We start from the raw sequence: 70,886 nt of genomic DNA, 5'->3' as shown, positions 1-70,886 counted from the left end.
TGGCTGTGCTCTGAAGTCCTCGGGTCTTTTGTGGAAGTGCGGTGTAAAATCCCCTCAGCGACTCGCATTTATGGCCCCGGGCGATGAATCTGCCCGTCATCGGGGCCCCTTTGGGAAGGGGCGAGGGGAACAACCAAAGCGCCCCGTCAGCTGGGTGAGGGCGCGGCGTCCCATCAGGCACTGCTGAGCTCAGGCGAAACGGGCAGGCTCGGGCGTAGGGTGATTAAATCCCTCCATTGTCCTCCGCTCTCAGCCTGACCCCTGCATTGTCCCTAATAATAAGAGAGCATACAGTGCTGTATTTCACCTGCATCCACTGCTATAAGTACTGTATTTTTAATGACTAAAAATATGGCCTGAAATGTAAGAGCCTTGTGTAACCTTGTGTATATGTGAGCGTGTAGGCTAGGTCCCACCATAAAAACCAGTAATTGACTGTACAGTAAATGACTGGCCAGATGTGGAGGCTACTGTACTAGGCTTCACTGTATAAAATTAAGATATGGCACTATTCATATTTTACTTTAAAATAAGTTGCAGAATACTGTCCCTGTCCCTAAAGCTGTATTTTATGAATCAAAGTTTATCTTTTTTTCAGGAAAGTTGCCATTGAAAAAATTGACTGAATGGATAAGACAACATGATTATTTCTTGTGACAGAAATTAAACAGAACTTAATTTAAATTAATTTAAATTAAGCGAGGTGAAGCCTGCTCTTCACGGCCCCCAAGTGGCTGGGTAAGGAAGGTCACTCTTGGGCAGTGTGGACCGAAGCCGTTCAAGACTAAAAAACAAACTGTAGCAGGATTACTGAGTTAGCTGGATAACTGCTGGAGTCAAACCTGAAACGGCTCTTTTTACTTCTGTCCAATTCCAGATTATGGAGGATTCTGGGTTTACTCAATGCAGTTATCCAGCTAAATCTGTAATCCAGAGTGCATGGGTGGAGCGGTTGGGTGGAACAAAAAATAGATGTGAGTAAAGATAATAAATGAGCTGTCCACCTTGGGAGAACTGTGAGATGTGGTAATGAAGTCGAGGAGCCAGTGTCTCTGCCAACAGGGGAAGATCAAACTGAAGAGAGGTCAATGTGCAGTCAATGTGCTCATTACTGTATGTTAGCCAATCCATGTGCATGACACATCAGTACTTGTGGGCGGCATGTAAGATGCGGCTGTATGCAGCAGCACCAAAGAGCGCAGCAAGACTCCCAGCCGCGCTGTCAAGGCGCAGCGGCGCTGTCACATGACCTATCGGCTGACGGAAGGCGGCGGCTTGTGGTGGTACTGGTTTGGGAGAGGTTGCGGAAGGTAAGAAGGTTGAACCCCGTCATTTAACATGCACGTGATGGCGAATGTTCAGTGCAGAGCAAAGGAGAGTAAACAAGAAGATGGTAAGGGAAGGGCGCTGTGGAGAGACAATCTTGCGCTTTCTGAATTTAAGAGTCTTTCATTTCCTTTGCTGCTGGTGAATGCGCTAGCCGGCTAGCGTTAACGTATCTAGGTAACGCTAGCTGTATGCAGTGTAGGGGTCTTGAAGGGTGACATTAGCATAGCCAGTCTATTGACAGCTTTGCCACTGACGCATCTCTTTAGCTAAAAATTGTGTTTGTTCAATGGTGCTGAAGTTATACACTCGCAGTTAACATCTTAACTATCGTGGTGAACAAATGCAGTCGGTTCCGGTTATTGTGGTCGGCTAAACTAACGTTAGCCGTTTAGCTACATCGTTTGTTTGGTCGGCGACGTTAGTTAGAAAATTGAGTGAAAATTCTGGCGAATGATTCTTGTACACATTAGCCTGAAATTCGTGTTGACACCCGTCCAGATAGGCGCTGTCGGATAAATAACATCGCAAGGGTTGTGCCTGATGCATAGTAGGCTACTTATTAAAACGCCTCATCTGCGCTGCAGTACTGTTTGTGGTTTGTGTTTCTCTGACGAAAAAAAACATCTGCCCGACTGCATACAGTCGACTTTTCATTGCAGTGCAGACGATATGACAGTCTAACGAGCGTTCATAATTCATCAAGACGCTGTGAGCACAGCTATGGTTTAGCGAGCTGGCTGCTGCTCAACAGGAAGCGACGCAACAGTGACCACAACGCAAAATTTGTAGGTCAGTTAGAAAATCAATGGACTTTTCTAACAGATCTTTTGAAAAGTTGTACAGTATTTGGCATAATGTGAGTAACATTACGTGCAGTCAGAATTACATAAACCCTGTTTTGGCTACTTTATTGTATAGGCCTCAGGGTAGTTGGTTGCCTAAGTGGCAGTGCAAAGGACAATATTGCTATTGTACAAATTTATGAATGATGACTGTGCATTCCATTTTGGGGGAAAATAAATAGTGAGTAAAAACGTATAAATGTTTTTTTAATGAAGTGGACAGAAATTAATATTTGTTCCTCAGTGATTGATTAACCATGCTCTTACCCCCACATTCACACAGTGAGCGTTTCAGTTTATGGGTTGCTCAGGTGTACCAGGCTGAGGCAGGGGGAAGAGCTTCCCGTTGTGTCCTCTCACCTCCATTTCACACAGCGAGCAAATTGGTTAACCAGTTGCCGGAAGTTCATTCATTCTCTATGAAGCTGAGTGACGGCAAGGAACCAAACAACCAACCAAGCAACAAAAGTTACCTAAAAAAAAAACGTCCACGGTTTATCTTTTCACGGGCATCGTCCGTCAACAGCGAATAAGAGTATCAGGCTTCCTATTTCTCCAACCTTTATGATACCATTTTGTGAATAATCATTGCAAAGGAGAAGCAGCTAAAAACTTAAAAGGATAGGCAACAGACTGTAAAGCAAATATGTGGCTTGTTCTACCAAAATCAGGCGCATTCACACCAAGTGTGAATGGGACTGAGTGTTATTTGCACTGCCTGGAGAACAAATTAGCCTCAGTAAGCCATAATGTCCGCCATATTGTATTTCTGCAATTTTGCATTATTTCAAGAACTCTTAATATGCTTCTTATCCTGCAGACATTGACTCATTTTCAGGAAACGTGGTGTATAGCCTCTGTAGACCAAGCTCCATGAAAATTCTATACAGAATTTAAATATATTAAAATATGGATGAATAAGGAGCCTATAAATATCAATATGGGTGTGGCTTATTGCCAAAATGCTGTTAACTCTCAAACGATTCAACAGAAATTGATTAAATTTGGTGGCTATGTTGGCACTCACATCGAGGCAAACTCTAAACTATTGGCCCAATTGGATCACATGATGGTGCTATAGAGCACAATAGTTTTTTTAAAAATCATAAATTTATAAGTCACTGTTGGCTTTCAGAGATGTAAAACTGGCTGTAGTGATTCATTTCCTCATCCGGAACATCTGTACCTTTTTTTGTTGCTGACCTCTTTGATTTGCAGGCATTTGCAAAATGTTAAATTTCCATTTTCCATTGTCCCCGGTTTTGGCCTAACTGTGTTGGTGAGACCTGTGAAACTTGCCAGTGGTACCTCCCTAAGCCCACTGAGTTATTTCTGCACTGATATGCCATGTGGCGTAATATTACACAAGTGGCGTAGTATTGGCTGTGTGTGCTTGAGCCCCGTATATTGCTGTTTGAAGCTACATTTCATTTATTTATTGTAATTAAAAAAACTATAACTGTAAAAAAATATGATTTTTATTGCACAAGGTCTTCAAACTTGAGCTCCTGAATATTTAGGGTCTTAATGTTGGATGCTTAATTCGAGCTCTGCCTGACAGACTTGTTACCTCTCCTGTAGTCATCAGGCATCGGCCCCGCCCTCTCCTGCTGTCATCTGACATTGGCTCTACCCTCTCCTCCAGTCACCCGACAGTAGTCCCGCCCACCTCCCCCCTCAGTGTGTGGGGAATGGCTGCAGTGTGGCAGCAGGTATTGGCAGTGGACGCAAGGTAAGCCCCATACTCTCTTAACGGGCTCCCCCATCTGCAGAATGGCTAAATCAAGCATCGGAAATGGGGGGGGGGGGTATGGCCCATAGAGTAGCCGACCGTAAAACCCATGTGCCAGCATGTGGCCAAGGGTTCAGTCCCCCACCACATTGCTCTTTGTGCTGTGATTCCATCTCTACCTCTAACCCTCTCAGCTTTCCCCCTGAAGAAATAGAAATGTACCTAAGCAGGGTCTGCTCTCCTTTAAAAAAGAGGGCAAGATAGCAGGCTTTACAATTTCACAGATGTATAATATAGCCTACATTTAACACCCTTATTCTTCTTGCTGTTAATTCTGATTTGAGCAGCTCAGTTTCATTTGTGCTGTCTGGTTGCCGTAGAGATTGCAGTGCTTTGGCAGAGCCCCAGACAGTGATGGGCGATCCGTGTTTCTGTGCTCCCTCCCCGCAGGTACAACGCTTACCGCACGCCCACCTTCCCCCAGTTCCGAACGCAGTACATCCGCCGACGCAGCCAGCTGCTCAGAGAGAATGCCAAGTGTGGCTTCGAGCCGGGTCTGCGCAGACAGTACCTGAGGCTGCGCAGCCAGCTGCTGGCCCTGCGCTACGGGCCGCTGTCGGAGCAGAGCAGCTTCCGGGCCAGCAGCGTGCGCAGCTCCCGCACCACGCTGGACCGCATGGAGGTCAGAGAGAGAGACGCCGAGAGCGCTCGCCCTCCTACCGCACACCCACACACGCTCCGCTCTCCTACCGCACACCCACACTCGCTCCGCCCTCCTACCGCACACCCACATTCGCACCGCCCTCCTACCGCACACCCACACTCGCACCGCCCTCCTACCGCACACCCACACTCGCTCCGCCCTCCTTCTGCCACACTCGCTCCGCCCACCTACCGCACACCCACACTCGCTCTGCCCTCCTCGCACACGCTTACCGCCCCCATCCTTCCCTCCTTTGCCACACTCGCTCCACCCACCTACCGCACACCCACACGCTCGTCCCTCCCCCACACTCGCTCCGCCCCCTACCGCACACCCACCTCGCTCCGCTTCCTACCGACACTACCCACACTCGCTCCGCCCTCCTACCGCACACCCACACTCCGCTCTCGCCCTCCTACGCACACCCACACGCACGCCTCCTACCGCACACCCACACTCGCTCCGCCCTCCTTCTGCCACACTCGCTCCACCCACCTACCGCACACCCACATTCGCTCCGCTCTCCTACCACACACCCACACTCGCTCCGCCCTCCTACCGCACACCCGCATTCGCACCGCCCTCCTACCGCACACCCACATTCGCACCGCCCTCCTACCACACCCACACTCGCTCCGCCCTCCTACGCACACCCACATCGCTCCGCCCTCCTACCACACACCCACACTCGCTACGCCCTCCTTCTGCCACACTCGCTCCGCCCACCTACCACACACCCACACTCGCTCCGCCTTCCTACCACACACCCACACTCGCTCCGCCTTCCTACCGCACACCCACACACGCTCCGCTCTCCTACCGCACACCCACACACGCTCCTCCTACCGCCACACACTCTCTGCTCTCCTACCACCACACGATCTGTCCTCTTACCGCCACACACGCTCCGCCCTCCTACCGCCACACGCTCTGTCCTCCTACCGCCACACTCTCTGCTCTCCTACCGCCACACTCTCTGCTCTCCTACCACCACACACGCTCCGCCCTCCTACCTCCACACACTTCCCGCCAGTAGAGATCTCCATCTCCAGGGCTACGGGCCTGTAATCTAATTGTAACAAAGTGAAGAGCTGCTGGACGGCTCATTCTATTAAGGCACCATGCTGTGGTGCATGGATGAAATCACAGCCTCAGATTAAATCCGGGCTCTGGCTAGTAGCTCCATGGGGCAATGTGCAATTGGTGATTGCGTCGCTCAGGAATGGGAGGGATCAGTTGGTCAGGGGTTTTATCGCTTTCTCCAAACCTCCGCTGGTTGATCTGGTGCCCAAAAGCCGCATATGAAAGGTCTTCCTCCGACTCCACTCTGTGTGAGCTTGGCTGTAGTCTGCGGTGTGAAAAGAAGCGACATCACGTGTTTCAGGGGAGAATGGTGGTTGTCTATGTTCGCCCCCGAATCGCCAATGGGGTTCACACACAAATGTGGCTGCGGTTACCGATTGATCATTCCAGAGTAGGGTCGGATTTGGATATTTGCAGGCCCACGTTAGGCGCCAAATTTAAAAAAAAAATAATAATAATAAAAGTAAGAAATTTTAACTTAAAATAAACAAGAATAAGCTCTTAGCTGGAGCTCCTCTAAAACTAAGGGCATGGAGATGTGTGTCCATGCACTTAAGTGATGCGTCCTGGAATAGTGTGTTTGTCTTTCCCCTGGTAGGATTTCGAGGACGACCCCAGGGCTCAGGGTGCGAGAGGTCACCGCCGATCGGTCAGCCGGGGGTCCTACCAGCTGCAGGCCCAGATGAACAGGGCGGTTTATGACGAGAGGTACCCCCACACCCCGCCTGGCTCAAACGCCCCTTCCTCACGTTCTCACTAAAGCTACGCTAAGCTAACTAGCATGTACAGTGCAGTGACACGGCGCTGCTAGTGTGCAGGCCCGTGACTCATGGCATGAGATCCATCACTTTACTAATGCTCTTTGAAAACACAGAATTATATTCCAGCAAGAATAATCAGTGCATTTTATTATGGAGTGGAAGCGCAATAAGACTACTGAGGCAGCAAGGTCAGTTAAAGTCCTGTGAAGAAACACTGGGCTGCCAGCTTGCTACCGATTTTAAACTCTGTTTTGCTTTTACAGTAATGCGCCCATATCCATATCCTGTTGATTATAATCTCTGTGCGTTGCCATAGTCACAAAAGTACAGGCAGGTAATAATGCTGCCTTATGTAAATGCTGCAACTGACAATTGTGTAAACATAACGGATATATATACAGTAGCCTTTTCTGTGCACTTCAGTGAACTTGGTTTTTCTGTTAGAGACTCTGTTTGTTCACCCCTGCAATTGCTTGAGTAAATATGATTCTGCTGAACCGACCTCTGACACAGCTCAGAGACTGAGCTGTCTTTCACATATAGTGGCGGGGGATTGAGTATTTGAGTTTTTTGAGGGATTGAGCTGTGAGTATCTGCAAGGGGAGTAAATATCTGCACGGGGGTGAGTATCTGTAAGGGGGGTTGAGTATCTGTAAGAGGGGTTGAGTATCTGTTAAGGGCTGAGTATCTGTAAGGGGGTGAGTATCTGTAAGGGGGTGAGTATCTGTAAGGGGGTGTGTATCTGTAAGGGGGGTGAGTATCTGTAAGGGGGGGTGAGTATCTGTAAGGGGGGATATCTGTATTGGGGGTGAGTATCTGTAAGGGGGTGAGTATCTGTATTGGGGGGTGAATATCTTTAAGGGGGGTGAGTATCTGTAAGGGGGGGTGAGTATCTGTATGGGGGGTGAGTATCTGTAGGGGGTGAGTATCTGTATTGGGGGGGTGAGTATCTGTAAGGGGGGTGAGTATCTGTATGGGGGGTGAGCATCTGTATTGGGGGGTGAGTATCTGTAAGGGGGGTGAGTATCTGTATGGGGGGTGAGTATCTGTAGGGGGGGGTGAGTATCTGTATTGGGGGGGTGAGTATCTGTAAGGGGGGGTGAGTATCTGTATTGGGGGGTGAGTATCTGTAAGGGGGGGGTGAGTATCTGTAAGGGGGGATGAGTATCTGTATTGGGGGGGTGAGTATCTGTATTTTCTGTGTGCAGGCCCCCCGGCGGTCTGGTGCCTACGTCCGTGGCCGAGGCGAGTCGGGCCATGGCGGGGGACACCACCCTGAGCGAGAACTACGCCTTCGCTGGCATGCACCACATCTTTGATCAGCACGTCGACTCGGCGGGTGAGGGGCGTCGCCACCTGTGCAGTGTGCTGTGCATTTGCACATGTACAGTAAAAAAGGAAACATTTTATATGTTTATGCATTTTATATTTTATATGGGACAATTTAGACAGAACATTAGAATGTGAGTGAGTGTATTCAGTGTGGGAGTGGGTGTGTTCAGGGTGGGACTGGGTGTGTTCAGGGTGGGACTGGGTGTTCGGGGTGGGAGTGAGCATGTTCAGGGTTGGAGAGGGCGTGTTCAGTGGGAGTGGGTGTGTTCAGGGTTGGAGAGGGTGTGTTCAGTGGGAGTGGGCGTGTTCAGGGTGGGAGTGGGCATGTTCAGTGTGGGAGAGGGCGTGTTCAGTGTGGGAGTGGGCGTGTGTTCAGTGGTTCTACACCTTTTTGATTTGCTGACTCTCCTTGCCAGTCCCGCGGCTGCAGTTCGCCAACGATGACAAGAACCTGCTGGCCTGCTGCTCCCTGGACGGCACCCTGTCCATCATGGCCCTGTCCCCGGCCCCGCCCTCCGTGAAGGTCACCCTGCGGGGCCACCTGGGGCCCGTCACCGACTTCGCCTGGTCTCTCAGCAACGACGTCATCGTCTCCACGTCGCTGGACGGCACGCTGCGCATCTGGAACACGGAGGACGGGCGCTGCATCCGGGCGGTGGGCGACCCGGACGCCAGCGAGCTGCTCTGCTGCACCTTTCAGCCCATGAACAACAACCTGACCGTGGTGAGCTGTGGTTCGAGGGGCCCTGGGGGGCCGCACCGCCCCCAGACACTGTGTGCTTCCCACCTGGAATAATAGGGCTAATGGGAGATCATGGTTCCAAGCATAGAGCCGTGGGGGACACCACTTATAAGTTTATATGAGCCAGTCCATTGTCCAGTGCACATGGACTGAGCCTTTATATCAGAGAGAGGACTATTCCTGCCTCAGTCCTGTACCTTTTTAAATGATAAAATTCAGAAAAAAATATGAAATGCAATTTAGAATGTTAAAAAATCTCCAAATAGATTTAGCTGTTTGTTATTGTGTTCTAGTGATCGCCATGGGGGAATGAGTGTTTTCATAATCACATAATGTAATAGTAAAATAAAATTAAAATATGAAAGTGACGAGATATTCATGATGCTGCTTATCAGTAATGCCACCCTCTACATGTTTTTACTGCCTGTAATCCTGAATATAGGAGAGATGAATATGCTTATTAATCTGACGGTGGAGCTCACAAACAGCCCTGTAACCCGTGGTGTCTCCTCAGGTGGGGAGCAGTAAGCACCTCCTGCAGGTAGTGAACATCTCCACTGGGAAGAAGGTGAAGGGGGGGTGCAGCAAGCTGACGGGACGGGTGCTCTCCTTGTCCTTCGACGCGCCGGGCAAGATTCTGTGGGCCGGGGACGACCGCGGGAGCATCTTCTCCTTCCTGTTCGACATGGCCACGGGTAAGTACAGACCGGCCTTGATTGGCTGTAATGATATTTCAGTCAACGATGATGTCACAGTGTTGAAGTACAATTGCAGGAAAACTGCGTTGTGTTTTCCATGTTGCTTTTTTCTAGCCTATAGCTGCTACTAGCTGTGACACAGCATGGGTTTCCTGAAAAATCCCACTATAACCATGGTTTCATTGTATCAATACATAACATAAGTATGCTGTACATTAATGAAATTTAAAATTGGCGGCATGTATATATGTTCACATTTCAAATCATGTACCCCAGTTATGAACAGATGTGTGAATGTTACGTATTCAAGCTCAAGACTTCTCAATACATGTAATGAAACTGGAAAAATGTCATTTTTTTAAACAAGGGAAAACCTTTCTTTATTAATCTTTCTGATCGCTGTGCTTTATGATTTATGCGCTGTGGCTGACGGCTGCCCCTTCCCCCTGCAGGGAAGCTGACCAAGGCCAAGCGGCTGATGGTGAGTGAAGGCAGCTCCGTCTCCGGCATCTCTGCCCGGTCCTGGATCAGCAGAGAGGCCCGGGACCCGTCGCTGCTGGTCAACGCCTGCGTGAACAAGCTGCTGCTCTACAGGTCAGTCTCCCCCCACAGGCCCGCTAAGGCTGAGTGAGCTTTAGCCATACTGGTGGTCGTGTGCGGCGGAGTGTGAGGGTCATATGCAATGGTGTGTGTGGGTCATATGTACTGGTGTGTGAGTGTCATATGCAGTGGTGTGTGTGGGTCATATGTACTGGTGTGTGAGTGTCATATGCCATGGTGTGTGTGGGTCATATGCAGTGGCGTGTGAGGAGTGTGAGTGTCATATGCAGTGGTGTGTGTGGGTCATATGCAGTGGCGTGTGAGGAGTGTGAGTGTCATATGCAGTGGTGTGTGTGGGTCATATGCAGTGGCTTGTGGGTTATACGATGTGTGTGGGCCAAATGCAATGATGTGAGTGGGTAATATGCAGTGGTGTGTGGGTCATTGGCACTGGTTTGTTGGTCATATGTAGGAGTGTGTGGGTCATGTTCATATGCTGTTTGTGGTGTGCATTTGGCAGGGTGGTGGACAATGAGGGCACCCTGCAGCTGAAAAGGAGCTTCCCCATCCAGCACGGCTCCCAGCTCCTGCACAGCATCTTCTGCCCCCTCATGTCCTTCCGCCAGGGGGCCTGTGTGGGTAAGACTGCAGCCACGGCCAATCCACTGCTGTGCATGTACATGTTACCAACTGTTATCATATCAATATTTTTACACATACTGTGCTAATTAACTGAAGGGTATTTACTGAAACAGTTTTTGTTGAACACAAACTGTCATTTTCCCCAACGTGGAATCAAACCCGCAACCTCTGGTAAACTAGCAGGACATTTGCTGTTAGTGCAGTATCGTATTGTGTTCGGGTCACTTTTCACTGGTTCATTCTTGAACGTGCCACGCCTGCACCTCCCAGCCGAGACACGTCTGAGCGGGAAGTGAAGTGGGGAGGGGCTAACGGCAGGCTTGTCCCCGCCCCCTTTGCAGTGACGGGCAGCGAGGACGGCTGCGTGTACTTCTTCGACGTGGAGCGGAACACCAAGGCCATCGTCAACAAGCTGCAGGGCCACGGCGGCCCCGTGCTGGACGTCAGCTTTAACTGCGACGAGAGCCTGCTGGCCTCCTCCGACACCACGGGCATGGTGATCGTCTGGAGGCGGGAGCAGAAGTGACGCGCCCTGCCCGTCTCCCCCCCCCCCTCCCGGCACACTAACGAGGCCCCCCCCCACACCCACACGAGGGCCCCCTGCTCTCCAGCTTAGCCACCTCTCACGTGTTCCAGTAGTACAGCCGCCAACAGGACTGGGGAGGGGGTCTACCCAGAGTCCTTCAGTTCCGCAGACGCTCACAGTCCGGCATGCAACACCCCCCCCCCCTTTAAAAAGAGCTCAAAAAAGAAAAGCCTGAGAAGAGTTCCCCCCGCCCTCTGCTGGTCCTCCCTGGCGCATGCCGGCTGCTGCGTGGAGCACTCCAGCACTCCTCCACCAACCTCCACCCACTAGCCATCCCGCCGCAACGCGGTGCGACCTGGTTTCCAGGGGACGGCCGCTCCCTTCCAGTTCCGTCCCACCATATTACTGTATGTGTATGATGCATATTCTGCATTCATGTGACTGCGTATTTATAGTGCATTATTTGCATCTATGCATTACTGTTTCTCAACTCTTGTCCTGGAGACCCATAGCGTGTACTGTATTTTGTCAAAGCCAAACTCTTGATCAGTTAAGGTTGTTGAAAGAGTTATACCCACCATAATTGTGTGGGTAAACGTATTTTAACACAATGCAGGTTTGGCTTGTTGCCGCTTGCTGTCAGTAGAAGTACACTTAGCGCAGATGATTACAGGTTTCAACACTCTCGGCAAATGGGACCCAGCTGATATGATCCGTCAGTCTGTCACTGAATCAATTAAAAGTGGAGACTCTTTCCATTGGAATTATTTGCCGTGTAGTACATACAGTGCAAATGGCAGCATAAGTTGGTCTGACGGACAGAAATTCCTGGGAAGTGAATGTAGGATGTAGAATGTATCTCTTACGGCATGCATAACTATTTCTTGCATAATGTGGCTTAAAGAGAGTGAACTGTCTTTGATAGACGTAAAAAGTCTAATTAAGAGCAGTTAGCAGCTCATTACAAGGCATAACTTGTTACTATGGTTGGAACAAACACCAGAATACACAGCGAGTCCCCAAGACCAGTGTTGAGAAACGCTGATACATTGCACACACACTCTGGGCAACACCTTGGATTGTGCTGCAGTTGCAAATGCTGTACGAATTACTGATAACTGCATTATGCAGATTTTAAAAACACATTCTTGGTGGTATGTAAATGTTAGCAAATGTGTTATTAAGTGAGAGTCCAGGGTGGCCAGATTTGACAAAACTCCCCAAAATGGTACAGTTTGCACAGCTGAGAAGGGTGAGTGGTCTGCTGTATGTAATTTGACAGCAGTCCGCACTGCGACTTTGATGGAATTTTCCCAAATCTGGACACACGGGCCGCTTTCTCAAAATAATATTCACTAAAAATCATGTTGGATTAAACTCAGCATGGATTTTTTAAGGACATATAAAGCAGGCATTAATTCCTTTGTTAGGCTTCATAACTACATAACTTCTTGGGCCTTACCTGAAGCTGCACTACCTGAATATGTTGCCATTCCATGGTGTTCTGTGTTTATGTCTGTGGTAGAGTTCAACTTATTTGAAAGATATAACTTATTTTTAAGCTGACCTGCCCTCTGTGAAAAGCAGTGGTCTAGCTTTGTTCACCATGAATAAAAAAACATGCACAGTACACACATACAAGTCTGTCTTCTGTCATTTCTGTCTTTCATACACAAGTGGAAGTGAATGAGTGTCTTTGAAAAAGATGGGCAGTTATGGTGTTGTCAAATGTTAGGATGTTTGTTGTCAGATAGAGTCTGATCTGGATATTAGATTTTTTTTATTTTGCCAAAATCTTTTTGAACAAGTTAATAGAATTGTCACAATACTAAAACAGGAAGGAAAAACACAATTGGTATAGATAAGTTTAAAGCACCTGGATGTGCAGTTATTTGTAGTGCAGAATGAATAACTGGTGTTAGGGCTTGGGGGAGATTTATAGAGGTTTAGCAGGGGGCGTGTCTAGTGGCCTCCCCATCTGATGTGCCGCCCCGTGATTGAAGGTCCGTGGCAAATCGACCTTTAAGGCAGCAAAACGATATGACTGCGTTGGCGGTTACCCCCCCACCCCCCCCCCACCTCCTCCGGTTCACGATCACTCACTCAACACCCCCAACCCCCCCCCCCCAACTGTGTCTGTGAGTTCCTGTATTCCATAAAATGTAAACGTACAAAAATATATTTTGTCCGGGTGCTTCTCTCCCACGCTGGTGCTGGGTGGGAGTGGGGGGGTGTTGTGGTGTTGCCGTGTTGCCGTGGCGATACGCCGGCGCTGTTCCGTGACCCCAGGCCAGCGCGACGAGAGCAGCCCTGACGCCGCCGTCACATCAGCAGACTGATGAGGCGGGAGCGTGACATTCGCTAGCTGGACCCGAGGCCCACTGAATGTCAGAGGGACTGACCCCGCCCCCCCCCCCGCACCCCCCCCGGCTGTCGTTTGACTCCATGCGTTTATTCTGGGACGCCTCCGGGAGCGTGAGGGGGAATTCCGGAGCCCGTGACCCTGCTGCAGATGCAGTGTGAGTGTAGGGCAATGCAATCCTTGTGTTATCTGACTTTCCAAGCCATTTACCCAGCACCATGATTCCGTTAAGGGAACCACTCTGTTACCAATTCTGCACATCTGAAGGGTAAACACTCTGGGCACACACACATGCACACACATGTGTGCACACACACACACACACACACATGCACACGTGTTTGGTATGGCAGTTGTTTCTGACATTGGTAGGAAGCTTATCAGATGAGATTTCCTGAGCCATTTCAAAGGCAAATATAAAGAGAAACACAGCCCAGTTCTTTAATGAGGGCTTTCTCAGAAAATACATTGTGTTATTCTCATTGATGTGAACTTTCTCCTGTTTTACATACATGGCTTTAGTTATTCCAAGAAGGTCCTTGGTTCGAATCCTGGCCGGGGCCTCTCTGCGTGGGGTTTGCATGTTCTCCCCGTGTCCGTGTGAGTTTTCTCCGGGTACTCTGGTTCCCTCCCACGGTCCAAAGACATGCAGGTAAGCTAACTGGAGACTCTAAATCGCCCATAGGTGTGAGCGTGTGAGTGAATGGTGTGTGTGCCCTGCGATGGACTGGCGACCTGTCCAGGGTGTATTCCGGCCTCTTGCCCAGTGCATGCTGGGATAGGCTCCAGCACTCCCGCAACCCAGACCAGGATAAGCAGGATAAGTAATGGATGAATGGGTGGATGCTAACCAATGGAAATATTTCCATCACTTATTTTATTCTGTAATTAAGCTTTTAGTTCCATGCAAGTAGTGCTGCAGATACCTGCAAATTTAATTTTCTGGTTGCAGTCCAGCAGCCTGCAGTGTGCCTGCAGTGCTGGTCCAGGATTGCTTTTGAGTTCCACATCCTGGCTGTTCTCAACATAAGCGGATCCTATGGCTTATCTTCCACAAGATGGCGCTGTTTTCTTAATAATGGTTCAGTCTGTCATTTTCAGACTGTGCTTTAAAATCCACCACTTCTTTGCAACAGTGTCTACTGTTCTCAGTTCACATCTACTCATTTCCCCAGATTTGTGGGGAGTTGGATAAAACTTTTTCAGTTTTACTTCCTGTACTCACGTCACCTGACATCTCCATGTATCTGAATGATCTTCATCCTTCTGGAGGGGAAGAAGAAACATGTCCTTAAGAGTGAAGCCTTGAAGGCTTGACAGCACAGATACTGGATCTCCTCCTACGTGCATCTCCTGATTCAGACATTTGCATGATTGTGAGACACGCGGGTTTCCATGGTGATGGGCGATGCTGTGTAATTACCTAAAGTGTGGGATGCCAATAGTGGTGTTAAAGTTTTTTTTTTAAGCCGTGGGAAAGGGGAGCACGTCAACACTTCCTAAAAAAAAAAAAGCTGTTATCTAGTGTTCATTACAGTGGAGTCTGAAGGAAATAATGAAAACACACTGCTCTGTCAGTAAGCCTGGACATGTTCATTGAAATATCATTCATTATATCACGCATGGCTTTACTTGGATTACTAGGCATCCGCCTGAGATTCCTCTGCCATCTTGCCTTGTTTGTACTTCTGTGTGTACTAGACTTCCCCCTGCATGACTTTAAAGTGAAAAAACCACGTTCAATATGCAGTGATGACATTTCTGTTGTATCACCCCCACTAGCCAGTTATCCCTGTGTTCAAAGATTCTTTTAACCACGTGAGTTCAAGACATAATCATTTCTTTCCAAGTCAAAAAAGTGTACATTGATGTTGTTCAGATGTTTTTAGTTCATATTACTGAAATTCTGATAGACTGAAGTTACCGAGGAGATGTTCTTTAAAGAAAGCTTCCCTTTTAGCGTATGTCCTGTAGAAATACCTCAGCAGGCAGTTAAACAGTTAAAGCTGCAAACGTGTCACCTGTCGCTCATTTGAACTGCTGGGCCCTCAACATGTACTTATGACATCATCAACCGTCCTGAGAAATTCCCTCTGACACACTCCTGTGGCCTTTGCCTTTAGTTCACTTCAGCGCAAACGCAAATATAAACCTGACATCCACACAGTCAAGTGAATCAAAAGTAGACTTTTATTGTCAAGTGGGGGAAAAACCACTTCAAATATACAGTACAGAAAAAAGACCCCAATCTTTATTCAACCACCCCCACCCAAACCACATTCCAGGTTCCTCTTCTTTTTCAGATTAAACTATTCGACTCGTTCTTTTTTTAGAGCCACAAATTGGACACTATGAAACTCGTTATTCCATTTTTCAGCACAACCTTCAGTTGTCTGGTTGAATGAGCTGAAACAGACATAGACACTTTAAGAACAAAACAGATGAGAAATTTGTTGCAAAGGAAACTGAATAAGCTCCAATTGCTAATGTATGAGATTTGTTAAAAAAAGGACAGAATTCAAGGACTATAGAATGTAAATAGTTCTGATACTGTCGTGGTATCTGGTGAATGATTGGGTTTCTCTCTGAATGTCAGCTGATGTGATAGAACCCAAAGTGTAAATGCTGTCTGCCACCTGCAAAATGAACCTGCAGCTACATGCTGGTAGTGTTCACTGTGTCAGATCAGCAAAGTCTGCCACTGAAACAGACTAAAACAAAAAATAAAATGAAAAATTGAGAAATGAGCGCTCAAAAGAGTGACAATTTTCCATCTCCCAAACTGCCAACCCCCCCCCCCCCCCCCTTCTGTTTCATATTGTTTGTGGCTTGTGGTTTTGCATCGTATTTTCAAATGTCCTTTGGTTTATCCCAAACGTATTTCTCAAGCCAATCAATTGTCTAACACACAAGCCCACGCACACACACCCACACACGTACACACACATTCACATGCGTGGAAAAAAGTATTTATCAGAACCTTTTTTTTTTTCTTCTTTTCTTTTTTTTTTACAGTTTTTGAAATGACTTCATAGTCTGTATAATACACATTAAATGGTATCAGAATCACAGTTAATTTACAAAAGATATTTTGCCTGATTACTTTTTTAAGTTTACAAAAATGTTCAACCAGGCATTTTTTTTTTTTTGTATTAAAAGCACACCCATACCCCTCCTCACCTCCCCCATCCCACCCAATAACAACTCCCCTCCCCCTTTCCAACCTTTCACTTTGGCCCCCCTCCCCAATGGGAAAGAAAAACATAAAAATGTCAACAATTTTTAAAAATCCACCAGATTTTGGGAAATTCCCTCCATTAAATCCACACGGACCTCAGTTCTGTGTTCCTCCTAGTCTCTTCCTCTCCACAGACAGAGCTGCAAGCTCCTGTGTCAACACGTGGAAAATTAATTTTGTCGGTGGATACATTCAGACTTATGGTGGATTCTTCTTTTAACCAACAGCCCAAAACTCAAAAGATTTTAAAAAAAAACATACACTTCTGAGTCATTCATATATTATCCATCCTGTTGAAATCATGTTGCAGGTAACACACAGACATAAGGTACAGTTGGAAAAATGTCAGGAGCTGCTGTGTGTAAATACCATCTCCCCTTTGGCAATATAAGGGCGTAAGGCCACAGCACAGAACTCAACTGGTGTTTTTGTGTTTGTTATTGTTTGCTTTGTTTTTTTTTTGTTTTTTTTTTTTACATAAATGAGCAGAAAAATTAGCAAAGGAGGGAAATCGGACTGTGGAGAATGCCAGACTTCTGCTCCGGAACATTCAACACTGAGCCTAACAATCTTCACACCACGACTTGCAGGTGGGAACCTCTCAGATTGTTCTAACTAACCAGATTGACAGCTCCATTGGTCTGCACAAAGCTGTCTCGTTCAAAGTTCTGTCAGTTGTTGTTTGTGGTGGTAGTGTGGTGAAAATGCATTACTACTGCACCCTGGCAAAGGTACTTAGCCTGAATTGTTTCAGTGGATTGCATATGAAATAATATAAGCTGTGTAAGACAATTGGTAAGTCAAATTTTATTATTTTCTGGCTTGTTATTAATATTCATGAAGGAGTGTAGCTGAAGACAGAAAGTCTCAAAGCGTATTACAGGAGCTGACTATCTGGTTTGCATGTAGAATATCTGTGGTCACAGTTCATTAGTTGGAGTATAATCGAAATGTTACTGCAAAAAACAATTGGTCATCAATCATGTTGTGTGCAAAATACAATGAGGCAAAATCCTGGCTTTTGTCTCCTTTACTTACATTTTACTAATTGATCGTGCTTATTCCTTCCTGGGAATAATATTTTACTCTTTTTTCAACAGTGTTTTAGTGGACAGCTCACTAGACTGCGCTCAGATGGTTTTGAGTTAATATTCAAGTATCGAAATACCTCATTTTAAAATCTTACCTAAGGACACACAGAAACCCTTTACAGACATTATCTCTTCCTTACCTTCAAGAAAGCACCCCCCCACCCCACACCCCTTTGCTCAAATTTAGTCCTTTCTATAAATAAAAAAAACACTTTGCAATTTATTCCAGACTTACAAGTCCCTCTATAAACTGCATATTTTAGTAATCAGTGAGGAAGTATTTCTGCTTTAGATCCAGAGCTGTGTGACCTCCTCATGTTCCAATCTTTAAAGCTTTTGAGCTGCTCCTGTCTTTTGAAGGCATTTTATAAGATTGCAGCTCCACCATCTCTGACTCCTCTCCCCTTCATTCCGTCCCCAACATTGATTATAACGTCAGAAATATCTTTAGCTGGCAAAGGGGGTTTGAACTTTCTCACCTTTTGAGAAGGAATCAATGATGTGAGTTTTTCTCAGTTTTGAATTTTGAGCATCAGTAATATGTGTTAATGTGTTTAGGGGTACAGCCTCAGATCTGCATGTGTTTAGGGGTACAGCCTCAGATCTGTATGTGTTTAGGGGTACAGCCTCAGAGCTGTTTGTGTTTAGGGGTACAGCCTCAGATCTGTATGTGTTTAGGGGTACAGCCTCAGATCTGTTTGTGTTTAGGGGTACAGCCTCAGAGCTGTTTGTGTTTAGGGGTACAGCCTCAGATCTGTATGTGTTCAGGCATACAGCCTCAGATCTGTATGTGTTTAGGGGTACAGCCTCAGATCTGTTTGTGTTTAGGGGTACAGCCTCAGATCTGTATGTGTTTAGGGGTACAGCCTCAGAGCTGTATGTGTTTAGGGGTACAGCCTCAGATCTGTTTGTGATAAGGGGTACAGCCTCAGATCAGTATGTGTTTAGGGGTACAGCCTCAGATCTGTTTGTGTTTAGGGGTACAGCCTCAGATCTGTATGTGTTTAGGGGTACAGCCTCAGAGCTATATGTGTGTAGGGGTACAGCCTCAGAGCTATATGTGTTTAGGGGTACAGCCTCAGATCTGTATGTGTTTAGGGTACAGCCTCAGATCTGTTTGTGTTTAGGGGTACAGTCTCAGAGCTGTATGTGTTTAGGGGTACAGCCTCAGATCTGTATGTGTTTAAGGGTGCAGCCTCAGATCTGTTTGTGTTTAGGGGTACAGCCTCAGAGCTGTATGTGTTTAGGGGTACAGTCTCAGAGCTGTATGTGTTTAGGGGTACAGCCTCAGAGCTGTATGTGTTTAGGGGTACAGCCTCAGATCTGTATGTGTTTAGGGGTACAGCCTCAGATCTGTTTGTGTTTAGGGGTACAGTCTCAGAGCTGTATGTGTTTAGGGGTACAGCCTCAAATCTGTATGTGTTTAGGGGTACAGCCTCAGAGCTGTATGTGTTTAGGGGTACAGTCTCAGAGCTGTACATGTTCAGGGGTACAGTGTCAGGTTGCATTGACTCTACTTTCCTGGCATTAATCAAACACGCTTATCCAGAGTGATTTAGAGTGCAAACACAAGTGCAAATTCAGCCACTTAAAGGTTTACTCTAAACCATTCTTTCCCTAAAACAGAAGGCCTTCTTATTATGATTTCATAAGGGCTTTGGTTTTATTCTGTTTGAGTAATTCAGCATTTTGTTTCGTATTTCCATTCTCTATTTTGGTCCCCGTTTGCTTTCCTTATGATAAATACTTCAAATCAATTCTTTGCCATATAAATATAGGTGAAACATCTGGTTCTCAGACAGAAAATCTTTTAAGGGATTTGGTAGTATTTAAGTTGTACCGCCACCCTAGGCAGGTAATTCCGAAGCAGGTAGCAGTGGTGTGATAACAGCCTTGATGCAGCTGATCTTTTGGGCCTTGGCTGAAAGACAGATCCTCCACATGTGTTTTACTCAGCCAAACTGAACCTAATGAAAGTGAATAAGGGACATTAAATGCAGAGAACTGGATTTTTCTTTCCTTTTACATAGTATGAGTATGTCATCATAACAGCCAATACAGGCTGGCTTCCTTAATTCTGCCCTTCCCATAAACCCTTTCCACTTTGAACGGAATCAAATTCTATAATGCTTCCAACATGGCAATCCCTCAGCCCCTCAATACCCACAGGCCCACCCCCACCCACCTGTTTGCCCCCCCCCCCCAAAAAAAAAGAAAAATAAAAATAAAAAAATGAAAAAAATGTGAACCCACAGCCCTACCTACCTACCTACCTACCTAAGCCCCTCCCCTCCCTGGTCACATGACACGGTAAGGCTCTCTGGGTAGTCGCGGTTTAGTCCTGCAGCGGGTGGGCAGGTGCGTCATCAGCCCCTTCTTCAGGTCCTTGTTGAGGACGAAGCAGATGATGGGGTTGACCCCGGCCTGGGCGAAGCTCATCCACACGGTGGTGGAGAGGTAGCGGTGCGGGATGGTGCAGGCCTTGACGAACACCCGCCAGTAGCAGCCCACGATGTAGGGCGACCAGAGCACCAGGAAGAAGAGCGTGATGACGTAGAACATCCGGCCCAGGCTCTTCTCCGCCCGGAACTCCTCCATCCCCAGCAGCCGCCGGTTCTGGGTGTGCAGGTTCTGCCGGATCCCCAGCAGGGTGGGGGGCATAGGCCCCCGGCCGAAGCCCGCGATCCAGTTGGCCGCCGCCTGGCCCGTGGCGCCGGGCCCGTGGAAGGTCCAGTTCTGGCTGATGGCCGGGACCATCTGCACAGGCTTCATCTTGCGGTGCTTGTACTCGAAGAGCAGCAGCTTCATGTAGACCACGTGGGTGGCCAGGATGAGCACGGCCAGCATCAGCATGAAGCCCAGCGTGTCGTTGGCCTTGAAGTAGCGGTGCTCGAAGATGCACTGGTCCTCCTCCCGGATGAACTTGTAGGTGCCCACGTCAAAGACGGGCGGGAAGGCCATGGCGACGGACAGCGTCCACACCATGCAGACCACGGCCACGCAGGTCCAGAAGGTCATGCGCTTGGAGTAGAAGCGGTGGTGGGCGATGGCCATGTAGCGCGTGACGCTGATGCAGAAGAGCATGAAGGCGGCGTGGAAGCAGAAGAGCACGGCCATGAAGGCCACCACCTTGCAGCTGAGCACGCTGTAGGTCCAGGCCGAGCCGCTGCGGATGGACACCAGGACGAAGGGGAAGCAGACGGCCGAGCGGATGGTGTCGGCCAGGCACAGGTCCAGCAGGAAGTAGTACGGGGCCTTGTGCAGGGCGCGGTCCCGCAGCACCAGCAGGGAGACCAGCAGGTTCCCCGCCAGGCTCACGCAGATGATCAGGCCCAGCAGGACCAGCTTGGCGTAGGTGGGCGCGGCCGAGGACGCCGCCCCGCCCGCCGCCCCGCCCGAGGCCCCGCCCGCCAGCGGGCTGCCGAGGTCGTCGCCCGCGCCGCTCTCACTCCCGTTGGCCATCCCGCGGTCTCCGTAGCGCCGTCCTCCCGCCTCCGAGCCGCCTCTGCCACCTCCCCTTCGCCTCCTCCTCCTCCTCCTCCTCCTCCCGCTGCTCTCTCCTCCGTCCTCGTGGCTGCCTGTCCTCTTCCGCTCACAACGAAGGAGTGCAGGCCCTTCTGCATCGCCCCATGTTCCCCTGATCAACCCCCGCTTTCTCTGAGTCAGGGCCTGCAAACACAAACAGACTCAGGTTACAGGGGCAGACTCCAAACAACACAAGCAGGCCTGGCCCAAGGCTTTGCAAAACCAACCGATGGTACAGAATAATAATTAAACCACTCACATTAATTAGACATATTACCGATCAATTAAGATCCTCATAAAAACACAATTAAGCAGTGGAAAGATGAAATCTGATGGATGAATTTTTGAGTGCAAACAGTCCCCTTGAACAAGTTGACAAATCCTAAATCATGTGAATTTTTAATATGCATGTAATAAATGGCGGAGATGAGTAAAGACAGAGTTACATTTTGCACATTTTATTTGTTCTGTAACGAAACCAATTACATCCAATTAAAAACTTTAATTGGTGGCAATTGACGTAGATTACTGGGGAGGGACAATATAATTGGCTGAGAAGACTCTATCGATCTCTTACTGAATTTCAGGTGAGAAAACTGCCAATGGTAAGCTGGTGTTCCATACTAGCAATGTGTGTTATAATCCTGAACAAGTATAAAGGATGGTTAACTGGTCAACTACAGCTTTAGTCTGGGGTTTCATCTGTGATGCAGGTGCTAGTATAACTGACAGAATTAGAAGACGCAATTATTATAAAATATCTTAAACCTCATTTAGAGAATAACAATCAGCTTTGTACACCAAACAGTCAAGACAGCAGCAGAGCTAGGTCTGACAGAGAAGGCTAAAGAAGATCACCACTTTCATGACTTTAGCCTCCACTGAAGAAGCCAGACAGGGTGGAAAGTTGTATTAAAACGTCTTGGATATGATTACAAGGTTTATCACACTAGCAATTTAATGCTACGGCTTGAGAACTGAACATACTGTGAGTACATAGGTGAACAGGGAAAGAAATGGGAAAGATTCACCCTCTACAGTAGCTTGTTGCACTGCATTAATAGGTGCTGTTAGCAATTAGCATTTCCTACACTTATTTCCTAGCATTTCCTTCCTTATGACACTGCTGTAGTCTCATAGGTACACATGCAGACCATGCTTGTAAACCAGTTGTATAAGCTGTTCAGGTGCACTATTTTCTGAAAGAGGAGTCAGAATCTCAGAGTGCATGTGTGCTCTCTGGATAATAAATCTGAAATCTTGAATACTGAGGTATTATAGGCTCTAGTGAAGAAGATACAGCTCAATGCCAGGGAGCGTATGCTGTTAAAACGCTGTGCTTCAGCTCTGTGGTCTGACCCTGAGAGCACAGTGCACCGAGCTCACCTCATGTCCTGGTGCCACTGACTCCACAGGTGTCCTCATAATAGCTGAACCCCACCTAATTGCTCACAAGCCCAGAGAGTCACAGACCACAGGGTCTGCTGGCTTTTGCTGTGCTTTAGCACTTAATAGATTCACCAAGTCATTGATTTTCTAAAGAGCACATTAACTCAGTTAGCTTTGTCCACCTGGTTTCTTAGGTCTCAACTGCTAGCTACATTTAAGGTGGAAACAAAAACCAGCAGACCCTGCGGCTCTCCAGGACCAGGGCCGGGGACCCGAGCAGCCCCTGTGGCTCTCCAGGACCAGGGCCGGGGACCCGAGCAGCCCCTGTGGCTCTCCAGCACCAGGGCCGGGGACCCCAGCAGACCCTGCGGCTCTCCAGGACCAGGGTCAGAGACCCGAGCAGACCCTACGGCTCTCCAGGGCCAGGGTAGTGAACTCCCTAATATTTCCGGCTCATTCCACCCTCAGAAATGCTCACAACATCCAGAAATGCTCACAACATCACCTCCTCTGAAACAGTGAATGGGAGCGCGCCTCCTCCGAGCGTCAGGTGCTCCACGCTGAGGAGAACCTCCGCTTTTGCCTCCCTTCTCCCTGTAAAACCCATCAGCTGTTTTCTCCACACGCTGCAGAGCTGGATCATGCCAGCTCCCATCACACTAATTACTGTGCCTGTTGCTAAGCTACAACACCTTACAACCAGTCGGGAGTGGGTGCATGATAGCATTTAGTCCCCCCCCACTCCCCCAAGAAAAAAACATGAGTAGATTTTGTATTTTATGATATGCAATTATAGATTCTGGCAGGGATTCAACCCACATTTGTTATTGTTTTTAGTTTCTGACCTTCACCAAAACAATTTTGCTGTGTGTGCTAATTTTTTCCCAAATACACAATTTCAGGTGCTCAGTAACAATCTAATGAGGGCTTCTGAAGTCAATGCTGGCATTTACTTGTAAGCATGTACTTGTAAGCATGATTTTAAAAGTTCTTTGTAAGGAAAAGCGACATTAGTCCAGTATAAATTAATTTATCCTTTGCTTTAGCCAGTGATCCATTTTTGTTAAACAAAACTAATATTCATTTTTTTGTACTTTACAGTAATTAACAAATTCTAGAAAAGAAGTTCAGATAATCAGAAGGCAAATCACTGAACACAGTTAAACATTCAGTGATGTGTGCTATTCTTTTGGTTCACCAGAGCAAAACCCCACTTGTGATGAGGTGCAGATGGGTCACTAAAGTTATCATCACACTTAAGCTACCAAAGACATTTACATCACAAGAATTCCTGATTAAAATGGCAGGAAAAGAGGGTCACTCATTTTGAATTAAAAAAGTGCTTAAGTTAAACATGCCAACATTCCCTTTTTCTAAAAGCGCGTTTGTTCAGTTGCTGCACACGTGCACAAAATGACTTGACACTGACGGCTGACACGTAAGTCCCATTTTCATGAATATAAATTTCTCATTCGTTCATTCACTTTGCTGGGACGTTCACTACCAGTGGTTATAACTTGGTAGCATATTCCAGTTTCCTGGAGACTACTCAGTGCTCCCATTAGGTGAACTGACACCATGTCCATAGAAGGAAATATGAAGATACAGAACCTTTATGGAGAATTACAGCATTTAAATATTTAAAAAAAGCACTGGATCCCTGCAGGTGCAGGGGAGCAGCAATGGCTGGGGGCTGCCATCAGTAGCCCTCCCCTCTTTTTAGGTGAGCGCCCCCAGTGGACCAGCGCATGGGAGAATCATGTAGGAACTTCCTGCATTTTCTGAAATGCGCCCCATCCAAACCAGACATGGGTCAAATACGTATTTGTTTTGGATTCAAATACTTTTCTGTGCTCTGTTGATCTTGCCTGGTGTAATTGAGCCTGTCAATATGACCAGAAGGCGGGGTTTGCACTTTTTGAGAGTATTTCATTGGTTCAAATACACCAGACAAGATCAGTAAAGCTTAGAAAACTATTTGAATCTAAAATCTCTCCCAGGTCTGACCAAAACATTTGATTGGGTGAACCACTCGAGTGAGCTTGCTACAGCACACTGTGCAGTTTGAAAGATGAATCTCACAGTAACCAACCAGGTTACAAAATACAATGAATTGCAGACGCAAACAACCACAGCCATACAATTTGGAAACAGCAAGGGACCGGGATAAGGCAAGGAGGGTTTACTTTCACACTCACAAAGTCGAGATAAAATGTACTGGACACTTCCTGTCTACACACAGTCAGCACAGGCTCTTACAAGCAGACTGAGATTTTCACTCACATTTTACTCCACTCACTGCTGTTACTGTGACACCAGCCTTTCAAATCATAACCACCCTTTAATCTGCTTCTACAAGTCTGCCAAATGCAGACTCGCAGTTATACATATAATATTGTAATATAAAATGAATAAAAGAGCGCTATGATAGTAGAATATCAAATTAATAAAAGTGCCATATAATAAATGAATGAACATGCTGTATAATATTAGAATATCAAAGGAATGACAGTGATATTATAATGTCAGAATATCAAATGAAGGAACGTGCACATGCCCCAGCTGTGACAGACAGCTCCACAGGTGACCACAGGTACACAGCATGATATTTGGTGGGTTTGTCCTCCGACCGGAGTGTGCTTGTCTGAGACACCCTGTGCGCCTGTCTGAGAGACAGTGTGGGCTTGTCCCACACTAAACCAAACAAATATTACACGATCCACACTGATCCAAACAAATATTACACTACCCAAACTGATCCAAAACCATATATCCACACTGATCCAGCCACATATTACACTACCCAAACTGATCCAAAACCATATTACACTACCCAAACTGATCCAAAACCATATTACACTACCCACATTGATCCAAACACATATTAAACAACCCATATGGATCCAAACACATATTATACTACCCACACTGATCCAAACACATATTCATACCCACTGACCCAAACACATATTACACTATCCACATTGATCCAACCACATATTACACTACCCAAACTGATCCAAAACCATATTACACTACCCACACTGATCCAAAACCATATTACACTACCCACATTGATCCAAACACATATTAAACAACCCATATGGATCCAAACACATATTATACTACCCACACTGATCCAAACACATATTACACTATCCACACCGATCCAGCTGCGTATTACACTACCCACACTGATCCAAAACCATATTACACTATCCACACTGATCCAGCTGCATATTACACTATCCACACTGATCCAGCTACATATTACACTACACAAACTGATCCAAAACCATATTACACTACCCAAACTGATACAAAACCATATTACACTACCCACACTGATCCAAACAGATATTACACAACCCATATGGATCCAAACACATATTACACTATCCACACTGATGCAAACACATATGACACTACCCACACTGACCCAAACACATATTACACTACCCACATTGATCCAGCCACATACTACACTTCCCACATTGATCCAACCACATATTACACTACCCACGCTGACCCAAACACATATTACACTCCCCACACTGATCCAGCCACATACTACACTTCCCACACTGACCCAAACACATATTACACTACCCACACTGATCCAAAACCATATTACACTATCCACACTGATCCAGCTGCATATTACACTATCCACACTGATCCAGCTACATATTACACTACCCAAACTGATCCAAAACCATATTACACTACCCACACTGATCCAAAACCATATTACACTACCCACACTGATCCAAACAGATATTACACAACCCATATGGATCCAAACACATATTACACTACCCACACTGATCCAAACACATATTACACTATCCACGCTGATGCAAACACATATGACACTACCCACACTGACCCAAACACATATTACACTACCCACATTGATCCAAACACATATTAGACTACCCACACTGACCCAAACACATATTACACTACCCACACTGATGCAAACACATATTACACAACCCACATGGATCCAAACACATAACTCTACCAACACTGATAAAAGCACATATTATACTGATCTCAGCACATATTACACTACCAACATGCATCCAAACACATTTTACATAAACCACACAGATCCAAACCCATAGTACACTATCCACAATGATACATCCACATATTACACTACCCACACTGTTCTAAACACATATTACACAATCCATATGGATCCAAACACATTTTACACTACCCACACTGATCCAAGTACATATTGCACTACCCACACTGATGCTAGCACAGGCCAGGTACTGTTTCAGTCATAAAGCCGTTGCTCGTCTTGGCTTCCATCTATTATCAACACAGGATTTTTTGAAGGAACTGTAGTTTCTTGATTTGGTTTTAAATGCGACGCAAACCCGGTGCTGGGAGCGCAGACCCGACAGTTTGATGATAACATGCTTAAAAAATGCTGTGAAAATGAGCATTCCACGCGGGGTGAACTCGGGGTCACCGTAGGGTATTTCAGGGATAAAATGTAAGCAGATTAAAAAGAACCCAGCCAAGATGGAGAGCTTTCGTCCTCACAAAAGAACTAGATTTTGGCAGACAATAATAAATTCAGGAATATAATAGGCTGCTGAGATTGTAATAGTCGTGCGAACGGACAAAAGCTTTGTGAAAGGGTACATTTGATTTGTATTGTTCGGTGTCCGCGTCCATAACAGGTGCAACCTGCAGGGTTGCCGGCACTGGCCTTCTCCGATAGGAAGCTGCGTTAGCGCCCGCAGGCCGGAACCGAACTTCCCGATGAGCTGCGGGTTCAGCGGGGGAGAGGGAGACAAGGCCTTTGTTCAAAAATGGGAAGGAAGAGCAATATTCTTGTCTCTATGGTGTTTGCGGGATGGGGCCAACGCGGAATCCGTTAAAAAAACTGTCTATATCATATGCATGCTTTTCACATTTCCAGAACAATTACGGCCGCGTAATTGCTAGAAAACAAACGCAACTGCGGCGCTTTCAGTGAGAATACTTTAATTTATTTCTTAGGAAAGAAATATGGTAGTTCAGTTACATCGTCACAAAAATGTAGTGCACATGTACAGATGGATACGCCATCTGTGCCTCTGCATTCGCCTACTGTATGCACACCTTCGCTTACACAGCAGTAAGGGGCAGATGCTCACGCTGATAACATGGTATGGCTGGGTCTCCAAGTGTAACCCACCTCCCATCTGAGGATTATTGCGAGTAATGTTTATTAGCACAGTATAAAACATACCAGCAAATGGATATATTTTAAAATAAACTATATATCCCCCGCCATTTGAATACTTGAGTTCAGAAATGGAGGTGTGTGTGTTTTTAAAACTAACATCTCACTCATAGCACGCTACACGCAGATGCTTTGTCTTAATACATTGATCCTACGGTAACGCATTTGGCTGAAGGCCGGGGTTTGCGCTGAAATGATGCTCATAAAAACAGTGAGAGAATGTCATAGGAAATTTAACGCAATGCCTTACCTGGTTATCTTGTGCTCTGGTCGACACAAAAGGCTTCAAATTCAGATCCAGGCCTTTTTAGTGGTTAGTTGCAGTTAATATAGGAGTATACATGAAAAGTCTTATTCTTGGCAACGGGAAGAGCCACAGAGAAGTATATGGTGATTTAAATATCTTAAACACGCCATATCGTCCTTTCTAAGGCAAACTCAAACACAAAAAAACACATATGGGATAAACTGAATCAGCTACAATGAACAAGTCTCTAGTCTCATTCAAGCTGCTCAGAAAAATCCGTTAAAATGGACCAAACCCCACGGGAAAGGTATTTTATTGCAATGACACTTATGTCCGTTGCGGATATTTTCATTTAAGTGCCTCGAAATAAAATCGTTTTAATGAACAAAAAATTGCGTTTCCTCTTCTTTCGTGTGCATGTCATGTCTTCGGAATTCCCATATATCTCAGCTTTCTATCCAACGGTGGAAACAACAGTAGCCAAAAATTAAACCAGTAAAGCATAATAGAAAATCACATATTTAAAAAAGGCTGATTATATGTGGATACATATCAGTGTTCTTCCTTTGGAGCGAATGCCTACACCTGGGCCACATTTTTATAGAAGTAATCTATCCCAGAATAATAATCAAAAGAAAGGCGCAGCAACAAACGCAAGGATATAGCCTACGGTCCGTATCTGCCCCAAACCTTTGTCGCATGCGTTCGTTTTTTTATTACCATATTTAACACACAATACAACGTTAATCCACTCCATGTTCTTTCACGATCGGGAGAATCTTCGTGTTCCTGTCCATCTTCGAGCGCATCCAGTTGTGTTCGCAGGCGCATGTGAATATACGTGCACGCGGCGCCTGAGAAGGCACCCCATGTATTTACAAAGCCCACGCCTGTTTCTCCCTGGCTGCGCCGAAAGAGACACCGTTAACGAATCCTATCGTGGTCTTCTTTTTCCTGTCTGTCGCCACAATGTATTTATTAGGTATACATCGAAAAATGAAGAAAAGTGTTCTAGATGTTTGTACTGCTGATTTTTGAAAGGGCGGCTCTTGAAATTCGGCTTTCCTCGGCTAACTTCGTGGGCAGATTCTGAGGGAGAATGTCTCATGCCCATTGGACACCCACGCTGCCCCAGCCACCCGGATACTCATTGCACCATTAGAAAATAATACAGCGGTGGTCATTCTGTGACTCCATTAATAAATTTCCGATTGAGAACTCGCTGACGGATCCTGTAACTTTAAATTTCCGACCATGTAAAAATGCAAATGCTTTATAATCAGATACAAAAATTATATACTCTGTGTGTTTGTGGGTGAGTGTTGACACAGTGACCTGCAAATTTATCAAACATGTAATTTTGTCACCACGACTTACAATTGCTTCCATGTTTTTTTGTAAGCAGTAATTGAGTACATCATAACGATATAATAAATAAATATACTGTAAAATAGCAAGAGATCCAGCTGAATATGAATGTAGTAATGAGCCAGAAATAGGGAGTGCTCCCTGGTGCAAATACTTTACAAACTGAACTGGAAATTATGGAGGCACTACAGTATATATAAACCAGACGTTAGAAATATAATAATAATAATAATAATACATATTTTCTGCTGCTTTTTTTGTTGAACTGCAAAGCTGATTAGGCTAGTCGCCGCTGGAGGTCTCCCATCCAGCTATTAAGACAGCCCACACCTGCTGAGCTTGAACCATTGAGCAGGAGCAGGGTGCATGGCGGTATGGCTGCTGGCCCAGTATGCTGTAGAAGCTACTGTGTGCCATAGTAGCCTCCCCCTATACACTATATTAGCCTCTCCCTGTATGCTACAGTAGCCTCCCCCTGTACACTATAATAGCCTCTCCCAGTATGCTATAGTAGCCTCTCCCTTGATGCTATAGTTGCCTCCCATAAACCATAGCTTTTCATATGGAGGCATGTGGAGGTGGTTCAGCACCATGGACAGCATCATTACTTTGCCCTCTTTTTAGTACAAGGTGGCTGTTGAATTGGAAAATCTTTGTTGCAAAAATTACCTCAAGTTGATCTGTGAGTGTTTCTTTAGCACCACCTGGTGGTGAAGACAGTATTTGTATATTCTATATTCTCACATTCGTATCCACCTCCTTGTTTTCAAGGCACTCAGAAGTTAGTCACTGACCCTGCTTGTGTTGAATGTTCACTCCTGATGCTGTACTGCTTTGGAAAATGCTCTGAATATGAGCATCTGCCAAATCCAAAATTGTAAATTTATATAGCTCTGAGGAGGAGTGCTGATCTAGGATCAGTCTTGCCTTTCAGCTTGCAGTGAATACGATCAGGGTATGGAGAGGGGTCCACTGATCCTAGATCATCATTAGGTCAGTTGTGTGTGTGTGTGTGTGTGTGTGCATATGTGTATGAGTAGTAGTAATGATAATAATAATAATAATAATAATAATAATAATAATAATAATAATAATAAGAATGCAGTTACAAGAGCATAATCAAGAGATTTATCAAGCAAGTTAGTAACCATCATTTGATAATTTAGCTGGGAAGGCTTTTAACACTAGAAGTACATTGATAAACTTGAACATGTGCAGTGGTGTGAAAATCCTTATTCCTCCTTCCCAAAAGTGGTGTGGCATGTGTAAATTCAAGCAGACTGAAGACCAAGTGGCAAGATAGCTTCCATACCATGGATTATGCAGAATCCATAGTCCTGTACAATGGGATGTCACAAAAACAGTTTTTGGAATCATATCTTTTTTAAATGCTTTCCCCACTTTTTCTCCCAGATTCGGAATTTGGAATGCGCTCGCTAGCACAGCCTCTACTATCCAATCAGGAGAGTGCAGACAAGCATGTGTTCTCTTCTGATGCATGTGGTGTCAGCTGCCACTTCTTTTGAGGAAGACACTTCATGCGCAGCTCAGCAGGCCAACGTGCAGGTGTCTGATCCACCAGCAGGGGTCGCTGTTGCTCAGTGAGACACTGTCATCCCAGCCAACTGAACACCGCCCCACCCCCCGCCCCAATCCTTCAGTGACCCCAGAGCCAACTGTGGCTGTCATTGGGCACAGCCTGCACTCAGTACCAGACCAATGGGCCACAGCACACATTGTAACAGAGCCTTAACAGGTACCAGACCATGGGGCCCATCCTCACACTGGAACAGAGTCTTAACAGATACCAGACCGTGGGGCCCATGCTCACACTGGAACAGAGCCTTAACAGAGGCCTGAGCCCTGACAGGATGAATCTCCCAGCAGCCACCTCTCTGATTTTTTTTAAAACATTGTGGAAGAATATATTTGGATATATTAGGAGGATAAAGCCACCTGAGATTTAACACCTTGTTTCCTAGAGGGTCCTGTGAAGGTCAGCTGAGCTGTAGACACAGGGCTACATATAAACTATGAAACTGTAGGATAATGAACGGCATAGAATTAGAAAGGCAGATTGGGAACTTGAGGACATTATGGAGTCCCCTCACACATTGTAATAAGCACAGTTTGACATTAATCATACATTTAAAATAAATAAGTTGTCTTCATTACCAAGGCAAGTATTATGACCTCAGTGATAAATATTTACTCATTTCAGTCTTCGTCATCTCAGCAGAAAATACCAGATGGTTCCACCAGCTCCGGAATGCCAGGAGCATTCGGCTACCTGCGGCAGTAAATTGTAATCTACCTTCCAGGCACCAGGGGTGTTGCAGCATCCCATCCAAATTAGCGGTGAACCGTTTTGTTTTGGCCTGACACGGCATCGCTCTGATGTGCTTTCACGCCGAAGACAGCAGCTGTCTGAACCACTGGATTAACATGGGACACAGATGGCCTAACAGAAATGGGAATAAAATAACAGACTGTGTGATAGATAGAGGTGCTTTCAACAACTGTGGAAGTATAAAAGTTCTGAATGCACTTGACTGGGTTATAATAACACCCTTATTTAAGACATGTTCATTTAACAAGGTGCACTGACTATTTTACTGTCAGTGTTAGGGAAAGATGGGGTTGCCTCCCTTAGGAACAATGCTGATTTACTGATGAATTAGAATGTATTTGCATATTTACCAAAGTATTTAGATTATAATTATATACTGTTCATGCTTAAGCCAACACACCTTTGGGAGAAATTAACTGTAACTGTGTGTCTATTAAGGGTGTGCATAGATGTCATTATCTGTATCTGTATCTGTATCTGTTTTTTTTCCTTCCAGTCCAGGTTTTTTATTCTTCCAGTCCAATTTTTTTTCTTCCAGTCCAGGTTTTTTTTCTTCCAGTCCTGTTTTTTTTTTCTTCCAGTCCTGTTTTCTTTTCTTCCAGTTCAGTTTTTTTTTCCTGTTCAGTTTTTTTTTTCTTCCAGTGCAAGTTTTTTTTCTTCATCCAGTCCAGTTTTTTTTCTTCCAGTCCAGGTTTTTTTTTTCTTCCACTCCAGTTTTTTTCTTTTACTCCAGATTGTTTTTTAATTCCAGTCCAGGCTTTTTTTTGCAGTTCAGTTTTTTATTCCAGTCCAGGTTTTTTTTCAGTACAGTTTTTTTTATTCCAGTCCAGGTTTTTTTTTCTTCCAGTCCAGTTTTTTTATTCCAGTCCAGGTTTTTTTTTTTTTGCATCTCAAAAAGACGCACATACTGGAATAGGCACATGGCAGTCCACCTAAAGCGGCAAAAGTGCCATATGTTAGCCAACTTCCAAAATGTCATGCCTTCTGCCCTTATGATGCATCGCGTGCAGCGCTCCACCTGCCACTAGTAAAGCCATATTCTCCATACAGAATAGCCGACAATATTTTCAGCCAATTTAGGTTTAAATGGGACTGCGCCTATTTGGTTCTAAACAAACAGCAATTTTATTTTTCTGACGACGAGACAATGACTTGCCATTTGTCTGGCAGCTGGCGGGTGGAACTGTGGGCTTCTGAACACTGATCTTGCTTGCTCCCTCTTCTGTAGCCCGACACCGTGACTTCGCCGCTATGCGCGACCTTTTCGGCGACGTTAGGAGCTCGGGTTATTAGAAGCTCCGGGATATTTTCATTCAAGACCTAAAGTGAAAGAAGTGCGTGGCTCGCCCTTGGATAAGTCTTGATAGAGACCGGTCAAAAACAGGCTCTCTAAATCGATAATTCGAGGCCCACGCGCAGAAAGGATTCTGTAGCCTGTTGTCACGTCCACATTCTAACCTCACGCGAGAGAAATTGTACAAACTGCCGGAGCAATGACAGAGTGCGTCAGGATTCTATACACAGACCTTGAAAATAAAGGCTTTCATTCAACAGTCTATTGTCCACGTTTCTTTTTATTATGTGCAATGGGCCACCTGGGCCTGCGTGGGCTTCTTCACATTGAACGGCCTCATTAAAAAACAAATAAATTAACAAAGACATTGGTGTATTTGTCTTTTTATTTTTTGTTTTTGTAGTACAGGTCGTTATTTTTTGTTTTTGTTTTTATGAGTGGTCAAGTTATGACCAATTTTACACTTTATGCTGTGTATTATTCAATATGGAAATGCATTTTTTTTTGACAGAGAATATTGAGTGGCTCAGACATTTGGTGGCCTGTTAAATGACTATGTGTCAATATGACAAGGATAAACATATTATGTATTTATACTGTATGTTGTTGGAAGTGTAGTGGTAGATATTAATTTGCATTACTCCGTCCATTTTTAGTTTCTGTTCCCATCAGAAATTCAGGTGGTATTGACTATTGATATGAAAAAAGATTCCCTTTATGGCAGAAGTTACTTGATATTCTTGGGAATAATCTTTTTAATACAGTTTTGGCTTAGAAGGGTCATTCTGTGTTGTAGAAATGGGCAGTCCTCTGGTATAATCAGATGTCTTAAACAACCAGAGGCCTGCCCATTTCTACATTCTCACATTAGGAGAAAGAAAATTTATTTAAGGACATTTATCATGAACAATACCTATGCAACAAATATGTAACGATGTAAAAAAATGCCAACCAGTGAAAATACTAATATTTTAAATATCTCATTTTTCATTGAGATTGATTGAAATCATCTTTATTCATCAACCATGGTGAAATAATTTTAAAAATAATGTGAGGACATTTATTCTGAAAAATGTTTCAATGAAAAATCAAAAATACATAATACTATATTCTTATATCCAAAAAGTGACAAAAATGCCAAAACTTAAATTGTCAAGTTTTTCTTTGGATAGATGGGAAATTTTGTTAAGTTATACAACATGCTGTCCTAGCTACACCCTAGTGTCAGTTATCCCTAAAGTACAATTAGTTTCACATGGAATATAGTGAATTGCACACTGATTGTGTCTCATTTTGAATTAAACACAACTTTGTAACTTTGTTAATTTCATTTGAATGTAATGGAGACAAGACATGACATGATCTTGGGGTGATTTTCAAGCAATGCCAAATACATTTACTTTAAATCTTGTTTCCAAAAGTGGTTCCAAACCAAAGAAGATAAAATAATGTATTTCTGTGTGAATGTGTGCAGTTAGTTGGATACTTGATTTGTCAGAAAGTAACACACTCACGAACACCATGTTATTTACTCTGTAAAGCACCAGCACAGTTTCTTTGACCTTGACTACTATGGGCACGGACTTCTAGAAGGCACATCGTCATTTGATCTTACACACACTCCTGAGCTCCTGAGCTCACTCACTGAAATACAGACTCGCAGAATGTGAGGCCTTGATCTCTGACATCTTATCTTACAAATGTTCATTTTCTTTTCTGTAGTTCCTGCATTTCTTTCATGTAGAGGCCCTTGGCACTCACTGTGGGGCCAAATCCCCCATTCACTGCCGAGAGTTGAATTCAGCGAAGTTTGAGTTGTACAGCGCCTTTTTTCAGAGATGCTGTTACAAAACACCTTACAGAAAAACAGGAAACAAACAGAAACTGTACATTTATGTTCTGCAGATTTCTGTCCTGCGGTTGCTGTTCTGATCCTTTACTGAAATGTACCTGGTGCTGTTTTTAGGGGGGTTTTCCCTGTGGTTTTATTGACTTTGCTGGTGCTCGTGTAATGGATACCCTTTCAAGGACAGTATCAGAGCAGGAGCTCTTTTTATGGTAGCTGGAGTGACTCCCTGGCTCCTCCCACTTCTGCCTAAATGATCAGCGTGGGGGAATTTCTCTACATCTCTCTACATTTCTCTTTAATAATAACAACAAAAATTCCCAACGGGTGTTTATTTTGCTGCCACCCACTAGGTTACATTATACTGTGTTTGTTCTGATTTCGCACATCTGCAAGATTGCATCCCAACACGCTGTGTGGTGCAGTGGTAGGACCATGAAGGCACGTGTATATCAGGTTTGTTTTTCTAGACCAACATTGCCAAAACTCTATATGAATTATCGTATGTCCAGGTCAGGGCTCTGTCGTGAGGCGTTCAGTGTTCTACTTAAAGGGGTTCACTTTGGTATAGCACAAGTCATTTTTGTGGAGCTTGCCACATAGTATTTGCATGGTGTGAATACTAGCAGCATCAGATGTCCCTGTTGACCGTTCGCGGCAGTTCACGACCGTACATCACCGTTCCTCCTGGTTTCCCAGTTCACTCCCATTCGTTTTGCAGGACCTCACCAAAATGAACCATTTTAAAATGCAAACTAACTAGGGAGGATAATCTCAGAAAATGTGCTACGCATTTTACACATGGACCCTGACACATACAGTACAATGCCCATGTGACCCCTGAAGAGCTCTCCTGGGATTTGACATAAGATGTACAACAGAAGTAGGTGTTTGGGATCTCAGGGATAAATTAGTTACCTGCACAGTAATTATGCTGTAGGGCTTTCTCTATAAGTGGTGAATCCAAATTCCTTTGTTTTATTGAATCCAGGTTTTGGGTTATTTTCCTCAAAAATTAAGCAATTTATGAACGGAATAATTGGCTGCTAATTGCTAATCTTGTTTTGTGGCATACAATTTTTTCCCCCTCAGTCAATCTTGACATCTTTATTCATTATTAAACAACAACAACAACAACACTAATAATAATAATAGTCTTAACGAATGCTTAAAGTAATAATGGAAGGATTATAACTTAGAGTGGTATATTCAAGGCAGAACTAGCTGCAGACACAACTCTGCCAAAATGGAGGGAAAGACATGGATGCACATAAGATTATTAGACACACAAAGCTGTCCTGGAACATATAGCACTGCCCACACAGAAAAAAAAAGTAATTCCATGGTGCAAAGGCTCATGGGAGAACAGAGTAATTAGGTAACAGTGTTTACTGCAGTGAAATTTCTAAAGCACTGAAGTCTGCATTTTCCCAAGGCACTATGGTGTAAATATTTACACTGCTTCACTGTGACAAAGTGCGATAATACAAGGTGTCACGCAGAGCAATAAAAGTGCACTGTGCATGGAAACTCATTAATGGTTAATCAGAAGAATGATGAATGAGTTGAAAACGAAAGTGTAAAATGAGAAACGCAAAGACAGGTTTAGGATTTGATGGGAGTTTATGTGCTCAAAAACATTTCTCTTTTGTCTCACACACGAACACTGCAAATGCACACAGACTTTCTCCCAAGCATTGTCATAAAACCCCTTTAGCACAGATGGAAATGTCATCATTTTCACAGTAGTCGTACAGTAAAAACATCCATGCATTCTCAGCATACAGGGCAAAATGTCTTCTCAGCACAGGATGAACCAAATATTTTGGATAATAAAACTTATAAAACATGCAGTTCTGCCTGGGCAGACCCAAACCCCTTCCTCCTTTTACACAACCGGGTTACAGAAGGACTGTATCTGAAACAGCCTCCTAACTATGGGTCCTCAAAATATGTACTGTCTACATATACTGCCTACTGTTTAGTGTGTATTGTTTAGTACACGATGGGCAGTATGCAAAAAATATCCTCCATACTGTTTTCCAATGGTACTGCGGAAGTTTCGTAAGACATCCTTGCAGTAAAAAGGCTACATTTAGAGAAAATTTCACTTACTTAACCTTCTCATCCAGTGAACTCAACATATATACTCAATAGCAGGAAAGTAAGCTCTTTCTGACATGGTCCAAGTCTCTAACAGAACTGAGGACATGCTTACCATTCCACCGCATCCAGAAGACTTCGCCAATGTTTAAGAGTGGAGACCGGATGTTATTTCAAAAAAAAAAAAAGAAGGCATTTCCTGTCTCTAATACAGAGAACACTTGCCATGTCTTCATTCTCCTGAGTTCCAATAGTCCCACCGTCTCAGCCTTGACGTTCCAGTCCAACAACTTGCATTAACTCAGACTACTCCTTTACCCAGTTCCTGGCTCCATCATACTACACAGACCAGTAAAGCCAAGGAGGTTTATACAGGTGGAGAATATGCCATCTGGAGGATCTGGTGCCCGCCTCAACACTGATATTTGCATCATGATTCGACCAGAGCAGGAATGAACCTGCAACCTACCCCAAAGAGAGAATGACTGGAGAGCAGGGCAAGAGGGCAACAGTCCCAGTGAATCTTCACTGTAACAACGGGAGAACAATATGAAATTACTGGCCTATATTCAGGTAACATGTGTCTTTAACTTTTACTTACAATTAAAAGAGAGTGTCAGAATCAAAATTAAGGGTGAATCGAGGACATACTATCGTGTCAAGGACAGGCCCCCAGAAAACAATGTCAGCAGCCTTCTATAGACCTCCTTAGCTTAGCTCCTTAGCTTGTCCTTCTCACTTACCCACAACTCAAGTCAAATGTTTGTGTTAAACCCTCTCCGTTCACATACCACATATCCCAATCACATACATCAATATTCACAAGAGAAACTTCCCACTAAAGGCAAATTGTAGTGATTACCGTTATGAATGCCTTGCATGTCCAACCAAGCACTTTTCCTGGGTATAATTTAATTTCAGTTTCCACCGTTAGTTGAAAAAATACTATTGTGAAATTTTAAACACAGTGATGTAAGAACATAATTGGAAAACAATATTAGAAACAATATTTTCCCATGGGCTCAACTAAGAACATTTCCTTTCTGCACATCTGTCCATCAACTAATGTTTGTATACTCATATCAATTACTGGATTTACAACAGGATGCACTTTTGTGCCTTTTCTGTTATACCTTTGGATTTTCCAATACATTTAGAAGATACTTGCTAGCCATGGTGCATTTGCAGTTGGGTCATTGAAATGTGTATGACAGAATATATTGACAGTGCAACAAAGGTTCAGAAAACAATTTCAGGGGTAGCTAATTGTTGGAGGCACAGTACTTTCTGTATTCTATATATATCACTTGATGTGACAAGTTCCTTGGCCTCAGGAGGAAGAACTTTGAATCATTATGCTTATCATTAGCATTCCAAATGTGACCAGAACTTTATACTTCAGATGTACACAAGCCTGGATGCAATCAATATTTGTACTTAACTCACTATGACACAAAAATATGTTTTAGGATTTAACTCCTATCCAAAGTGACAATGCAAAATAATATAAGTGCACAGAAATAGTGATATAAACAATTAAATACAAACGTTTATATTTCTTTTTCCACAAAGTTTGGTGAGTTCAGAAATCAAGAAAATGAACTCACCGAACTCTGTCAATGGAGTTTGTTTAGTTAATTTCGTTGAGCTCACCGTGTGTGTAAGTTAGGGTTAAGGGCAACTGTTGATTGAATCCAGGCCAAAGTTGCATTAATGTGAAAAGAAATAAACTTATGAAAGTTAAAGCACACACGAGGAATGACATAGCCTCACACCCATTCATCTTTTGAAAATGTTATACAAAAATGTATAAAATCATGCCTGTAGTAAGAGATTTTGTAAACCAAACATCAAGTACATGTGTGAATACTTCTGCAGATGTGAAACCCAAAATGAGTTCTGGAGTTGCTCACGGCTCAGAAAAGACGGATTCCGACTCTGGGGAAGACGTTTCAGAAACGACCATTTCCGACTCAAAGGAAAACTTTCCAGATGATGAAGCATCCTTCACCCTGTTTCACTAAAGCTGCTGTGTTTTCGAGCTTTGAATGCAACAGCTCTCCTTACTTTAGGTAAGGATCCTTCTTTACAGTCCTGGCTGTGAAGCACTTATTTATTCTCTTTTATCAGCGGGGGTGAAGGGCATCTGGCTTTATTTCAGCAAAATTCGCAGGCACTTTGGTGGAGGGGACTGAGGACGAGCAGTGGCAGGCTGACTGCCGGACATGCTCAGAGACAGATGAGATAAAGCAGCACCAAGGGTAAGATATGGGGGTGATGGTAGGCTAGCACCAGGCAAAAGGCGAAGGTCAGGAAGACTGAAGATGCAACGTAGGCTTGGCGTAGACGAGATGCAAGTTCTGCAGCCTGATGGTGAACCACCGCCTCCTGTTCGTCTTCTAAGCTCTGAGGGGCACTGTTGCTCGTGCCAACGTCGCTCGGTGGCACAGCCAGTTCTGCAGCTTCCTGGTGAACCACCTCCTCCTCTACAAGGCTTTCTAAGCCCTGAGAGGCACTGTCGCTTGGACCAACAGTACAGAAGGAATATTCTTCAGCAAATTCCTCCCAGACTCCTTGGTCTGGAACATGGGAGTATGTGTGGCTCACTGACGGCATAACGACATCAGGGTCTGCAGTGTGCGGTGGTGTGGTGGTTTCCCCCATGGTGTCTAGCACTGTGTGACTAATTTCCCCCACAGAAGCTACCGGACACTCCAAGAGAGATTTCGTGGGATCCGTGTCATAACCTGAGGAAACCAATAACTCATCAAACTCGGTGGCTAGTTCATCTGGTAAGAAGTGGAGGGCCCGGGCAGGGTAAGGAACATTGACAGGTTCTTCTGGGCTTTCAGATGGTTGGTCCTTCTCAGATCGGACCAGTTTGGGATAGACAGGTGGAGAGCGGGTGCAAATGGAGTCAAAGCCTGCCGGTTCCTCTCCAGATAAGGTTACGGCTGGTCTTGGGACAGAAAGCTCTCCCTCAGGGTCTGTCTCACTCACCTCCTCAGGTGGACCTGTTTCCTGGCTTTCACTGACCAAGCCCTGAGAACTGCCGAAGGCCTCTGTGTATCTGAGATAACCCTCAACATCCTGTCTGATCTGGTCATTAGCCTCCATTTCAAGCTTATAGTCGGTGTCCGGGTCTTTATAGGGAATACGGATACTGAGGGGTGGCTCTTGGATTTTATAAGGAGGTTCTGAGTCGCTTTCTCCTTTCAGTGCATCCTGGTCTTTCTCATGACCGTTCTCGTCATGGGGAGGGAGGATTTGCTCAGAAGTGGTGGTTCGGCAAAAAATATGTGACTCTGAGGAGACTTTGACTGTAATCTTGGTCTTGGTGTCATAGCTGCAGATCCTCGTGTCCTCCTTATGCTCTTCGACGACCCAATCGCGTTTTGTAAAATCAGCTTTCTGTGGGGATTCAGACTGAGGCTGAGTTGCTAGGGGCTGACTAGTTATCGGTTTGAAGACTGCTACCTGTTCCACAGCCGAGACGGACAGGGGTGTCTCACAGGGGGGTTCGGAAGCACAAAGCGGAACACTGTCTACTATTCGATGATCTGTGTCAGTCTTGGAGGGGGAGCTGGGTCTGGCATCTTTATTCTGTTCAAAAACATGCCAAAAAAGGACAATAGTGATTATGGCACTGAGGACTAATGGCAAGACACAAGAGAAGAAGCCCAATAAAGCATGACTGTCTCTACTGACATTTCTATGTCAAGCTCTGAAGTGGTTAAACAAATTCATAAATTCATTCATAGCTGACAAATAGGTATTAAATGAGTCCAGGTGCCTCACATTTTGTCCTACAGTGTTCTACATCTTTGACAACATAATTCATACAAAAGCTCAATGAGGCAGGCTAATGCAGTACAGCAAAAGGAAATTTAAAGGAGGATCTTTCCCCAGTATTAAGCAATATTTTTTTTGAAGACATTTGCTTTTTTGCTACATTTGCATAATTTTAAAATGCCACGAATGCCGTCAGTGCTGCCCAGAGTGTATATGTGTACAGGTAAAATATTTACAGAGACGCATGGGTGTTAACAGTGGTGAGTCAGTTTAGTGCTGGTACATTTATATGATAAACACGAGCAATGTTGCATTAAACTGGAACTTGTTCCCTCAGATCTCACGTTTAGGAAAACAAACCGCATAAAATTGAAAATCAATCCTCACCCTCAAAGCCAGCAGTGGGGTCTTCAGGAAACCCACAGGAATGGGACATGTGTGTGTGTGTGTGTGCGTGTGTGTGTGGGGGCGTGTGTGTGTGTGTGTGTTTACAATGTAGAGTCATGTTTATATCCCCACCACCCCTCCACCACCAACCCCCAACCCCCAGGGTGGCATTGCCCTAGTTCCCATGGGCACAATCCCAGGAGGGTAGACTGGCAGGACCCGCATATGCCCTATTCCTTTAAAGCCCTGGATCTCCACAAAAGAGCCCCAGTTCCTCCCGACCGGAACAGCTGGACTGGAAAACAGGTTGAGTCTCTACAACGCTGGGTTTCTCACAAAAGGGCTCTTGTCCGTATCTGACTGTTTATTCAGAGTACGGCATTTTCAGCTCTCACTAAAAGCAATGTGGCAAACTGTAAAGAAATAAAGTCAGAGGGCTGAATGTTCATTGACCAAAAACTTTGACTCCTGCAACTGAAATAATACGAAATCAACTAGAAAGTGGTTTAAAGGTTTTTAAAGGTAATAGTTAAATGGTAAATATTGAAACATTTTTTCAACTATTCTTATATTACCACACCAAAATGACAGTGTCACTCTGCTACTGTATGTTATAAATAGGTTACAAAAAAGGACACGTTTTCAAGACAACAAAATTACAAAAACATAATATTTCCATAACTTTTCACATTTTCATTCACCATAATCACATCGCTTAACGCGGCTCTAGGTGAGCATATAGAGACTTCACAAACTTAATAGCCAATTTCGTACTCTGAGAAAAAGTCAGAATCATACTGCAAATTTGTGATGAATAAGCCAATCATTATCAAATGTTTCTGGAATCGTTTGTGTAAGCCCATACACAAAAAAGTTCAGTAACATCATTTTAATCTTTAAAAGGATCTGTTGTGCTTGGTGGGTTTATGACTGCAGTTTTTAACCATGCATCATTCAAGCACAAATCTCTTTAGCAAAACAGCAGAATCAACCGGTCAAACAAAAACATCACAAACAGGAGCACAGTCAGGTCACACGGTACTCTTATAAATAATTGGCAGAAATGATGACTATACATTTAGTAAAAGGGTGAAGTTAGAAAATACTATATAATATAGGAATAACATAACAGGTCAAATGTATATAGAACCATGCTGTTTTAGTTTTCCCCTTCATTTTTACATTCAAGATACATCATGTGGTTGACACTGTGTTATTCAATTTTTTTGCATAACACGACCAGCAAGAACTAGGGGGGGTTAGCACCTGTGTATTGGCCAGTTTTTTTTTTTTTTTTTTAAAGCATGAAATATTTTAGGAATAAAAGAAGCAGGAATGGGAGCAGGAGAGGACAGTCATGGTTTTAACCCATTCCTGGCCTCTGTGTCTACAGGTAGTAGGATGCTTAAACACACTTATTAAACACTGAGAAAGGGTTAATATTACAGGGCTTTTCCTTCCCTTATCAGATGCCAAAACTCTTGCTTGAAATTTCTGTTAAAACAAAATTAATACACATCACAGTAAAACCCCCACCACCACCCCGGAGTGAAACACATAGGCAGAGAAGTTCTGGCAATCCAATCGAGCAGGGCGAGCTGGAATGGGACATCAGATTGGGGGTTAATGAAATGTGAAGGCGGGCAACAGGCAGAGGGCACATTACCTAAATTGCCGCTGATGCTTCAATGAGCTGTGATTGACAGGTTGGGACAGGAAAGCACAAGATTGTTCCAAATTACCAATTCACCTGCACAATGTAAAAGCTACACACCACATGTTCTCTCCTGTTATCCATTTCACATGTTCTTTTCAAGAAATATATTTAATTCACGCAACATCTGAAAAAATCCATCTACACTTCACCCCCACCGTATGTTTTATGGAAATTTCTTTCTTTACTTAAAGATTTAAGTCTAATTCTCATTTGAGACAGTTGTACAGGACAGGTTTAATAGACACAAATATCCACCTCTGCTCCAGGGACAAGCTTGTGAATTATTTCACAGTCAATATCACTGCTTTTGATCGTTCTTGTTTCAAGTGTTTGTGATGAATAAATGTCTGACCATACAATGAGGTTTTGAACTGTCCCAAATCCCAAATTTGCCTGCCTTTTTTGCATTTGCAAATTGTGCATATAAATAAAATTTCAGTTTCAGTGGACAGGAATGTTTCTGCCACACAAATTTCCAATTTTGCTTTCTCTTTAAATTATGTCCAGAAAACTAAACTATTGGTGCATTTCAGAGGGCTGGTGCATTGCTGTAATATCTGTAATAGCCTCATGAAATAATAGTTTTTGGAAGAGAAATTTTACAATCATGGGAAATAATTAGACTGGACACGTGCAAGTCCTTTCTGAATCAGAAGGGTTAACCAGATTGCAGAAGTCTTAGTGAATACACAAGAAGGCCAGTGCAGCTTACATTTATGGGGGGAAAGGAACCTTCTCATTAAGATCAGGACTGAACAAAAAATTCTATGTAACCTGATTATATGAGCTCATTTCACCCCTATTGCTTACCACCAAATTATTCTACAAGGCAGTTCATAAGATATGAAATGTATTTCACATTAAATATTTATGTGAACCCCAGTTATAATGTACACAGTAGATTATGTTACATGATTGGTTTACAGGGAGATGCAGTAACATAGAATTCTAGCAACAGGAGTAATAACCACAGAGATGGTAGCAGTGGTCATGTTTCAGTCCCTCTATAAAATAATCAAACCACTAAAAACAGTTTTAACTATACGTATATACTATACTATATGCAGTATAGTATATATACTATAGATAAATGAAATAGTATAACTATATTATACACAGAGCGGAGGACGTCAATGATGCTGGTGGCAACATATGAACATTACGAATCCTTTAAATAAGATTGGAGTGCAGTAAAATCATTTGAATCAGTTAAGAAATCAGGTAAGAAGGGCGATTAAGGACAGCCCATTACGTAAAGAACTATTAAATTGAAGAAAAAAAGCTAGTCAAAGATTTTCACTTAATTTATTAAAATCATTCTTTGCTGGCTTTCTTCGGTCATAAAAAATGGAAATGTAACCTAAAGGCTATTAAAGTTTGAGGCGTATACTAACAAAGGAAATTAACAAATAATAGGAAAGCAAAGGAAGAGACAGTTACCAGGACATGACAACACCCCCATGGTCAATTTTTATAGCGTACACAGAGGCCATTTTTCAGGCTGCAGGCCTGGAAAAAGCTGCTCCACTGTTGCCTGGGCTCCCAGCTGCAATCTCTGGTTTTCAGGATGTAAAGAAAATTAGGGTGAACACACCCAACGTGGACACGCACCCAGTTTCCTGTATGAGAATATTATAATAGCAGTTGCTATTATGGAGCATGTTATCTCCAAGCCACAGAGAACACTGCAGGAATGGCCTTCGGATGTTAATCAGGTTTCTTATTCGTTTTTAAAAGAATTTAAATTGTGGATGTTTATTTCTGTTCAGTTTTTTGTCTGTAATCTTGGCATTGTTTAACAAATCTACCATTTCAATACTGTCATTCTCAATATTCTTAAATTTGACACATATATCATGATGTTTATCATGACTAAATGGGGCCATCGGGAGATGCCAGTCAGACTCTAAGGACACTCCTGGAACATTTTTCTGTTACTTCAACTTTTTCAGAAATGTTGTCACGGTAACATCATCTACAGCCAAATGGCTGTGAATCCTAAACATTTCATGTGAGCAGGGCTAAAAGTGTTTTTTTTTCCCCAATACTGGGACTAAAACTGTATGTGAAGTGAATGCACCTCTTATTCTGTTCTTTTCCGGACTGACTTCAGTTTTACGAGTATCCACTATTTCCTTGGTTTCCCAGGGGCTCTGGCAAACAGCCCGGGAAGTTGTTCCTGGAACGAAACCATGGTTCTTTATGGCCCAAGCTGATCCCCCCTAGTGACATGGAACAGCTGTGGGCTAATGCCTATTCTGGTACCCAGGGGAATTTCCCCCCAAATCTCCTAAACTTTGGAGAACAAAACATTTATTCTGTCGTCTTCAGGATGCGCTCAATGACAGGATGTGAGATTCCCTGGCCTGGAGTTCTCTGACCTCAAACATGAGTCAGAGCTCACAAAACTGGAAAAGCCAGTGGACAAGTTGAGCACATTTCTGAAGAAAACCAGGAAGAAAGGTACCAATAATCTCTTATGGCCTAGAACCTCGTCTGCTGCTCTGTAATCATTGATCTCTGGAAAAGCCAGATGGAGTTGCATGTTAAACATGCCTTGAAAGTGATAATTTTATTGTAATCCTGCCAAAAATGAAACAATTCTGAATCAGGCAGAGGATGACCTGCTGGAACCCAATCAGAGGGGTCTCAATGATGGTTATCTGGTCTTCTGAAAGACTGGTTTCTTGGAGGTCCACAGATATGCTGGGTATAAAAAGTCAGTTTTGCCAAGGATCTTATGGTATCAAGGCTTTAAAAACAAGCATGTCTCCTGGGTGCTGTCTATTACTACATGATAACAGCTGGGTATCAGATTGTTTGAGGGTTGCAGATGAAGCGGGGGACATCAGGGCAACTAACTGTTCGCGCGTGCTCAATACCAACCCAAAATAGAAAGCTGTTCTTTGTGGTTGCCGCTGCGGACATAACATATGTTAAAGATAAAGAGTTCAGCTGAAGCACTAATATGCATGTTGATTGAGCTGAAATCTCCTCATTCAGATTCCGAAGGTGGATTTGGTAGTGTGTGCATCCACAGACATGTCCAGAAATAGAACATCTACTGGGAGTTCTGTTGCTCCTTCTCTCTCTGAGAATGGGATCATGGGAAATCTGGCGCTGGCTAAGCTTTTCCACACCTCTTACGGAGCCCAGCCTCAGTCTTCCTCCTGATGTAGATATCCAGCATCATGACACTCATCCTTGGCTTCTTATTGGTTTGTTCCTTCATCAAAGTGATGTCAGCAGTGTCCTGTTAACATACTGCTTCACGCGGTAACAGATGAGGTAACTGATCCACGGTGACCTTCTCCATTACTGTACTCCCTACGGAGTTTGGCACAAGTTAGTTGAAGGCCAGCTAAAGGAGTTCTTTCACCTGAGTGCAAGAGGGCATCCTGGAGAGTTGGTTCAATGGATGAATGAGGGGAACTGAACTGACCTGCAACTGAACAAGGACACCCAGGCAAGTGGTGCTGAATGTGGTGTTTCCTCAACCACAGTGTGTCCAAAAGAAAATAAATGTGCATAAATGTGTTTTCTGATCAGACCAGGTCTTGAGAATTTCTGTATGCTGTTCTCCGTTGAGCTGCGAATACACACAGCGCCCTGAAAAATGATTCACGTCCTTGATAAAGATGTACTGAGTTGCGTGAGATTAGTAAACATCAAGGGGGGTCAACAGGAGCTGTAGTAGGCATGGTGTATTTTTAATGTGTGTCTGACCACCCACTCATGGGTCCTGGCCCGGTTTGGGAGCCTGGTGATCTACAATGTCAGGGTAGGTACGCTCCTGCCATTTGCCCTTGACCAAGGCACTGGACTCAGAACTGGGCTTGGTCCCCGGGCACGGCACTGTGGCTGCCCACTGCTCCCATGTAGCTAGGGTGGGGATGGGTCAAATGCAGAGGACAGAGGGTTACCCCAGAGGGTTTAATAAAGTATATGTATCTTACAACAAAGAGTGGGTAACCCATCAAATGGGGTTCTGGACGAATGACAGAGGTCAAATGAAATAAGTGCGCAGCTCTTGGGCACTGAAAGGCAATACTCTGCTTGGGGCTTGTAATACTATGTTGGGGGGCGGGGGGGGGGGTGTTGTTATGAGGGCATTTAAGAAGGCCCAGGACAGGAAATATTGAGGAGGTCATGGGTAAAGGAGGGCATCACTGACTCCAGTCTGCCCTGCACAGAGACGTGAGAGGAACTGGAGTAAAGGCTGATTGGTTCACGAAGGCTTTGCATTCTCACCCGGTACTCAGTAAACTTCAACCTGTCCAGCACAATTCAAACATGCCTCTGGAATTAGCCTGTTCGCAATTCAGTTCCAAGAGCTGAACTGGGCAAGGGTTCATTCCACTTCTTGTGGCCAAAACATCTTCTCCCAGAATAGAAGCATGTCACCATTGCAAAGGAGTTCTTGCTGATCAAGTTTTCTTGTGATGCTGCCACCTAATAAGTCATAATTGTATCCATAAAGTATCATGTGCTGATAGCACAGTATAGGAAACTTTATAATATCAAACTTACAAGGTCAACTTTTCAATTGTGCATTTCTTCTTTGTTCTTTATATGTATACTTCCAATCTATGAAGATAACCTTGAATCGACCCACAGAACCGCGTAGGTATATTTAACCTCCTCAAGATGGCCGCTAGGATGAAATGACATAAAAGATCCAAGATGGCTGCCTATTTTGATGGGTTGCACATTTTGATGATTGCTTTTGTGTAACAAGGATCCCCAGTCATGGCAGCGCATATATCCAGGTTGGGTGAGCCAGTCATTGCTGTCCTTCTGTCTTTATGCAATGTGCTGTGTGCTTTACACTTTTGGAGAATTGCTGTTTTTCAATGATGAATTGTTTATTACATTTTTTGAGAGTTTTAATTAGCCATGTGTCCACTATAGTATTTATTAGCCATGTGTCCACTATAGCACAATACGTACAATGTGCATGGAGAGTAATTTCAGTTTTATCGTTTAAAGAACTGGAACTATTAAAAGTTTAACCTCATGTTCTAGTATTAAGAGGCATTTCAATATATAATGACTTTTGAGTATTATTGTGGCATTAGGTCTAAGGGAGATTAAAATTTGTCTTGGCTACGCCTACCAATGGAGAGAGCACATGCACCTGGGTTGTGTTAAGTAATCAGCCCAGGTGCTTAAAGGTGTGTTCCTGTGTTTGTCTTTACGGTACGGGGCTGAGATTGGGAGCACACACTGAGAGGGCGAGTTTGTTTGTTTTGTTTGTCAGCGCACAAAAGACAAACATGGAAAAACCACAGCTGAAAATCGGAGGCACTGGCCAGCTGAAAAGCTGTCGCTCTGTTTTGCTTTCTTTTGTCGTTGTTGTTTTAGTTTATTGTTTTTGCCTGGAACCCATGAGGGGGAAAGGGGAAGGTGTTTATTTGGTTTCATGTTGGTGTGAGTGCGCTTTCTCTCCTTCCATGTGGCAAACAGCAGTGCACACCCAGAACTGTCACATCTCCCTCCCAAGTGTGTGTCACAACATGTGACAATTGTACTTAAAGGTACATAATTGAGTTGAAGTATTTGTAAAAAAAAAAACTTTAGTAAATTTGTTTTGATGGACATTTCTAGGTGTCCTGGACATTGTGTGTTATTACAACACAATTTATTATAATTAACTGACTCTGCAGTATGGGCTGTATACTGGTGCTATCCATGATTTGGTTGCGACCAATGCAACTGTGTAGTCCAGTCTTAGTGAAGAAGAGCAGATGTGGTGCAGGCTTTTCTGGCCCAGTATTGACTCAGTCAAGGTATTGATCAAGAATCAGGTTGAGTTTAGTTGTATTTTTTAGCACTGGACACTGCGTTTTAGCACTGGACATTCTCGAGTTGGGTCCTGGGGGACCTCTGTATATGCTTGTTCTCGTTACAGCCAAACTCTTAATTAGGGTTGTTGAACACATGTTTTGTAGGTTCTTTCATAAATTGTATCCTTACTCTTGTTAAAACAATGCAAGTTTGGCTCACTGTCTTTGAATTCTTTTGTATGAACCAAATGGCTTGTTTCAGTACCCATGTGTGCACTGTAGCACAATACACACTATGTGAACATGGGACTTATTCTTCATTGGATGCATAGCTATTTCTAACATAATGTGGCATAAGAGGGTAATCCAATCACAATTTTAATCCCAGAATTTTAATTGGAATGAAAACCAGCATACATAGGGGTCCCCCAGGACCAAATTTGAGAACCGCTGGGTTACAACACAGGTCTGCATCCACACCGGCCATTTTAGGACTATTGAACTGGACATCCCCTGTTTTCAAGGAACTCAAAGTAGAAGGAACCAATTTGTACAAGGCCTGCAGTCTTTATTTACAATCCAACACTGTGTTTGGCCCAGCATGGTGACCTTGGCTTTTCTCTGGTCCACTCTAGGCTGATAATTTGATGTATTTGATGACACTTTCAAATGAAACATTTCAAGAATTCTGAATCGGCCCCATTCTTTGAAGTTCTTTCTGTTCTTAAACAGCCATGCAAGTACTTAAAGTTCTGGGTAAAATAAATTACCTCAGAGTGCTGCTCTGAAGACAAAAACACAATTGACTATATTTCAAGAAAATCCTGAGCACTTAACCTCACTCTGTTTCTAAAACAGCTTCCCTGACACTCAGGCAGCAGCAGCTTGGGGTATGAGACTATGACCAATGGAAGCTGGTGGACAAGCCTCGCGGCTTCTGGGTCCAGGGTTGTCATTGCCGATAATGCAGAGGGCCCAGGCCACCACTGCTTCAGAAATGTCCTCTCTGGTAGCTGCCATTGCCTGAGATGCAACGAAAGCATGTACTTTGCCAGGAGTTTTCCACACCTGTGACTATCCAACATCTCAGCAAAGCTGGCTAACTTCACCTTGACATTGAGCTGTTCGTCTGTAAATGCTCTGTATGTCTGTGCTATCGATGCTGGGCCGTACAGGCCTCTGTCCTTGTCCAAAAGACACATGAATAGGGCCAACAGTTGTTCACCATGTGACCAACAGGTCCACCATGTAACCTGCAGGGATTTAAACTTCAAATTCAAATCAGTGGTCTCAAACTCAGAGCCATGGAGGGCCATGTGTATGCTGGTTTTCATTCCAGCCTCAGATCTTGATTATATAATTAGTTCAATTATATGCTGAATTAGGGATGCAGGTTTGTATTGCACATAATGGTGACCCGACGTCTATGGTGACCCGCATTGTCTAAATAAAAATTTGATAATATTCTGTGCTTCAATGCAGTTAAATGCATATGGCTGAATGAGTAATTGGACTCAATTAAGGCAGCATTAATTGGTTGGAATGAAAGCCTGCATACACACGGCCCTCCATGGCAACAAGTTTGAGAGCACTGATTTAAATGGTTATCCTCCATGACTCCCCATAGGCACTTCAAATACATAGTTGAGTGACCAATCATGCAAATGAGTTTCTGATTTAGACATTTATAATAAAAAAAGATATTGAATATGGAGAGAGTCAGGAAGGAGAATGAGCATGGATGGAAGTTGAAATGCTGTGAAAAGCATGTCTTTCAGCCTGTGGTCCTCAGCCCTGGTCCTGGAGAGCTGCAGGGTCTGCTGGCTTCTGCTGTTACTCAGAACTTGAGCAGCACAGCAATTGATCAGTTGAAGCGGTTGATTACACAGTTAACTCAGGTCACCCGGTTTTCTGAGTCTGAATCGGTTGCTGACCAAAACCAGAATTTTATCATAAAAGGGCAGGTGTGAGTTTTAGCCCAGCACTTGGACACCTGATTTTACACAAAGTCTTGATTGAAGACCATGAACATTTAGTTGAATCATACATTTATTTTTTATGTTACTTTTTGTGCATAAAGGTTAAATCTTATATAACTGCTCTCATTTTTAATGTGGGCATTTCCCACTGCTTCTAACAAAGTTCATCATGTCCCTGTACAACATTTAAAAATACTGAAGCATGTTCACGGTAGTAAGTAAATGAACTGAATTTAACACGTGGGTATTGCTTGTAACATCACTGTCAGTCATTGTCTGTGCATAATTGGACGCAATTACTTTATCAACTTGGATTATTACGGCGGTGCAAATGGGATAATTGTTTGAGAAGGTGCTCGACAGAGAGGCTATCGTGACCTCTAGCTGGTGGAGGACTGAAGTACCACGCGAGAAAGCAAGGGGAAACAAACTGGTGGCCCTACACATGAATCATGAAATCTAGCAGAGGGACCTAATCGCACCCTAAAAAGCTTGAGCCTCATGAACTAAATCAGGGGTCGCCGCCCCTGGTCCCGGAGACTGAAAGGGTCTGCAGGTTTGTGCTTCCATCTTAGAATCAGCAACCAATTTAGACTCATGAAACCAGGTGGCATGACAGAACAGACAGATGAGACAGACTCGCCCAGGCAGGCTTGCCCGGGCTCTCCAGGCTCACGGTTGAGGACCCCTTGCACATTCAACACCGTGCTTCTCAAACAGGAAGAGAGAGTGAGAGAGACGGACGGAGTGAAGGACAGACGGAGCCGGTAAAGCAAGCTTCAGCTCGCACCACACTTTTTGAGCCTCTGCATGCGGCTCCTCCTGAAAACCGCGGGTTCCCGGGCTTGCCCCCCTCACCTCGATGTCAATCTTAGGCCGAGCGATTTGCGGTCGAGCGGGCGCGCGCTTCGGCGCGGCGGTCTCCGTCCCCGTGCCCCTCGCGTCCGCTGCAGAACGAGTCCGGCAGTGAGTCATGACAGTTTGAAGGACAGTGCTGCATTATGGAGTTGTGCCCCTTTATCACCAACGTGGGGTGTGGCTTCGTCAAAGGTCCAGTGTGCCTCTTAAGTGAACCTTTACTTGCGTGCAAAGTTGATGTGTCAATTAAGAAAAACAGCTAATAAATCCTCTGCGCTAAAATTGACAACCACGCCAGCAAGGTGCGGCTGTCACCTTGAGGACTATCAGCGAGTACATTGAATGGTGTGATGTTTCCGTTGTGAGGCTGGTATTTACACTGGAATAGCATGCAGTGCAAGCTTCTGTTCCTGATGAACTTCATACTTGCCTTCCACACTGTCTGCGGCCTGGATCTCCTCAAAGTCGTCCTCCGCTCTGGAACAGAGACAGGCACACTGCTTATTAACGTAACAGACAAACAAGCCTGTCCCATAATGCCACCTTCATCTCTCTGCTCAGACTCAGGCAGGCTCAACCGGCCGCCATCTTAAAAGGTGTCCCAATACCCTGGAAACGAGACGTAGGGCTTAGACCCCCCCCCCCCCCTCCCCACCCCCTGCTGCCCCCTTTGGGCTCAAGCACTCCTTCAGTCAAGTGTGGGGGAGCCGTACAGCCCATCTCCCACAATTCTTTGCAGCGCCCCTCCCCAGAAAATGTAGCAACTGCAGTGTAGTTCTGGTAAAACACCTTGTTCACAGGTGCAACAGCAGTGCCCAAACACATTCAGTGCTACAGCCTTCGGAATACTCTTGTCCTTCTCTCTAAGTTCTGTATGACAGCAGCACAGGGACCTGTGATTGATGAAGCCGTTTATATTAAAGTCAGACATGGCCTAAACCACAAATAACCTCTGTATCAACAGTTTTCTCCCTGAGAAATAGCATGTTGTTTATTCATTCTACTCCCAGTGGCTACCTCATCTTCTGATTGGCTGAGATGCCGAGCCAAATGAAGCCTGTCATTTGATTGGTTGAGAGTGTATTCTGGTATTTTGCAGGACTGAGGAGTCGCAGACATAAATTCCTTCACTTTTGGCACTTTTACCTTTGTTAAATGACCCTTTCAGTAGCGATGGGAAAGGTTTTTTTTATAAAGGAATATCTCCCTTTATATTTTTTCTAAATTGTATCTCCATTTTTGTGCATGTTTTTGATTGGCCAGTTGGTCAGTTTTTGTGTACAATGCAGGCTATTTTTGGATAGGAACCATTTTAGAAAGGATGTTTCCAGTGAGCTGCACACAATGGTTAGCACACAGGTTCTGGGTTTAAAACAAGAAAATGCACTACAAGCAGCTTGTAAAGCAAAAGTTATGATATTAAGGCATTGAATTTCTAGTGTCCATTCAAAATAATAAACATGAAAATCCATTTTACGTTCTTCTTAATGTCTCAGTTCTGTACTCCCAAGTTCAAAGACCAGAGAAGTGAGGTTTAGATGCACACTGCTTGTTCATGCATGCCTAATGTTAGCCAAACTACAAATTGAAAATTAAGTGACAATTGTCATGAAATGGAATACTGAAATGGAAGAGTTCCGCCCTGAATTTACGGATGAGGAGTTGCAACGGACGCTGAAATGCTAAGAGTTTGACAAGGAAGGTAAACTGCTATGCAGTCATCCCGTTTGAGGACAACTACTCACACTTTCAGTAGATCTGGGCTGTGTAAATGCAGCTGGTGAAAGTGACATGACATGTGAGATGTTTTTGTCTTTTTCCACCCACAAGTCAGCAGCTCAGACAGAAATACTCAAATAGCCAGGCCGGTACAGAACTGGGAGGGCCAGAACTGAAGCACACGTCATGGAAGATCCAAAGGGGTGGGGCCAGGGTGCCATTTAGATCTGTCCATCCAGCCCACCCTTCCCACCCATCCCACCCCGCCCACCCATCCCTACGCAGTTGCCTCAGGATGGATGTTGTGCAAGCAGGAACCATTTTCGGTCCTGTAGATTTATTGCTGCTTTGAGGACCTGCTCCCAAATGCAGCTCTGGTGATACAGGAATCCATGCCAGTTCTTTCCTTGAGCGCGGTGATCTCAAGCTGCATGCGTCATAGGAAACAGTTCCAACCGATGGGGAGATTGAATGTCATTAAAAAAAAGGATAATAAACATGTGTGAAAACCTCTGCAAGCCGCTCTGGAGCTGCTGGAAGTGTATTGTCTTGTTTTAAACTGCAAACCCCAGAATTCTTTGTGGAGACAACAGGAAATCAGAAACTTCTGTAAATATTTAAAAAACCCCTCATTGCACACAAATACTTTTTGAAAACATACGCCAAAAACTGAAATAATACCCAGAACCTCCAGAATTATCCCCCTTTAAGGAGTTTGATTGACAGGAGGACAAAGCTTGTATTTGGTGAACTTACTGTGTGGGGGTGGGGGTTGGGGCCGTGGTGGATAGGGTTCATGGGAGGCGGGGGGAGTCTGAAATTATTTTTCAGCCCGTTCCAGTGATTATCTGTTCATAGATACAACATGACTCTAAAAAACTAGCTGTGGAGACAGAGGTGCTCCAACAAAGGTTACTGTAAATGTGCACACCACCATACTCATAAGAAATAACCTGTGCTATGTCTACAATGCCCTCAGGTAAGTTTTCTGTACATTTCAAATGACATGATGGTCATCACATCACTGCACGACACCACAATGTGGACCTGTAAACATACTCACCACTGCACAGACACACACACACACACACATACAAAAACAGACAGAGCGCTGTACATACGCACCACTACACACACACACACATAGCACTGCACATATTACTGCACACACACACAACACTGTACATACTCACCACTGCACAAATCTCTGTACCTCTGAATTACACAGTAATGTTAATGTCCTTACACATCAGAACCAACTAGGCACTATCATCAGAAAACAACATGACAACTGGAAGATGGCTGCTTGTAGATTTGCTAGATTGTGAATAAGATGGATGAACTCAAACAGCCTTGAGTATCTGTGCATATGCCCTTAAACTCAATACACCAGAACTTTAGCATTAGCACTGACCCCTACAGCCTGCTCCATAACAAGTGTGACACATCAATGAACTTACACTTTAGCATTAGTGCTGACCCCTACAGTCTGCTCCATAACAAGTGTGACACATCAATGAACTTACACTTTAGCATTAGCACTGACCCCTACAGTCTGCTCCATAACAAGTGTGACACATCAATGAACTTACACTTTAGCATTAGTGCTGACCCCTACAGTCTGCTCCATAACAAGTGTGACACATCAATGAACTTACACTTTAGCATTAGCACTGACACCTACAGTCTGCTCCATAACAAGTGGAACACATCACAGGGGTGAGAGCAGCAGCATAGTCAGGAAATTCAGTTTGTGGGGGAGGGGGGGTATGGGGGGGTCATTTTAAATGGGCTTTTCCAGTTTCCCCCCCCCCCCCCCGTCCGTCCGTCCCGCCACTTAATGTGAAGTGGCTTCAAAGCTGCACTTCTCGGGGGCGATTTAAGACTTTTTGTTTGCTTATAATCTTGACCTACTCTCTGGGATCCCAGCATATCTGCTGCTGTGGCCAAAACACAAACTGTGAGGTATACTGGCCGCGCTCCAAGGGACAGTGAACTATTGAATCACACACTAGACTACCGTACAGGAGGCATGGGGGGGGGGGGGGTGGCAGGTGTCTTGTTGTATTTCCAGCCTTGCCCCCCTGTCGAAAGGCCAGGGGTGAGCCGTCTAAAGGGCGGGGCTGAAAGTGAGACCCGCGCGCGGGCCTATTTTGATCGGGCGCGCACACCCGCAGATTGCTGGCATTCTCTGAGCTTCAGTCCGCAGCCCTCAGAGACGCTCCGCTCCCTTAGCCAGTCACTGGGGGAGTGTGGTGAGCGGGGCGCCACAAAAAACACACTCATATTAATAATCATTTACATTATTAACCAGGAATGGACCACTGAGATCAGCATAATGCACAGGGGAGAGCGTGTGCCTGATCCTTTGCCTACATGTATGTAGCGGTACTGCCTACACATAGCCTATGTAGTACTGTAAACACACGTGTTACTGCTGTCAATAAATACTTCATTACTTTATTTTCGCAGGTCTATAACACAGTGTTTTACATAAAGCAATGAAGTTAACACAAAACAGTGGCCACACGCCAATAAAAGCAAATTAGGCAAACAAAAAAAGGTTACAAAGAAATAAAAATAGACTTCTGAAAAAGGGCTGGATCTATGACTACAGCCTGCAAATACATGGCACTGTTTCAAAAGCAGTCATTTATCGCTTTGTGAATGCTAAAGGTTCCCCCGTTTGTTTTGGTTTAGAGGACCAGCTGCATGGTGCTCTGGTTGATAATCCAACAAAGGGTGACAAACAACCCTTTGAACCGTAGTTTTTTTTTAATGTTTTTTTTTTATTTATTTATTTTTTTATTCTATGGTCAGAGTTCTAGAACTCAATTGCTTTCAATTACTAGTCGTGATTGTTAAATCAGCATTAGAATGTGCAGTCAAGAACATTCTAATCACATATTTGTGATCTCACACCTTTAATGGTTAATTAATTTTAAAATATGCATTAATGGTCTATGAGGACATTTCAGTTAATGAAATGAACTTCATTACATTTCCTGAAAGGACCTTTGTTATGAAAGTGACAATATCTCTGTAGCCTGGTCTTCTTATATTGTTTATATACTGCTGACAGAATAAGCGCCCATTACAGGACGGTAAAGCATGATCGGATTTGGCATCCAGATACTGGTAGAAATAACTTGTCATAAAAAACATTTATCTGTCATCGGCTGAACAGCCACAGGTAAAAATTGTAACTACATATGAAATGGCTACTGTGAACTTGTACTTTGTATCTTTCTTGAAGACAATGGTTGACTGAATCCATACCAATAACGGGTCTTTTTGACAGTCGATGCTAACAGTTGGTCCTTCATGTTTGGTTTCTACACTGATATCTGCTTCTCTTAACGTCCTGTTATTTTCTGCACTCCGCAGAAACTGCATCCTCAGTGTAGGGTATGTATTTTTGTGGTTATGATGCATACTGTTAAGAGTAGTTCATCTTAAAACATCACACGGATTTTCTCTGCTTTGACGGCTTTATGAAACATAGGCCCATCATTTCGTCAGAATGAGTTTAAGGGAGAGCGGGGTAAAACCGTGGGGTAAAATGTAACACGCACTTTTTAGGGAGATGCATCCAGCTTGAACGACCTATTTCTCATTGTCTCCAACGAAGAGTTCAATAAATATTTCGGGAGTTATTGCCCATTTGGCTACATGCAAGTGCACTTTTTTTACCGGAAGTGTTTTCAGCAAATGTATTATGTGTGTAGGCCAAGGAACCCAAATCCATGTAATTATAAACATTCTTTTAGGGATTAACATATCGCATAGTTTTGATAAAGCATGCAGGCTTGCTGGGATTGCTAGCCAGGCAAAAGTGTATACACCCCCGGAACCGGAGAATAATGTACAATGTTGTATAATGTGATAGATTTTCGTTGATATAGATAGGCCACGAAAAACATATAACAGTAAAAAAAAAATGAATTAAAAACTGTTTGTATCATACCACGTGGAATTGTATTGAATTGCCTTACTCTGTATTAACTTTTAAAGCTATTAAGACTGTTAGATACGTACCCCACGCCATGTTATTTTTTACCCCAACCTCGGGGTTAAATGTAACATTTAACTCTCTGTACTTTTGGTGAGATTGCTATTGAATGGTATGTCCCAGAAATGTCATTGTGGTGCGTAATCATAGCCAAGGGATGTATGCTATTTGTTTTAAAAATGGTTCATCTATCTATAGTAATATTTTCAGAATTGAGCCAAATACGAAAACTGTTAGTTATTTCCCCGCTCTCCCCTACTATACGCCTAACATGTGTCCAGTAGCCTAGACCCTGTGTAGAATGCCAGGCTGCATGGGGAGATGCAGGTCACTAACCTGGCTGCTTTCAGGATACTTTTGAGTTTTCGGTCATCCATCCCATTCCCTTGAACAGTATCATCCATGTAGGATACGTTCAGAACCACCGCGTAATTCTTCCCTTCGTTGTTCGCCCAGTAGTCTCCCTCGGGGGTTTCGTAGCGCAAAACAAACTCAATTCTGCTGCCGTGCGTTATAAAAGGTCCAGCAAACGACAGCTTGAAGGAATACTGGTCTGTCTCAACGTCGTTGGAGCCCTGCACGTAGTCTGCAGGATAATCGAAGAATGTGCCCCAGCCGTCCATGGTGAAGCGAACGTAGACCGACTTATTAAAGCAAATGTTAAGGACTCGAATCAATCCAGTGAATGAAAGCGGGTCGTGCTCTACGACGGACACGGACTCCATCTCTATTTTGTTCTTTTGCACCGCGAGCATTAAGGCTGTGTCGGTCGGAACCTCGAAGTCTGGGCACACCTGGTAAATTGGTTCGTGGGGCGCGGGGCGGTAGCGAGCGTCCTCTATTTCCCATCTCGGGTCTTCCTCTTCGTCCGAGTCAAAAGCGACGAACTCTTTGACTTCCACCAAATCCCCACCTAGGCTGTCAACGAAAGACACCCTTCTGCTTGGCAAAGTCAGACGAATCTTCATGTACTCCACGGTTTCGTCGAAGAGTGACAATCCGCGCTTTCTGGGCACGGGGGAGGACCTCGGCACGAGCGTGTAGCACTCCTCGTCGTCGTCCTCATCGTCTATCGCCGAGTTGTCCGTCTCTTCGGCAGATTTCGTGCTGAGAATAGTCTCCTTACTAGGGAGGTTTAAGTAATTATTCCCGTTCGACATCGTGTCTCTCCTGAGTAACAGCCAAACTGTCAAAAGTGCTACAATGTAGAATTCGGTGACTTAGCCTCCTGACTGATACAGGAAGGGAAGTATAACCTCACGCAGTGTTTGCTCTAATCACAGAGCAACGGGCATTGCAGGGGGTCAGGTTTTCTTGCCCAGCATAGCGCTGAGTTACAAGTGAGGAAGGGCTGCACCGAAGACGTAACCCCACAGGTCCGCTCGCGCCGCGGGTAGGCTAATGGAAAGAATGGCAGCCTCGGGGCACCGACCGAACAGAAACAACTATCTAATTTTAGAATCTGGGCTCGCCCTTCTTGATGTGTACCGATTAGTTGAGGAAACTGGCAGTTTGTTGGCTAACTCTGGCCCCTCTTTCTTTTTTGGGGTTGTCAACTCTCTCTCTCTCTCTCTCTCTCTCTCTCTCTCTCTCTCTCTCTCTCTCTCTCGCATACAAACGCAGCAAAAGTAAAAAGGGAATTAATAACATAGCCTAATTTTCACAGTAAAATAAAGTATAAAATGTGGTCTGACAAAGGTTTATTTTCATTTTGATATGCGCAAAATTATAGTGATTCCCTATAGAGAGGAAATATTACTACCATCAAAAAAATACGCACATCCAGCTGAGGTGCTGAAAATTCGGGTCTATCATAAATGCAAGCAAAGCTCACAACACTTCTTCAGGTCCTGAGGGATCGAAACGTTTTCTGTTTTGCACAATAAAGGTGTGTGTCGAAGCTCACTAGCGTTGCCAGAAAAATATTAATAGTTCCAGTTTGTAGGGCTAATGGACTCGCTCTCAAGTTCTTCAACTCTAAATTAGTTATTGACTGCTGTCCTCTGCTGGCCCTCAGAAGAAACGCACGCGCCATTTCAATTAATTATTTATTTATTTATTTATTTATTTATTTATTTATTTATTTATTTATTTATTTATTTGTTTGTTTGTTTGTTTGTTTATTTATTTGATATTTATTTTATATGATCAAGGGACAGTGTTCATGCGTATACAACGGAATATTAACAATGATAAGATGATATATGAAATTGATAGCATTGGAACTTTGATTGGAGGTATGTGTTTCAGTCAGAAGAGCTTTTTGGCCAGTGGCGAGCCAGTGGTGAGCTTGATGTCAGTACAATGATACTTGTGTTGGAAATAATGTTCTACTTTAGGATAACTATTTGATAGGAGATCTTTGATGTTAGGGGGTTGTTTTGCACCTGTAAGTCATGGGGCTCTTGTTAAGGTCAATGGAATCCTGAATTCCAGCAAGGAGCAAGACATTCAGACTAATATCACAATAAATATATGCACGTAAGTCATGCATTTGTATTCGCATCATCATGCACCGACTGCTAGCTGCTTGGGGTAATAGCTAACACATGCACTAGAGAACATAAGAAACATGCTACAGTTGATCACTGAGTAGAAAATGCAAGCTTCACAACTTGTTTTATAGTAATAACAGCTATAGTGCTGTGCTGTATATTTATAGTATAGTGCTGTAAGTTTTTTTTTTTTTAATTAAAAGCATTATCTTATTTCGTTAATATATAACACATGCAAAGAAAATTATATGCACGCGTATCGAGTGAGAAGCATTTGACAAATGAACACACTGAAGGAGTAGCACGGCCGGGTTCATTTTTTGCTGGGAAGGGGGTCGAACCTAAGAGTTTGGGACTGTTTCTTATGGGAAGTTGCAATCAAAGTAATATTATAAAATAATAACTAGAAAAGACGTAATAAAAATACATTTCTATCAGTTAATCTAGATAACTGGCAAGTAGGGTGACTACAAGACTTAATTTTAAGGTGGCATCTGCAACCCGGCTACGCGACTCGCTTGCATCATAGCTAAATCACTCTATATAAGAGCGTCTGTGAACTGAATGCACTTACTTTAACTCAGTTGGTCCGAAGTTAGCCACGGTGTAATACACTGGCATTTGACACTTATACCTTGCAGTATAATAACGTGAGCAATCAAAACAGACAGCACATTGTCTTCATCGTCAATTCATAGCTTTTTAACTCAAGTACCAACATCAGATGCTAGACTAGTGGTGATGAATGGAATGATCAGCAGTTGTGCGCAATGACTAGAATGCACCACATGCTCTCACCTGCTGTTCTTCTGACCCCGAGGAAAACTATGAAAGCGCATAGGCACATATGTATAATTATATGTGGTTAAACATTTTCTATTTAAACCAAAATATTATAATATGAATACAGTTCGAATATTGGTTTTAAACAGTTTAAGTCCGCTGCTTTTATTTTGATAATAAATAGACGAAAACACACCGGTAGTTTCTACCGGAAGTGACTTAAATACCGGAAGTTTACCTTTTTCCAGTTAAACGCGGTATTATATGTAAAGCTGTCCATGTTGGTACGACAGAGCCGTGTAAGAACTTTAGTCATTTTATTTGGTTCTATACCTAACCATCTTATCTCCAAAAAGCAAACCAAAAGTCACCATGTCTCAGAAGAGGAAGGCGCCAGCCATCCCGAATTCCCAAACGAGATATTCCAGGGTAAGCATCCAAGCGCACTACCGTTCTTACTATTTATTTGGTTCCATGCGAAATATTACAATTGCTTTAGCATTTAAAAAGCTGTAGTCCTTTTCAATGAAATGCACATATGAATATATTAACAGAACACAACACCTTACCATCGGAGGCTCAGACTGCTGTGCTTACGGAGTTGTAATTTAGCTTTAACATAAGCAATTCAAAGTTATTAAACATTGAAAATGGCGTAACAAGACATCAATCGACGGATGCATTAAACACTTTTCTTGACAATTCGGTTGATTCTAAGAGTCTCATTCGAATTAACCACATTTCACTGATGGCATGTTTTAATCATGCCAATCACAAATCGGTGAATTTCGTGGGACCGCGAAGCGACATTTTCTGTGGGGCAAAGTTAGATTTTTGGAGACTTCATTCGCGCATTTGTCAGACTTTTCAGAGGTAACACGAGGAAATTTCTGACCATGTAAACCAATCCTGCCCCATAAATGTATGCTGACCGCTACCAAGTTTCCACATTAATGGAAGAACTGTTTGCAGACATAAATTTATGAAGTACAATATAAGTATTTTTATTTTTATAACAAAATATTTTAACATTGTTAAGTAGTAGAGAGTTTAGAGTCTCTGTATAGATTTACGTGTTTGGCTGGTAAAAATTAATAAATGAGTGATTCAAATTACTATGATTAGGCTACTTTCGACTGTGACATTTTTAGTTAACTAAATTCCTGACCCTTAGGCCTCCCAGGTGCTAGATGATTCGGGGGAGGACTACTCTTTCACTCAGCCCTCCTCATCACAGGTCCAGAGGGGCCTGGACCACCTAACTCCTGCACAGGTGGACCAAAAGGTACCCCCTCCTTCCTTTACAGCACTTTCAATTTTCTTCTTTGGTACATTTAAGGTCAGTTTGAAGGAGCCTTCTGCCACGTGCTGTGTATGAAACAGAAACAGTGTACCCGAATCGTTAAACCTGTATCACCTAAATAATTAATTAACAGAAGTGTTAATATCAGAATTGAGTGTCCTAACCTGTTATAATGTGCCCCACATGCACACACATTTGTCACCATTTCCCTTTAAATACAATCCCATTCGTTTTTTGTGGGCTGGTCTTCCTTAAATATAATCCCGGTCACTGTGTATCCCGGTCCTCCCTAAATATAATCTCAGTCTTGTATTATGTGGCGATATTCCCATTGTATTGCGATTGCGCTTGCTTTTCAGATGGCAGAGGTGGTGCAGTTCATTCTTATCAAGGATCAGAAGAAAATTCCAATAAAGAGAGCAGGTCTGTACTTGATTTCAAAGCACTGCGATATCACTAGTAACTGTTTTTCCAATTGCCAATTCAAATTATGTTGCCAAATGACTTTCTATTTTGTCTCTCTCACTGAAGACATTGTGAAACACGTGATGAAGGAGTATAGGAACATCTACTCTGAGGTTATGAAGCGGGTCACCAAAACATTTGAACGGGTGCGTCTGTATTATAAAACGCTAGCATTTATTTGTCAGGTATTAAATGCTAACAGATGTTTGTGAGATATGAAATGGTAATATACATCAGATATAAAATTCTAACAGATATGTTAGTTATACAATGCCAACCTATATTTCTCAGATCTAAAATGCTAACAGATATTTGTATGATATAAAATGCTGACATGCTGGTCAGATATTAAATGCTGATACATACTTGTCAGATATTTTAAAAAATTATTATTTGCCTAGGTGTTTGGACTAACGTTGCTGGAGATTGATACAAAGAATCACCTGTATATCCTCATAAACAAACTGGAGACTGTTCCGGCAGATGTATGCAGCGCGTGAGTCTACTGAATTTATACAAATGATACACACATCTAATTTAATTCAAATGCTGCAACCATACCTGATTTAATATAAATGCTGCACACACACCTGATTTAATACAAATTCTACACACCCACCTGATATAATACAAGTGCTACACACGCACTGGATTTAATTTGGCCATTTTACTGACAAATGCCACGTAGCTGGTTTAAGCAGTTCGATCCACAGTAACCCGTTTCATCTTTTACCCCTACTTTCATCCACTTTATATGCTGAGAGTTGTGCTGTTGAACAGTCCTATTTATGTGTGTGTGTGTGTGTGTGCGCCCGCGTGCGTGTGTAGGAACCCAGGTAACCCCAGGACCGGCCTGCTCTTCGTCATTCTGAGCATCATCTTCATGAAGGGAGGAGTCGTCAAGGAGTGTGAGTGTTCTTCCCATCTCAAAGAGCCATTACCCAACACTGCAGCAGCATGTGTTTGTATTTTACCAAGTAAAGGTCAGCAACTGTATGGCAAATATAACCTATTCTGGAGTGCAGTTACTGTTGATTGTGATGCGTATAGATGAGTATGCGATGTGTGTGTCTGTGTCTGTGTCTGTGTGAGGCCAGTGTGTTACTGTCCCATTTTTCTTTCTGTAGCTGTGGTATGGAACACACTGAAGAAGCTGAGGGTAGAGCCAGGGTAAGTGTGTAAGGAACTGCCTGGCATTAACCACTGCCTGTTAGACCAGCGCTAATGCTAATTCAGTACTGCCTGTGTGAACTGCACTAACACTAAAGCAGTACGATCTGTTTGAAACAGCGCTAACGCTAATGTACAACCGCCCAATGTTAATGCCAACCGCTCTAACCTACCATCGGGCCTACAAACTCATGGTGTGCTGTTTCAGTAAAATCTGTGTAAGTGACTGAGGTCCGTTACTGCATTTCTCACAGGGAGAGGCATGAATACTTTGGAGATGTGAAGAAGCTGATCACAGAGGAGTTTGTCAGGCAGAAGTGAGTCTTCCAGCTTAAATGAAATCATCATTAGCAGCATTCCCCTAATGCCTGGTGAGGCATTGAGAAGTACTTACGCTGTTGTTATGCTAATGTATGATAGAGGCATTGGGTAGAATGAATCCTCTTATAGCGCTAATGTTTATATCCAGAGGTGTCAAGTGCGACCCCCCACACCCAGACTGCCCGGTGGCTCAGTGTGTTAACGCAGAGGGCTGGAGAGCAGGAGGTCAAGGGTTCGAATCTCTGCCAGGGCTACTGGTGTGATCAGAGCAGGTTCCTCTCAGACTATAGGACAACCTGTTTATACCACACCACAGAGTAACATGGAGTCTGTCACTCAAAGTAACAGTCTGTCACTCAGAGTAACAGTCTCCACACAGTCATCATTGAATTTTGCTGTAATTTTGTCGGGGCAAATTTTGTAGTAATGTTCTATGATGTCAAAACTCAAAATAATTGTCTACGCTTCCTATAGTGCCACAGGAATATGAAGTTGTTCGTGTGTAGCAGGAACTGTAATGTGAGGGTATTTGTTTCTGGCAGGAACCTGGAGTATGTGCGCATCCCTCACACAGACCCTCCAGAGCACGAATTCCGCTGGGGACTGCGGGCAGAGAAGGAGGTGTCCAAGATAAAGATGCTGCAGTTTGTGAGCCAGGTGAGGAGGGTGTGTGTGTGTGTGTGTGTGTGTGTGTGAGAGAGAGAGAGAGAGAGAGAGAGAGAGTGAGAGGCTGTGAAATTGAGTGAGTGAAAGTGAGTCTGAAAGTTAAGTGTGAGTGAGTGAAAATGAGGGAGTCTGATCCCTTTTTTCTGCTTGCAGCTGCATGATCAGGATCCACAGAGCTGGTCTCAGCAGTACAGAGAGGCTACAGCAGACCCCAACAACCTTAGACCCCAAAATGTGTAGCACAGCGAAGCTATACTTTTTATAAACAATACTCACAACCCTCCTGTTTATAAACTGTTCACAGGCCTGTTGTTTATAAGCATGGTCATTTTCTGAAAAGGTTCATAATGTTGCAATGTCATGGGTTTGTCATGCTTTTACATTAGTAAAAGCTAGTAAAAGGCGATACTGCCCTGTATGTGTATGTAATTTAATTTTTTTACTTGCCTGAAATAAATGGGTCTTCCATGTTTCATGCCGTGTGAGTTTACATTGAAACCGATGTCATCCTCAGCTGTTTTCAGAGTTGGATGTCAATCCCAGCATACCCTTTGATTTTCTATTTTTGACTGTGTGTGTGTGTGTGTGTGTGTGTGTGTGTGTGTGTGTGTGTCTCCCCACTTACACTATTACACGTGATTGTGTGTGTGCCTGTCTGCCCTGGTTCCAGCACACCCGATCACATCCTCTATATTGGAGGCGCTCTTCTGAGCCATGTCCGTCCAACCACACAAGGACAGGAACAGTTTTTATCCCAGAAGTCTTTTTAACATCCCAGGACACTCCCATATCACCACCCCCCACCTTGACCCTACTGGCTGCCCATAACCACACACTTGCCAAGCTACCATGGGAGCTGCCCCGTCGTGCATTAAAGAGATCATCAGACTGCACACACCATCCGGACCCTTCCATTCAGAAACCCTGGGAGCTCTGGCTCCTCCCTCTCTCTGAGCATCACTTCCTGGTCACGTCTGCAGTCTATTCTGACCCCTCAGTGGAGGAATGATCTCCCCGCTGCAGACAGAACAGCAGTCAGAATTTGCTCTCATTCCTATAATGTTGTTCAGAGCTGTTGTCAAGTTGCTACTAGGTCTGGTATCACTGTATGTCATTGAAATTAAGTGTTAACGGAAATATTTCACAAAATGTTTATCTTATATTGTAAAACCTTGTGTATAATACAGGATTTGTAGACTTTTATTTTCTTAAATGGAAGTGCATTTAATACACCAGTAGAAGTTATCATCAGAACTTTGTTGCACAATCAGAGTACACACAATGCTCAGAGTACAACAAGACCACACACACTATGTCTCTACACTAGGAGCACAGACCACACACACACACCATGTCTACACTATAAGCACAGACCACACACACACACACCATGTCTCTTCACTAGGAGCACAGACCACACACACACACCATGTCTCTACACTAGGAGCACAGACCACACACACACACACCATGTTTCTACACTAGGAACACAGACCACACACACACACCATGTCTGTACACTAGGAGCACAGACCACACACACACCATGTCTCTACACTAGGAGCACAGACCACACACACACACACACCAGAATCTTGATCCCAGCACATTCTGCATACATTGTCGTACTTTGTTTCTCCCTGCATTTGGCAATAGGCTATTGATAAAATCCGTAGGCCTATACTAATAAACACCATAGGTTACGTTAAGGTTGACTGTTGCCATCCAAAACTGCTGAAAAACACGGTTAGCACTAAAAACAAGAAAATGGAGGAAGTCACAGAATCCGTGGCACCTGCAACTTCCGTGACAAGCACCCAGTCTTATTGATTAGTACACCTATATCCCAATAAAATCATGAAAACCCCATGAAAATCTTTATGAAATTATTATTGTTATATATATTATATTATTTTTCTCATCATTAGGCTATATTATTGGGGGTGTTATTTGGCCTGTTTTGTAATATCCCTCCCGTAAATTACACCTTTGGACCACACACACACACACACACCACGTTTCTACACTAGGAGCACAGAACACACCTCAGAGATCTACATTAAATGCACTGGCCATACAGTCTGGTTCTCGTGTACAGTCATAAGAACAGGTTCTGCAATCAGGGCACAGTCAGAACGGGTTCTAGAGACTTTGGTACAGTTAGAATGGGTTCTGTGGTGACGGGTACAGTCATAACAGGTTCTATGGTCATAGGTACAATCAGAACGGGTCCTGTGGTCTTGGGCACAGTCAGAACTGGTTCAACGGTAAGGAGTACAGTCAGAACAGGTTCTGTAGTCTCAGGTTCAGTCAGGAGGGGTCCTGTGGTCTTGGGCACAGTCAGAACAGGTTTTGTGGTCAGGGGCACACTTAGAACAGGTTCTGCAGTCTTTGGTACAGTCAGAATATGTTCTGTGGTCAGGAGTTCAGTCAGAACGGGTCTTGTCATCTTAAGTACAGCCAGAATGGATTCTGTTGTCAGGGATACAGTCGGAATGGGTTCTGTGCTTAGGAGTGCAGTCAGAATGGGTGCTGTGGCAAGGGGTACAGTCAGAACAGGTTCAGTGGTCAGGGGTACTTTCAGATTGAGTTTTGCAGTCTTTGATACAGTCAGAATGGCTTCTGTGGTCTTTAGTACAGTCGGAACGGATTCTCCAGACTTTGGTACAGTCGGAACCAGTTCTGTGATCTTGGGTACGGTCAAAATGGGTTCTGCGGTCAGGGGTAGTGTCAGAATTTGCTCTGCAGTCTCAGTTACAGCTAGAATAGCTTCTGCAGTGTAGGGACAATGGAGCTACTTTCTATACTTTCCACAGGAAACACAAGTGACATCTACAACACCACCCTCAGTGTGACATCTAGTTATAGTGAGCCAATTCTCTCACCCTGGAAACACACAACAACTTATAAAACTGGGTACAACCCATTACCTTTTCTCTTGGCCTTTTGTCCTTTTGTCGTCCTCTCATTCCAGGCGCTTGGACATTGTCGTTGGTCCTCCCACAACTCTGTGGAGCTTCTATAAGCCCATCTCCAAAGCTCCCACAACTTGGTGGAGCTCTCCTAAATTCCAAGGTTTACAGAAAGCCCAGGATTGCTGTTATTACCCTGGAGACTTATCTGAACAAACATTAAAGTCACTGTCCACGGCAAATAGGTGCTGCTGACTTAGCTCGCCTTACACTGACTTAGTCTACTTCAACCCACGTGGAACCTAGCGTACTCCCAGTGCTGCGATTGCTCACCACAAGAAACTGAAGCAAAACCAACTTTTTCTAAGCAGCAAAACAAACTTTTTCCAAGCAGAAAAAGGACATCTTCAGACGACCGAACAAGACAAAACCTCCACCATTGGAAACCTCCACAGTTCCCAACTCCACAGTTGTGTTCTCCCAAAAGCCCACAGGGACCAGGTACAACACGTGGAAGAATCTCCATAAGACTCACTAAACATCCCAGGCAGTAGCTGCAGTTTAGCTTAGTCTTAACTAAGATTAATGTGATTTTTTTTGTTCCTATTTGTCTGATCACCTGAATGAATTGTTAGCTGTGCAATTACTTGAATCGGCTCACTGTCTACACATAGTGTAACCACACGTGGTCTGTCTTTCCTTCCAGCTAACTCTCCAACTCGAACTCTAACGATCTAACAATCTTAATACTACCAGTAGTCAGTGAATAACCAGCTATTAGTTATTGTTGCGCTTATAAGTTGAAGCTATGCTTCGCTCTCACTTGCAGCCAAATTAGGTTCTTCAGACATGGATACCACTACACAAACGCAAGCAACAAGCTAAATTTGTTTTCTCCTTTGTTAAAATAACACAAGTACACGCACATGCATGTACAGGCACACAAGTGTACACTAACACTCACACTCCTACACTCATACAAACTCTCATACTTCCTGTAGCTTCCCCAGTTATATTAGCTTGTGTATGTTCTGTATTTTTGTACGTTCGTTTAATAAATTACTAAAACTGGTGTCAGAAGTACAGTCAGAATGTGTTCTGAAGCTTCGGGTAGAGCTAGAATGGGTTTTGGGCCAGAGGTACTGTCAGAATGTGTTCTGAGGTCTCGAATAGAGTTCGAACAGGTTCCAGGCCAGAGGTACAGTCAGAATGTGTTCTGAGGCTTTGGGTAGAGCCAGAAGGGTTTCCATGCCAGAGATACAGTCAGAATGTGTTCTGAGGCTTTGGGTAGAGCCAGAAGGGATTCCAGGCCAGAGGTACAGTCAGAATGTGTTCTGAGGCTTTGGGTAGAGCCAGGAGGGTTTCCAGGCCAGAGATACAGTCAGAATGTGTTCTGAGGCTTTTGGTAGAGCTAGAAGAGGTTCCAGGGCAGAGGGTGGGGAAGTGTCTGCTGGGATGAATCCTGGGAATTCTGTCTTCCACTTCACCGGACACAGAAAGCAGTGATTCCTTGAGCTGTCCTGTACAGTTCACAAGGCTTCATAAGGCTTCTTATTGTGCTTGCAGCTTCACTGACTGCCACGGCATCAGCCAGCATGCGGGAAGTTCCTTTCGGAGTCGATGTAACCAGCATGAACAGTACATTTCCTGGCTTTCCAAATATGAAAGAGTTCCCTGAAACACACCTCCAGCACCTTCTCCAGGCACACATGCGCACACACGCATACGCACACGCTCGCACACACACACACACAGCTACTTTAAGGTAAAACAACATACATTGCCGCTGTCATACATTTACAAAAGATGGCATAAAGCAACTCCGACATAAATCTGAAACCGCAGGGCACTGTGGACACTGCAGGTGCTGCATCTCTTCCGCCCGCTCCATTCAAAAGTGGTCTGGGACGGTCAGTAAGGCGTCTTCTGTGTCTCTGGTCACAGACACATTCTGCAAGAAACAAAACAGATCCGGAAGGATCCCTCACACCAGGGACGAGGGAGGAGAGCCACGTCCACTTACTGATTCATGATCTTACTTTCTTACTAATTTAAATTAGCCCCCTCCCACACCACATTATAGCTAAATCTACAGATAATCTCATAATTAACAGCTGATAACTAATCTACAATGGGCTAAACTACGAGAGACATTAAAAACGAATGTATAAAGACATTAGTTAATTTAGCCATGGTCGCTTACTCAGCTGTGAGTGAACTGCTCCTGTTAATCTAAACTAAATGACATATCAGTTTTTATTTCCCAGTGAAATTTTTTATTAGCCACAGCAATGTTAATCTACTGAACTATTCTTTGTGCTACCTTGTTAGTTCACTGTGCAGTTGTTTAATGGGTAGTTCTAGTCTTGTGCGTGTTTGATGTAATTAGTACTGTTTAAGTTTGTTACAGTTTGACTAATTAACTGGCCGTGTTTCCATATCAGTGAGGTTTCAGTTACCACAGAAGTGGAGTTTATTAAGCCAATTGTGCTGCTGAGCAAATGAGTGATGTCAGCTGTTTTATTCAGTTAGCTGTTAGTAGTGCTGTTTCAGTAATCTGTTAAAGAATTGCATACAGACTAAGACAGGGGAGTATAGAGAGAGGACCAATGTAGCACCATGTAAATGCTGTATTTTATGCATTATTGTTATGATGTCTATTATTATGTGTTATGGTATTAAGGTGCATAATATTATGGTCGTATGTTGGTAAGTTGGAAAGTTAACTTGTGTTTAATATTGTATTGAACTTACGCACATAGTTATTAGCCAGGTCTGGCACTGTTGCTGTCATATCCCTGGTCAATACACATGTGGATAAGAATTACATTCTGGATAAGAGTGCCAGCAAAATTAATGTAGAAAAGGAGGGAAAAAATCCTCCATAAATGCATGAAGCTTGCTAATCATGCTCTACAGGATGAGTCACTGGAGTGCAGCCCTGAATCAGCCCAACTGACTGACTGACTGACTGACTAAGTGACTGACTGGCTGACTGACTGAGTGACTGTCTGACTGGCTTTTGTATTCTGCTCAAATCTCTGGTCTGTGTCTAAATAACAGCAAGCTGTAAAAAAATAAACGTGTGTGTGTGTGAGAGAGAGAGAGAGAAAGTGTGTGTGTGGGTGTGAGAGAGAGAGAGAGAGAGAGAGAGACAGTGTGTGTGTGTGCATGCGTGCATACATGCATGCGTGAGTGTGTACATGAGTGTGTGTGTTTTTATGTGTGTGTGAATCTCTGCTTACCACAGGCTTCTCTCTGTGTGTGTTCACTGCTTCAACATTCAAGCAAAAGGATTCCACTTTGCAGCCTGTAACAGAAAGAGTGGGATGTGACAGGACTGAGTGGCAGGGTCATGTGACAGAAATGCAATGCATGGTTAGGGGCAGGTCATGGGCAGGTGCATGCAGGATCATGTGGCAAGGTAGATGTGGCACAGAGTGTCGGGTACTATGTAGCCCAAGGCCACTGTGACATGGTTGGAGGGCATTGGGTAGGGCAGGGCTAGTGGGCAGCAATATGCTGAC

General features: G+C 44.0%; 4 protein-coding genes, 1 long non-coding RNA gene and 1 other non-coding gene across 8 annotated transcripts; 3 read left to right on the top strand and 3 right to left on the bottom strand.

Moving 5' to 3' along the window:
* Window positions 1–1,151: 1,151 nt before the first annotated feature.
* Window positions 1,152–12,560, top strand: wdr13 (WD repeat domain 13). 2 transcript variants are annotated; one of them, XM_064304915.1, is made up of 10 exons: window positions 1,152–1,310; window positions 3,753–3,903; window positions 4,354–4,585; window positions 6,288–6,397; window positions 7,659–7,789; window positions 8,199–8,506; window positions 9,039–9,219; window positions 9,675–9,816; window positions 10,283–10,401; window positions 10,746–12,560. In XM_064304915.1, exons 2-10 carry the CDS (start codon window positions 3,863–3,865, stop codon window positions 10,928–10,930), a joined length of 1,449 nt encoding a protein of 482 aa, XP_064160985.1. In that variant the 5' UTR covers window positions 1,152–1,310; window positions 3,753–3,862; the 3' UTR covers window positions 10,931–12,560. The 2 variants fall into 2 exon arrangements, with proteins under 2 accessions (XP_064160985.1, XP_064160984.1); XM_064304914.1 differs by having other exon boundaries at window positions 1,195–1,393.
* Window positions 12,561–15,749: 3,189 nt separating this feature from the next.
* Window positions 15,750–29,209, bottom strand: LOC135238112 (probable G-protein coupled receptor 173). Its single transcript, XM_064305799.1, has 2 exons — window positions 28,037–29,209; window positions 15,750–21,290 (listed from the first exon to the last, which is right to left on the bottom strand). Exon 2 carries the CDS (start codon window positions 21,081–21,083, stop codon window positions 19,920–19,922), a length of 1,164 nt encoding a protein of 387 aa, XP_064161869.1. The 5' UTR covers window positions 21,084–21,290; window positions 28,037–29,209; the 3' UTR covers window positions 15,750–19,919.
* A 7,286-nt stretch (window positions 29,210–36,495) lies between these two features.
* si:ch211-167b20.8 (protein phosphatase 1 regulatory subunit 3A) lies at window positions 36,496–58,752 on the bottom strand. Of its 2 annotated transcripts, XM_064304878.1 has the most exons (5): window positions 57,581–58,752; window positions 51,944–51,990; window positions 51,514–51,602; window positions 42,840–42,866; window positions 40,498–40,597 (listed from the first exon to the last, which is right to left on the bottom strand). In XM_064304878.1, exons 1-4 carry the CDS (start codon window positions 58,402–58,404, stop codon window positions 42,840–42,842), a joined length of 987 nt encoding a protein of 328 aa, XP_064160948.1. In that variant the 5' UTR covers window positions 58,405–58,752; the 3' UTR covers window positions 40,498–40,597. The 2 variants fall into 2 exon arrangements, with proteins under 2 accessions (XP_064160946.1, XP_064160948.1); XM_064304876.1 differs by lacking the exon at window positions 42,840–42,866 and having other exon boundaries at window positions 36,496–40,597; window positions 57,581–58,748.
* Window positions 58,753–60,762: 2,010 nt separating this feature from the next.
* On the top strand, window positions 60,763–64,920 carry ndnl2 (necdin-like 2). The gene is made up of 10 exons (XM_064305171.1): window positions 60,763–60,951; window positions 61,697–61,807; window positions 62,185–62,248; window positions 62,357–62,436; window positions 62,692–62,786; window positions 63,119–63,198; window positions 63,418–63,460; window positions 63,715–63,777; window positions 64,324–64,438; window positions 64,601–64,920. Exons 1-10 carry the CDS (start codon window positions 60,895–60,897, stop codon window positions 64,685–64,687), a joined length of 795 nt encoding a protein of 264 aa, XP_064161241.1. The 5' UTR covers window positions 60,763–60,894; the 3' UTR covers window positions 64,688–64,920.
* Window positions 64,036–64,160, top strand: LOC135238670 (small nucleolar RNA SNORA11). The gene has a single exon (XR_010325181.1). It is a non-coding gene; the product is annotated as a small nucleolar RNA SNORA11 (small nucleolar RNA).
* Window positions 64,921–65,629: 709 nt separating the features above from the next.
* LOC135237764 (uncharacterized) lies at window positions 65,630–70,670 on the bottom strand. Its single transcript, XR_010324910.1, has 2 exons — window positions 70,605–70,670; window positions 65,630–69,310 (listed from the first exon to the last, which is right to left on the bottom strand). It is a non-coding gene; the product is annotated as an uncharacterized LOC135237764 (long non-coding RNA).
* Between the last annotated feature and the right edge of the window lie 216 nt (window positions 70,671–70,886).

The sequence above is a fragment of the Anguilla rostrata genome, chromosome 13 (genome assembly GCF_018555375.3).
Source record: "Anguilla rostrata isolate EN2019 chromosome 13, ASM1855537v3, whole genome shotgun sequence".
Classification (NCBI taxonomy): Eukaryota; Metazoa; Chordata; class Actinopteri; order Anguilliformes; family Anguillidae; genus Anguilla; species Anguilla rostrata.
Note: the sequence above shows the minus strand (reverse complement) of the source record. Positions and strands in the feature narration are given on the sequence as shown.

What these genes read in the sequence shown, in the direction of transcription:
- wdr13 (XM_064304914.1), top strand. Translation starts at nt 1,339, where the DNA reads ATGCACGTGATGGCGAATGTTCAGTGCAGAGCAAAGGAGAGTAAACAA. An exon ending in AACAAGCTGCTGCTCTACAG is followed by an intron (nt 9,817 to 10,282) that starts GTCAGTCTCCCC and finishes TGCATTTGGCAG; the next exon opens with GGTGGTGGACAATGAGGGCA. An exon ending in CCGCCAGGGGGCCTGTGTGG is followed by an intron (nt 10,402 to 10,745) that starts GTAAGACTGCAG and finishes CCCCCTTTGCAG; the next exon opens with TGACGGGCAGCGAGGACGGC.
- LOC135238112 (XM_064305799.1), bottom strand. Translation starts at nt 21,083, where the DNA reads ATGGCCAACGGGAGTGAGAGCGGCGCGGGCGACGACCTCGGCAGCCCG.
- si:ch211-167b20.8 (XM_064304876.1), bottom strand. Translation starts at nt 58,404, where the DNA reads ATGTCGAACGGGAATAATTACTTAAACCTCCCTAGTAAGGAGACTATT. An exon ending in AGTATCCTGAAAGCAGCCAG is followed by an intron (nt 51,991 to 57,580) that starts GTTAGTGACCTG and finishes TCTCTGTTCCAG; the next exon opens with AGCGGAGGACGACTTTGAGG. An exon ending in GGCCTAAGATTGACATCGAG is followed by an intron (nt 40,598 to 51,513) that starts GTGAGGGGGGCA and finishes GTTTTTGAACAG; the next exon opens with AATAAAGATGCCAGACCCAG.
- ndnl2 (XM_064305171.1), top strand. Translation starts at nt 60,895, where the DNA reads ATGTCTCAGAAGAGGAAGGCGCCAGCCATCCCGAATTCCCAAACGAGA. An exon ending in CCCAAACGAGATATTCCAGG is followed by an intron (nt 60,952 to 61,696) that starts GTAAGCATCCAA and finishes CCTGACCCTTAG; the next exon opens with GCCTCCCAGGTGCTAGATGA. An exon ending in CTGCACAGGTGGACCAAAAG is followed by an intron (nt 61,808 to 62,184) that starts GTACCCCCTCCT and finishes CTTGCTTTTCAG; the next exon opens with ATGGCAGAGGTGGTGCAGTT.